This window comes from Psittacula echo, assembly GCF_963264785.1.
Source record: "Psittacula echo genome assembly, chromosome: 10".
Taxonomy (NCBI): domain Eukaryota; kingdom Metazoa; phylum Chordata; class Aves; order Psittaciformes; family Psittacidae; genus Psittacula; species Psittacula echo.
Window position 1 is genome coordinate 18,854,517 of NC_137741.1, and position 72,089 is coordinate 18,926,605.

A 72,089-nucleotide genomic window follows, 5' to 3' on the forward strand; every position below is an offset into this window, starting at 1 on the left:
CAAGTAACACTGAGCAAATACACTTGTCCAAATCAATTATTGCCATTCAAGTGCAGGAAAATGACAAATGAGCAATTAAGTTCTGCTGTTCCTTATTTAGAACTGAAAGAGAGAGAAATGAGCCTGCAAGAAAAAGAAACATAGAATAGTTTGTGTTGTATCTTTAGCTTTTTCCACACATTTCTTTGTTTGAAGTGGAAGTTCTGTGAATATATAGGAGAGAAAAAACGCCTTGAAGTATTGAGGTATTCATCTTCTGCATTCAGCTGCTTGGCTGCCCTGCAGAACTGCTGCAAATCTTCTTAAGCCAAGTTTATGTTCATTAGTCTGTGGAAACTAAAAAGAGGATTTCTGCAGCTGGGATTCCTTTTTTAGGCAGCTGGTAGAGCTGATCTTCATCAAAGAAGAGCTTTTTAACAGCCAATAATAGTAAATATTCTGAGTATTGCAGTCATTAGACTACTGACGTAACACAAGACCTTCGCTAGTATAGGATTTATGTATTGGGTCATCTCAGTATGTGTGAATGAATACAAACTCAAAATCAGGTGAACAGAACATGGGTAAATTGATCTTCCTTAATTCCTGTTTCAACGGGCCAACTATCATGGCTAAAAATGTCCATGATGCAGAGGCTGCAGCTGTAGGCAAGATTACCTCAGGGTCTCTTGTTAGCAAAGGAATACAAGGTCTTGTAACCTGCACCAAAATTTGCCTGGGAAGATGGTCTCTGGCCACCACAACTTTAACGTACAAATGAAACTCTCCTTCAAAACCTGTTAAGCAGGGCTATAACTATCTGTTCTTAATGCTAGTCGCTATGCAAAGCCCTGTGAAAGCAACCTGAGCTACCTGTTGCCTCCAGGACACCCACTGAAGTGATGGAAACTGCCGCCCCTCACCGCAGGTAGACGGGCCGGTCGCTGAGGTACAGCACCCTCCCATTGGCTGATGGAGGCGGGGGCTCACGGCTCGTAGGCGAGGAGAGAACTTCTGATTGGGTGGCGGGCGGTGGAGTGCCTTGTGATTGGGTGAGAGGCGGGTGTTGGTGGTGAGGGGGTGGTGTTGTGGCGGGACGTGAGGCGGGGAGGGGTGGGCGGTTGGGCGGTGTCTCGCGAGAGTTGTGAGGCGGCCGCAACGGTCTCGCGCGGCCGCGGCGCGCTCCGCCCCCGGGTGTTTGGGCCGGCGGCGGCGCCGAGCGGAGCCGATAGCTGCTGAGCTTGAGGCGGCACCGGTGAGTGACCGCGGAATGGGGTCATGGCGGGTGTTGGGGCCTCCGCCGCTCTACCCGCTGCTGTCTGCCCGCCGGACCGCGCTTTCTCCGTGAGGGGTGTGAGCCCTCGCCGCCCCCTCCGGGCCGAGGCCGTTACCTCCCTGCCCCTCTCCGGTCTCTCTTCGGTTATGAGGGGGGATCTTCCGCCGTCTCCTCGTCAGCCCTCTCAGGCTCCGCCTGTGGCAGCCCCGCACGCCCGAGACAGCCCGGCCTGCTGCACCCCCACCTCATAGCCCCTCCCGGTTCTCATCCGCCGGTGTGCTCCCTTTCTCCCTAGCAGCCCCCCTCGGCTGGGGGCGGCACCCGTAAATGTAGAGGGATCTCCGTACCTTCCCGGTGTCACCCCATCGCGCCCTGTCGTGTGCACAGCGGGGGCTTATTTCTGCCTTCATCCTCTGTGGAGTGGCGGGATTCTCCCCTGAACGACCTGACCCCTCGCAGGGCTGTTACCTGTCCTTATCTTCCCTTTTCACTTTTAAAGATCGCGATTATGTCTCGTCCTTTTTGCTAATGCTGTGTCTCATCTCTGGGAATACATTATTTGGAGAGGAAGAGTTTGGCTGGTGGCGGGAGGAGGGTTTTCCTTTGAAGTAAGATCCAAAATATAGTATGTTACGAGTGGATTTTGCATTTGTGGGCTTGCGTGTCTGAGTATTCATGTGTGCCACGGCTGAGTGTGGCCCAGTTGGTCTGTGGAGTCACAACTCTGAAGAGAAGTCTGCAAATGCAAAACACCTAAAAAGCATCTCTGGACAAGTTGAAAGGCTGTTAGAAGTTTATGGATGTGTTTTGTGACTCCGCAGTGTTCCTTAAACAAAATACTTCAGAGGAAGATGAGCTTTCCGTTACCATTTCTTATATTGCAGCAATTAATGCATGCATACTCTCAGACTATGCGCATGAAACATTCAAATGCTTTTCCTTGAATTCTTTGATTGCTGATTACAGATGCATAGTTTGAAATCGTAGTGGCTTAATTTCCTCTATCTGCTGAATTAAGGGAGCTTTGATGTTGCTGGTGCCAAGGGCCAGCAGTGTGTGTACCCTGTCTCTTCAAGATAGCTGATAAAGGAAACTTATTACAGCATGGTCTTCTCACTCAAATACTGCTTAACCAAAGTTAGACTGATCCTTTCTAATCTTATATAGAAGTCCCAACAGGGTGATCATTTGTTTGCAGAACTGATCTTAGCATGGCATGAACTGAGTAAGGTGTGGTAAGGTTGTGTTGAAGTTTAGGTAAGGTGTGCAGGATATTACATCTAAGTTGTGATTAGTAGTAGCAGTGCTTATGGGACTCTTAAGAAAATAAATGCTGTATTCTTCCAAAAGGACATAGGTCACTGGTAGAAGTTGCTTATCCACAATTCAAGGGATAAAGCAGTTTTATTTACATGTATGGTCTAGTTGTCAGTTTTCAGCTGATAGTTTAAGGTGTTTTGTGTACAACTACCACTATATAATTGTAACTCAGTACCTTCACTTCCAGTGTCTGTTATGATGAGAAATCTCTCCTTCAGTAAAGAAGTGAACTAAACCAGAAAATGTTATTGGTGGTAAGAAGTCAGAATTCCTTGCCTTTTATTAATGGAAATTTATTTATACACGAGTCAATAGCAAACTGGTAACTCTGAATTAATAAGTAGTTTGGGTTTATTATGTTCTTCTGACTTCTGAGATAGCTGAAAAGATGTAGCATCACTATTGTCATCTAAATCTAGACAACATAATAATGACTAGAATTTTGGTTATACATGGAAAACAAGCTAAATAAAGTCGAGTTTAAGTTAATTTTTAATTTGTCTTAATACTTTTGTTTTCTGGTTTTGAAGTTGTCAGTTAAAGCTTGACATTTAGTTCTTTCTGGTTTTATTTTTAGTAGAGACCTGAAAATCTGCTGTCACATCCCCCTATAAATTCTCTTCCTGGAAATTTCACATTTCTCATATATTAGTTTATTGTTTTAAAATGGCCTTACTGGCTGCCCATCCCCAATATTTTTTCCAATTGAATACTTCAAGTATACTACTTCCAGTAGTTTTATATAGGAAAGATTAACAAACTTTTGTCGTTCTCCTTACAAGCTACTGAAAGCTATTTTAGCCACCTGATAAATCCTCCTCTAATAAATGGTGTATTTTTCTTATCTATGGATTCTTCTTTCAGCATGGTTCACAGAATAAATAGGTGCAGGACATCAGTAATGGTTAGTAGAGAGAAGTTTCCTTATATTTTTTTATTCTGGTGGCAACTTCTTCTTATCTGAATTTCAGATAATATAAAATTATCTGAAAGGTCCAGTGAAAATGGATGGAAAAAAGCATTACATATACCTTAAACTCTTGTTATTGCCAGTCTGATAACATGTTAAAACTTCATCTCATCCAGAAAATAGTCAAAGACTTGCTTCTAACATATCTTGTGATGTGGATGTTCTGGGTACTTGATTTATGTATTAATTGGAATAAGTGTGTTTAGGTAAATTATCAGATAATATGTAATGACTAACTCTTGCCACAAAAGAACTCACACCTGGATAATGTTTTGTTTGGTTTTTTCTCTTTTTGTCTCCTAGAAATGGGTCTGCTTTCAGAAGATGCAATGCACTAGATGTGCTGCTTAGTCATGGCATCAGAACTATGTAAAACAATCTCTGAGGCAAAGCTGGAAAGGCACAAGAACTTGTTCTTAAATTATCGAAATCTCCATCACTTCCCTTTGGAGTTACTGAAAGATGAGGGGCTGCAGTACTTGGAGAGACTTTATATGAAACGAAATTCCCTGACCACATTGGTAGGACAACCTCTTTATTGTAACCTTTGCTGTCTGTATGTTTAGGAGTTCTGATTTTTGGAATAGAAAAACCAAGATAATTTACAAATCATAATAATCTAATGGCAAATCTGATCCTGAATGACATCAGTCATGAAATACGAGTATTTGGGTATATTATGTTTAAAGTTGCATAGGTAATGTAGAGAATAAATGAAAGCTTATAACATTTTGTGGTTTCTCAGTTGAAGCTCTTTGAAGATCTGCTGAGGGTTTTCTTGTGAAGTTTATTGTTCTGGGGTTTATTTTTTAACTGCTATAAATTTTGCTCACATTAGTGGTCAGGCTAGGGGCTGCTGTTGATAAGAGAAAAACACAAAAGAAAACATTTAATTTCAGGGTTGTGGGATTTTCTGTGGTGTTTTCTTGTTTTGTTTTTCCCTTGAACTGAAGAAATTCTTACTGTGAATGAATGCTGTAATCTCAGAATTCAGTGTGGGGTAGTTAAATAACTGTATTGAGGCATTCTGAGCTGGTAAGATTCTCTACAGAGAGTCAAAACCTGCCACTGTTGATAGGCTCAAGTGTCCAAATAATTAAGGTTTTTTTGCTTTTTATTATCTTAGGCTGGTATGATAGATAAAGTAATAGCCAGGGCAGAGGAGCTGGAGGTCCTGACTACTTAAAATTCACCAAAATTATGTTTTTCAGTGCTTCCTAGAAAAACTTCAGTACTCAAGTTTAAGGAATAGTGTTTAAAGTTTTCTCTACAATACACTGGAAATCCTCAATAAGGGTTTTACTTCATGGGTCAGAAGCTGAAAAGACTCTGGAAAATTTTATGGTTTTTCTTCCCCTTGAATAAGTCACTTAAGTGTGCATGTACTCCACTTTTTGGGCAAGTCCTTTGGTTAATAATTTAACGGGAGGATAGGATTGAGGGTTATGCATTAAAGCTGCTTTAAAAATTAACCAAAGACTGTGAACAGTTCTGCTTTGATGCTTTGTAAAATTCAGTGATTATTTTAGTGGTGTAAGGTTCATGAAGTTTGCACTGCCCAAAGGATGAAAGAATCATAAGGAGAGTTTTGCATATAACTTCTCTGCATGTATGTTTTAGAGCCTGCTTTCATTTTTTTCCGAGTAATTATAGATTAGAAACCAAAGCTAAGTTTTGCAAGTTAACAGTTTAACTCCATTTCCTCTCAATATCTGTTAATATTATCAGCCAGCAGAGATTAAGATGCCATAAGAGCAATCAATGGTTACTGTCAACAGAAGATGTATCAATTGAGGGAGGCAGCTTTCACCCAATGCTGTTTAGCGTTGTAATTATGGAAATGAAACAAAACTTCATGTAGATCCTACCTAGGCAAAGTGGCTTGCAAACAGCATGAAGTAGACCATTAGGATTCAAAATGATGGAATAACTTGCTCGTAATATGACTTGATGGAATCTCATTCAAGTGCATAGCACTGTAGTTAGGAACTAGGCAAACAAAATTGGGTCTCATTCGTGGAGCATCTGTTCAGCAGAATAGATGTTGGAAGCTGTAGTGGACCAAAATCTATCAAGTCAGCAGTGTGTTACAAAAAAAAAAAAAAAGGCAGATGTCTTTTTGGAAGTTAGAAAATTTCTCATTTTCCATTAAAAGCAAAAGGAAATAATTATTGGATACCATTAAAGCATAAGCTGGGACAAAGATTGAGCCTGGAGTTTTGTACTTAAGAATAAACTAGGTAAATTGGAAAGAACCTAGAAAACAGCAACAAGGGATGTTTACAGGACATGCCCTATAAGAGAAGGTTGAGATTTAGGCTAATTCCTCTTGCAGAAAGAGAAGAGAAAGGGGAAAAATAATGGAAGAGGAGTAATAGGGGAGAGCAGAAATCATCAGTGTTTTTACAAAGGAATATTTTCATAATGATTTTTTTGATGTCCACTGCTGGTAGGACAAATAATACTCTCAAGTAAAGAAGTAGTTAAAATAGTTACACTGTGGGAGGATATCATCTGAGAATACTTGAAAAAAAGTAAGTTATTGAAAGGAGATGGTTCAGCTTTTTACTCCTTTGTTTCTATGCAGTATGATGAGTATTAGGTCATCAAGAAATACTTTAAATTGAATATGAATTGTTAGCAGTCATCAAAACTAAATCTGCATCATATTTTTTTAAAGTCAGGTGGTACTTTTGTCCGACCAGTTCATTCCTTCGGAGTTCTGAAAAATGTTGACTGAATCAGCTGTTTCCTTTGCTCTTCTAAAATGAGTTTAGTCCTTGACACATGGCTTTTATGAAAACGTCTGGAATAGTTACACTGACAGAATTTACAGATACCTTGCCTAGAATAATTTCTTTGTGTCTTCATTGGCAAGATGGAAATGATAGAGGGCCCTGACATAATGAGTGTATCAGGAAGCTATAGAGCACACCCATGTCCCAGCATCAGGTCTTTCAACTTCTGATTTAATGTTTGATACCATTAGCCTTACAGTAATCCTGTTTCCACATCTATTAAAAGGAAATACGTGTTCGTCTTGATGGCACTGTCAAAAGCATGATCTAGTGATATCAAAGAACAATTATTCTTAATTTACTGACTCAGAATGTGTGATGCTTTCCTGATCAGACACATCAGCAGGTTCACTTTCTGAGAAGTATCCAGTGGGTGTGAGGGTGAGACAGACTGGTGGCAGAATTGGTGATTCATTTCTCATCATTGTTTGTTGTCATGTCAGCAGTAGAGACCAGAGTTAGTTTTACCTCTCAGTTTGTGGATTGTGAATAGCTTTGTTGTAGAATGTTGCATTGAGCAACTTTGACTCAGACCCGTTGTTAGTGTGGTATTCAAGAAGATAAGCAGAATTTCTATTATAGACTTGCTAAACTGTCAAGTTGTCTCTCTCCTGAGGTTAGCTCTCTTAAAGCAGGAGTATAATGTGAAAATAGTTTGTGATTCGGGTTAGTATCCCTATACTAACAGGATGATAATTTGTTTTTTAATGTTCCCTGTTATTAAATTAAAGCTTAAACTTTTTGTGCGTGACTGTGCTGCAGTCTGCATATTTCCTTAGCTTAAGCTTTTCTCTTTGACCAAGTAAGATTCTGTGCAGAGATCAATGTACTGTAGGAAACCTTCCAGTAGGTGGCAACAGCTGATCAGTTACAGCCTGTTCCTTGGGTCTTGACGTCAACAGAGCCCTTGTCTGCTGCTCCATAGTTAAATTCCTTTTTGTACTCAGGCCTAGGATGTGGCATGTTTGCTACATAAAAATATAATGGTATTACTTCCTCAGGTTAGCCTATTCCTTAATAAATTTATAAACACATTTTAGATAACAATATACCTTAAATTTACATGACAGGGAAAATTGCTAGGTTTTTTTAACACAAAATTAACCATGTGATTGAGCTGCTGTTAAGATTAATTTGTTTCTCAACATATGTATTGTAAAAGCTTCCAATAAAACACATAATTGTTTAAAATAGATTTCTTATGCAATAAAACTCTTAACCTTGAATAATTTTGAGTATGGTTACAACATGACATGTAAAATTTGTGAAGCTGATCTTGTGATATATGTTCATGGTTATAAATGCCATCAAGAAAAAACTGCAGCTAGGGATCAGTTAGCAGTTAGAAAATGATATTCATGCGAATGTGCAAATATGGAAATCTGGTTTGGATTCAGCACTTCTTGGTGGTAATTGATTAAGCGACACAAAATTAGTAGGTCACTTCCCAGTTTAGCTGCATTACAAAATAAAATACGTTATGAGTAGACATCTTGGTTATTTCTTGTTCTGCTTTAAGTCTGTAAAGGCTGCAGCTTCTTAGTGGTCTCTTGGCTTCGACTCACTTGATGTATTTCAAAAGTGAGGTTTTGGTAATCCTATCTTTTTAGCCTCAGAAGTCTGACTACCATTTGATTGACAACACGTTAATGTTGCTTTGAGGGTGTTCTGTTTGCTCACCCTTGCTATATCCCACATTGCACTGAGGGAGAACATGCAGAGGTGTGGAAGTAGGGTATTGTATGCAAGCTCCTTGTTGCCATTTTTTCTGCTGCTGATATGCTTTAGTATGGTTATTAAAATGAATTTGGTACACAATGTGTGTGTGTCTGTGTTTTGTTTGGAAACCTAAAAAATGTCTAACTCTTTTTCAGCCAGAAAACCTTGCACAGAAGCTTCCAAACCTCGTGGAATTGTGAGTTTGTGTAGGAGTTTTAATATATTTTTATTATTCTGAGCCATCTTATCTTAAAAATAATTATAGAATGTATTGCTTGTACCTAAGCTACCCCTTTAAGTGTGAAGGGTTTCTTGGAGGGCAAGAAAGGGTAATTTGTTGTTGGTTTAAGGCAGATATATCCAGATGTATTGAATCCCATGTTAGTATTTTTTACGATTTCTTATTTATTGTGTAACAATAACTGTTATACAAATGTCTACACTGCTGAAGGAAAAAACACTTGGCACCCAACTCCTGTGTACACTGTTGTCACCTTGATAAAGCACTGGAACCTGAAGATGCAATCGTCAGGTGATTGTAACAGACCTAGAATGACAGGTTACTGCCTCCAGCCCATCCCTAGTTGCTCATTTCCACCCTAGCTACCCAGGGGTATTATGATCTTAGTCTTGCTGATTGTAGTAATCAGTTCTTTTGGAAGCAAGGCACAGATTGTCTAACAGGAGCAGGAATGATCAAGTAGGGTAGTAACTATTTCATGGTGGTTGCTATATGTGGAGCAGTTTATCCAGTCTTGTCCAAAGAATGGATGTCACATGAACTCTATTATCATGGCTATTAATTTTAAGCTGTAAGCCCTTCAGTCAACGTTTCCTTCCCTCACCTTTTCTTCTTGTAAGGTTATTATTTCTTTCTGTGGTAGGATTGGTGTAGGGATGTTAAAAGGGACATCCCCTTTTTCCCTTTTAACTCATTTGACTCACTTTCAGTTGAGTAAGTGATGGACCATTGATTCTGTTTATTTAATGGAAAGCTCCAAGCAGGAGGAGGTGTATATGTGAGCAGCCTAATGCATTCAGATGTCTGATCTTGTCATCTTAATTTGGCCCTTGAAACCACACCTTTCTGGTACATATGACCACAGTATAATTGAACTATTTTGTAGGTCACTGCAGTCTCTGACTTGCTTGAGAGACAGTCTTGTCTCATCATGCCTGAGAATATGTTTATGCTCTGAAGCAGTAAAATAAATATTTTTGTATTTGATATACTTAGTATTTAATGATTTGCCATGGGGCATAAGGAAATCTCCATGTTATCTGATGGTGCTTTTAGGAAAACCTGTATAAATTACAGCTTAGTCATCTCTTACAAACACTGAATGGTAGGAGTCAAACCTCATTATTTAGGGTTCGGCAGGTTTAGTTGTGCCATCATTATCCCACACGTTCTGGTGGTCTAGAGAGAGCGGCAGTGGGCTTGTGGTTTGTGTAGCTCTAGTAGTACAAGTCAATGTTTGATAGCCAGTAAGAAAAGTTTTGTTGGCAGAGAAAGACCACAAAATAAAGATTTGCTTAAAGAATAATTTGTTGCAGTAGCTTTAAATTTTGAATGCCAAATTGAACTGATTTTTTTTGCAAGTTGTATCCTTAAGCAATTTCACTTACATATTTTTAAAACTTCACTGTTGTCTGTTTCTTTGTATGTTGTGTCCCAGCATGCTGGGATATTGGGCGTAGATCCTCATAACATACACTGAGCTCATCTAGCTTGAGTGAAATAGTTCACAAGTGTTTTCAGGAGCTGCAGCTGAAATGAGTAGAAGAATTCTCATCCTGAGGTTTCATATACAAATTCCCACAAACATATCCGCTATCCATATGTTTGTTAAATTTTTAGTAAACTTTAAATGTTTTTAAAGAAAACCAGAAGGCTCAGATGCTTCATTCAGGTGAAACGTTCATGTCTTTCTCCTTATTCTACCTCTCTGTCCCCAGAGAGACAGGCTTCTACCATAGGAAATACTGCCTGAATAAGAGTAGAAATAATAACGCTGTGCAGATAATTTCCATGTGTGGCTAAGCAATTGGACATTGAATTCCTGGTGTTCCTTTACAATTGGATATCAAGATTTGAAAACTTGTTACTGGTATTTTTGTACACGACTTGTTACTTCATTTGCAGCAATATTGATTGAGAACTAATATGTAAAATCTGAAGGCTTTTTATGTTACTCGTAATACTGGAAGTGCTCCAGCAGAGGGTGCTGGATATTCTTAGTGAGAGAGCTGGCCACGCAGTAGCCTAAAACCATGCGTAACATTGGGTTTTTCTTGTGAAAAATGTACTCTTAAGTTTGAAAACCCCCCTTGCAGTAAGTAGATGATGTGCTTGTTTCTTCAGTCAGTAATGGTCTAAGAGTTTATGTGTAGGGGAAGATGTTTATAATCCTATGATTTGTATATATGATTTGAGCTTTTTAGTTTTCTTGCCCAACATTTAGTGTGGAGTAACCTGGTGATCAAATATGGCTCATCTTGGTTATTCTATTTATATTGGTTTTCTTTTTTGTTTTCCTCTTAAGGCTCTCAAAACTAAAGCCTGTTATTATTGTAACTGTGAATGTTTTGTTGTAAATGATTGTATGTTTATTCTCTTATTTTTATGTTAATCATTTAATAGTGAATTTTATGTTTATCAGTTAAGTGAAACTTAAGTACCTATCTACTGCCAGTTTATACAGTTTCCACAGCTTTTGTGCTCATAGAGGAATGGCTTTGAGGGTGGTGCTCTTTGAGTCTGAAACTAGATATTTTGCAAACTGAGTATGTAGCAGAAGTCCTTGAGGGTAACAGGTGGTGTCCTCTCCTTTTTTTTTTTCTCCTCCCCCCAGGTACCTTCATTCAAATAACATAGTTGTTGTACCTGAAGGTAAGTAATCTACCAGCTTACAATAAGTGGCAGGAATCATAAAATATTCATTTTTCTTCTTTGAAGAGGCCTGTTTTTCCTTTATTTTCCCATAAAACATTAAAGATTTTCATACAAACATACTAGTGTAGCTCTTAGTTGAAAATATCCTTGTTTATGCTACGTTAAATTCTTTTAATGAATTCTTAAATGCACCTAAATGCTGTTTGCTTCAGTTCTAATTGCAGAAAGTGAAAAGGCTAAATGGCACTTATCTACAGAAACAAAAAATCCAAAGTGTCTTTTGCTTGCCATGCAGAATACGCTGCTGGTTTCAATCATGACAGATTTGAAACCTAAAGTATGAAGAATTTGTACTAGTTTCTCTTCCTTGTCTTAATTGTAGAGTTACGTGCCCAACTTGAGGCAAGTACTTTAAACTCTTCCTGAATATATAAATTGGATAAACTCAAAGGAATGGAAAAAGTGATTTTGGAGCAGAATCATCTAAGGAGAATCTAGAAATGGCATTCTGTACATCACTTCTCCTTGCTGTCTCACTGCCAGCAGTACTGTTTGTTAGATAGATACGCCTTTTCACAAATTATGTTATTCAGTTGTAAGAGCGGCTTTAATATGACCAAATGTGCTTAGACATAGGTGTTAGCTGCTGTGGCTTTTTATCCTCTCATAGCCCTATTAAGATTTTAACATTATTGTTGAGTCACATCGGTGTTTTAATCTGTTCTCTCACAAGCCATTGGCTCCCTCGTTAAACTGCAGTTTCTAGACCTAAGTGATAATGCCCTGGAAATTGTGTGTCCAGAGATTGGCCGCCTGAGATCTCTGCGTCACCTTCGCTTGGCCAACAACCAGCTGAAATACTTACCTGCAGGTAAGCACCAGCGTGTGAGGGATTACAGCAATGACAAAATCTGTTTGAACTTAATTTGCACACTGATCTGCTCTGGGTTTATTCATGTCTCACAGCTGACGCATTGTACAACTTGCATTTAAAGACTAGGCAGGGATTGACATTGTATGTATTGTACTAAATATACTCTGTAGTTAGAAAAAAGCCTTGCAATGTGTACTTGAGGTCAAGAAAAGTCCTGAAAAATGCTTCTGAAGTGGGAAAAGATGTGTCTATTTAACAGTCTTTGCTATTGTATCAAGAAAATATTGAACTTCCTTGAGAACGCACAAAATGGCAATGACAACTGTCGTTATGAGAAAACGATGTTTCTTCCAATTTTCCAGAATATAAAGGATTCCAGTCTGTCCTTTCTTTCTTTTTTGCCCAACAGCCCTATTCTTGTATTTTCTGTAAAGACACATGTCTGATAGGTTTGCCTATGGCCGTTCTGCCTCGCTATGACAGTAAATAACAAATGTTTGTCTTGCTAGTTTAGAACTAAAAGGCAAAATTTATTTAAAGTAAATGTGACACAAAGTCAGCAGAAGTTGGCCATAAGCAGATTTTGAATGATTTTATTTTTTGGCCTTCTGAATACTCTGATAAGCAGACATAACTGATTATTGTTCTTCCATGGCCCTTACATCTTTGCAGATGAGATATTGATGATTTTTAAATATTTTTTATTTTATTTTTTAGTATTTTTCTGGCATATTTGTGTTTTCTGCGAAGATGACAAAATCTAAGGCCACCATTTCAAATAAGTGGTCTAACTTAATCTAACAGGGTTAGCTGTTGGCTCTAATTTTAACTAACTTCTCAGTGTAACCTTTTGTGTGTTTGTAAGTTCACATTGCTTGTTCTCAAGAAACATATTGAAGTTGCTTCTTGAAGTTTTGGGTGCAAGAGTCTATCTGTCCTTTCCTTGTACTTTGCTAGGCATAATAAGCTTAGTAAGAACAAGTCAAAGGATGATTATGGTTAGAAAGAAGGAAATTCATATGACTATGTAAATGCTCTGGAATGAAATTAGATAAACCTGTTAAACATTATGACCCAAGGCCAATAAAATTTCCATCAATTTTCAGATGTCCTACATTCAAAAGGAAGGAGTGACTTGAGTGTGCTTTATGTTCCTCAAAGATAATTTACCTTATGGTGCTGTACCATGAAAGAAAGACTTGTTCAAAGAAAAAGTGACACATTTTCTGCAAAACTTCACACGTTAACTTTAAAAGGTTCCTAAAAAGACTTTCAAAAGAATAATTTACATTACTGAGGAGCTGATTTTGTGTCTACCACATTTGATTAGGAGCTGGTATCAGCTGCATAGGCACGCTGCATTTAATTTCTCCTCAAGTTTACAGAATTCGGTACTGAGCAGTGGCCCTACATGCTTTTAACTTTGTGTGCACAAGAATTTTGCATGCTTAGGAATAAAACTACTGTTGCCTACTACTGAATAGGAGAGGTCAGTGGTGTGTGGTCTTTCTGGTTTGCTGGTAGTGTACCATCAGTTCATACATATGCCATTACTGCTATCTTTACTAATCCTGTCTGTGCAGATGCTGTCACTATCAACATGATGGGATGTCATACAGCTTGAGTGTTACCAGTCAGAGAAAGATTAGTCTTTCACTTACACTGGAGAGTTTGCCCACTGGAGAGTTAATCGACTGCATTGAGTGTTTCCTAAACATAACACTTTCTGAAGAGGGCTTCCAAGCGTATTTTCATAGTTTTTCATTGTAGAATTGCAAAGAATTCAAAGATGACTTTATAAAAAAATTTTTGAGTTTGAAAATTGAAACTTTTCATCTACAAAAAAAACTTATGTTCCACAGTTAAAAAAATAGAGCAAATTAGGAAGTTCTGAAGAATTCTTTTACCCTTAATTACGTTGGTAGCATGAAGCTTCATAATAGTCTTAAATAGCTTTCTGTCAGGAAAGCTAGCGAAGTTAGTAAAATGAGCTAGGATGGGGTGTGATTTTACTGCAGTACACGATATTACTGTGTTAGCTGCTTTCTTTACAGCATTGTTAGGGAAAGACAGCTCTTAATTGCTTTTAATTTATAATAAGTAACCATTTAAGATATAATTTAGTTTCTGCCAGTGCAGCTTGTGCAGGTTTTAAAGATCTGCATTAAAAAAAATAGCTTTCAGGCATTAGGTGATGGTCATTTATGGAATAAACTTTTCAAAACTCATTTTCTTACAGATTTAGTCCTGCACATACCACACAAATGGCAGTTTATCACAGCAGAAGAGCCAGAAGGTCTGATCACTATTCACCTTTTGTAAGCAGATAGGCTAATTTGCAGCATAATGATGTCATCACATAAAAAGCTTACTTTAGACTTGTTGCCCTGTGATTCCTCTTGTTTCTCCCTTCCCAGTGTGTGGTGTTACAAGTACCCTCAGTTTTTGTTGAAGCTGCATGGATATCTAGGAGGAGGATACCCTTAGTAATAGCCTTCATCAATTGCTAGAACAATGTCTTCATTACAGCTGCAGAACAGTCAGCAAATTTTGCCATTAAGTGTCTGAATACCCACACTTTTCTATTGAATTTGATATTTTAAGAATGATTCTGTTGTATCTTAATTGTGATTAAGAACCGAAAGAAACAATGCAGTTAATAGCGTTGTGTTGATTCATTATTCATTTTTAATGGTTTTGTTCCACAGTTGTGCTCCTTTAAGTTCCTTTGTACTATTTAAGATTTGCCTTATGGAAATCTAGCATGACTCTAATTTTAAAACAATTGAAATAGTGTGCATAATGAGGCCCTATGAAGATCTTCAGACTGATTATAGACAGTCTTCAGGCTCTAACAGAGGTTGTGCTTGTGCTGTGGTTGATTTTCAATGTGATGGGCAAGATTTTAGTCTCTAAGTACCTGTCTTCGTAAAACTTGTGAGAATTTAATAATGAAGACCTCTCATTTTCTCAGGTTTGATCATGATTGTCCAGCTACTTTTAAAAGTTACTTTAACGGGGGAGGTGGAGGAGAATAATGAAAATACATGGTGACAGCATCAATGCATAAGCTTTTTTTCCTGAAGAAATCAGGCAATACAGGACTGATGAGGGGAAAAAGGGCATTAGGTGAAGCATAGAAATTGTGTTCCTTGGAGATTAGAAAGCACTTTCTATACTGTGACACTCTTGTAGTGTTTAGCAAACACTACCAAATCAGCGTCACCCGTGGATAAAATCATGTACTTTGTCCTCAAGTCACTTTAATTGTGCACTAGCACTGAAACAATGGGACTTCCGTCAGGCAACATGAAGTTGTTGTGAGGATTGTTGAAAGATGACTAAGCTAAACTTGATGAGAAGGGAGAAAATTGTCCAGAATAAGTATGTTGAAATTCAAATATAAAATGGCTGCAAGAAAATGCTTTGTGAAATTCTCTTGAAGTCGTGTTTTGAGTACACGCTGCATAAGGTTAATATGTGGATCGGCTTCTGCCTAATGCAGTCATCAGTGTCTAGATTCTGTGGTAATCAGAATGACTAACTGAGAAACTCTGAGAGGAGAGCTGATTAAAAGGGTTGCAGATAAGTGAGAAGATGAGATAGAATATTACAAAGTTCTCTTAAGCACTGCACAGTGGGTTTTTTTGTTCTGCAAACTGTAAATCTCTTAACTTCTGTCTTGAACTAATTTCTTGGTTCTTTTATTTGGCTCTGCTTTGTGTAATTCTTGAACATGAAGTCAGGTTTTGTGGAGTTTCCTACTATTAACTGTAGCACTTAAATAATTGATTTCTTGAGGGCCATTTGGAAGTATGTAATGCCAGGGATCTTTCTTGAAAAAATCTCAGAGTTGCAGCATAAAGAGAAGGTGGTTATTGTTTCATACATGAGTTCATGTATAAGCTTGACTTGAAGTTGACATTACATTTTCATAGTAGCTAATTTTTGTTTTGAGATTTAATTCAGAGGATTTGCCTCAATATAATGTGGAGTTGTAGTTAATCCTATATGAGTGAGTTCAGTTGTCAGAAGTAAATATTGAGTCTTCTCACTTATGAATGAGTAATTAGAAAATTCCCCTTTGTTTCTGGTGTTTATATGATATGATATTCCATATGATGATATTCCATATGATATTCCAACTCCTTTGATTCTTAAGAAATTGTTTCTCTTTGTGTAAGATTACTGCATCATTTGCAAAAATATCAATCAATCCAGTGAGATGTACTGGAGGAATTATTCCTCAGAGTCCCACAGCCAAAGTTACCTCTCTGTTTTGTTGTGTTGCCATTAAGGTTTGGTTTGACTTTAGCCTTGGAAACTTGATTTGAAGTGATGGCTCTTCATGTTTAAATTTTGGTCTTATAGTTAGTGAATGCATGTTTTGACTACAAAAGGCTTTTTGGGTTATACTCAAAGTCAGACTTAAGTTTTGTGTTTGACAAGGATTAGGTTTTTTTATTGCACATTACTTGAAAGATACTTCTCCTTAGAACTGGCAAGTTGTAGCATCTTGTTCTAAGGTTTAATTAAAAATGAGGTTATGTTTGCTAAGCACATGGTGGAGTTAATTATAGATTTACTAAAATGAAAGGCTTAATGTTTTGCCAAGTCAAGAGCAAAAGCTAAGTAATTAAACAAAGAATAGGGTATGGTTTGTGATCCCAGCCCATCTTTTGGCAAAGTTCCTTTTAAGAAGGGGGGAAAAAACCCTCTATCAGCAGTTGTCTTTACATGGGGTAGACCGTTTCCTTTGGTGTTTGTAGTTGGGGAGCTTTGAAAACCAAGAACTGAGTGCATTGAACAGGCCAAAAAATTAAAATGCAGTCAAATAATACTAAACTTCATGTAAAATGTGTGATGCTCTTTCTTATTTCTGTCAAGTTAAAGTGCAGGTGACTGGGTAGCACCAGCAGTGCTACCAGCGGTGCACAGGATCTCTGCAGGAGGCAAAGGCAGGTTGAGCAAATGCCCTTTCTTCCCCAAAATAGATGTGTAGCTTCCATTTCAAGTTGACATTTCTGTGTTGTCTCTTGTGACTTCTATATACTGCATCCACTTGTTGCCATTTTGCCTCATTTAGGTAGAATGTGAAGGGAAATTTATTCATCTGCCTTTGGTTTTTTTAAAGGTAGTATTTAGGGGAGGTTAATAGCAATTATAGTTATTTCATTTCTGTTCAAATACTATTCCTTTTTAAGGCAAATTGCTTTAGAAATATAGTCAGTTTAAGCCTCATTAAAATACATTTGTAGGCTTATAAAACTTCATCTTCAAAGCATTTGAGAAAGATCCTGTGAAGCTGATAAGGGAGTGTTATCCTCATTTTACAGAATGGAAAAAAAGTGTTTTTCACAGAAGTGCTTTGCTCCAGGCCACAGCAGGAGTCAGTGTTAGCCAGAAATAGAGCTTGGGTGTTCCCGTTCCATTTGTTAAGACCACACCTTTTTTGAGGTTGATCGTATTTAACATTGGGGAGGATTGAGTCTTTCCACCCATTATTAGGAAATTAATAATTATATCTCCATAATTAAGAACCCTCTAAATTAATAGGAAATTAACAGTAGTAAGGTCAGGGAGGTTTTCTAACTGAAACAACTTGCAGTTGCAGAAGGCTGGAAGAGTTTATGAAGATGAATTTTGAAAAGTATAACTTACAGATAAATACTGGATCATTTTCTTTTGCATAGGTGCTGACAAGGAGGGTTCAATCGTTATTAAAGTTATAAACCAACTATAATTGTTGGTTACTGCTTCGTCTATTTATAGAGTAACCCTTGGAATGTTTATTGATTATTGCTAAGTCTGTTTTGCTTTAGAATTTGCATTCCTAATTGGGAGCAAGAGAAGTTTTGAGACATGAAAACTGCATATTCATTTCTCTCACTTTTTTAAAGTTGCTATGAAGTACAATATCTGTATTTACTATTCATACCAGTATTTCACTGGTAAAGACTTCTTGAATGCCCAACTTAGTAATTCTGAACAGAGCTCACTATAAGGTATTTCAGTAAATTTTAATTAAGGGCATATAAACACAACTTCTTCCATGCCTCCTTTTCACAGTAGATTTCCACTGATCATGGGTACAGCATGCCAATAATTCTATTCTTATTCTAGACCCTGGCATTAAAATATGTAGTTTTAACTAATTTGTCAACTTGTTTTCTGTATTTTGATTTACAGCCTTCAAAATGGGGAGGAATAAATTTGGCTTTTTTGGTTTTATGCTTTATTTTTGCTCTTATATTTCCCTTGTGCTTTTATTACTGTCTCTGATTAGAGTAGATCCTTTTGATACTAAAGTTCAAACTTCTTTTATAATGGTTATGACTTTAAGAGCAAAGGCAAAAACTGATGCAGACCCTGTTCTTTTTTCAGGCTTGGCATAACCTTAGTCCACTCTGCTTTCCTAATTTAGTAACATGGCTAAAAATACACACGACGGGACAGGTTTGGTACGCCAGGCACCCATCCAGGAGTGTGGTGTTTTTAAGTAAAGGGACTTGTGGGGATTTGAGGAAAACATAGATTAGGTTTCATGAGCTTTGCACTCTGTAAGTACGTGGCTATTTAAAGGAGCATCGACTCCTAAATAAAAATCTCTTTTTATTATTATCATAATACGTTGTTTTCCTTGAAGGAGGTGAAGTTTTTCTTTGCATAGATCTGTAAAATATATACTCTGTTTAATAATTCATTGCGAGATTAGGTTTACTGTGTAAAACCAAGAGTTCAGTGTACTGGATTTACATTAGCTCCTAGGTTCAACAACAACAAATACTTCAGTGCAGAACTTCCCCACACTTGCTGTTATTGTATTGGGTTTTTTTTTTCCATCAGGATTAAGAAGGCTGCAGTAATTATTCTGTATTAATGTAGAAGCACAACAAAAATACGGGATGGTATCTTTAAGACATTCTTTGGATTTCTAGGAGGAAGGATTTGTGCATGTTTTGCTCTTGTATAAATTCACAGCCTGTAAGGGCTGAAAGTTCTTACAAGAAAGATTTCCCCTATATATATATCCCCTTATAACAGTCATAGCTGAAGAGTTAGAAACAAGATGGCAGTGTAGATGGTTCCTGATTGTCACTGGACTTTGTGACCCAACTAGAGCTGACCAAAGCAAAGGGCGGGATATTATGGTATTCCTTACAGATTAACTTTCATGCATGTCCAAACACAGGAGTACCTTTTCAATTCAAGGATGTTGGTTGTATGAGATTTTATAACAGAGATTACTTTGCTCAAACATTTGGTTTGGGTTAAATTCTCAGGAGCACTACTAGTACTTCTGAGTACTTTAAATTTATGGGGAGGGAAGTGAAGGCAGAGAATAGGAAAGTTCTACTAAATTCCTGGAAATTTTCATTAGCTGAAGTTTTTCCTGTGTACCCTCACCTGTACAGAGTGTCAGGATGAGTCATCTGTGTATACAGAGCTGCTCACTATTCTCTTTTTGCCTGCTTGCCCCTTCTTACAGTTGTTTTTTAACACTTCCCATTGTTGAGGGGCTTTTAAGAGCCTCTATGTTGTTATTGTACAGTGTTTTTTAGTATACCATGGAAGCTTCATAATGACAGTCGATACTGGTAGCAAAAATAGTATAAATGTATAGTCAGAAAAATTCAAGAGCTATATTTTAAGCTTATAGTGTTCTTCTAATGTATGTTTTTGTTCCAGAACTTCCAGATAGGCTTCTATGGGGCATCCTGGAACTCTTGACATTTCCCGTAACTGCAGCAGAAATGATGTTAAGAAACAAAAACCCCAACAAAACTATCTCTTTCAACAATGGCCTGTGGTATTCCTCAGTCTGGCGTTGCACAGCAGGTTCTCAAAAATGCATGTGCTAAGTATGTATGTGTTGTAATTTGTTAATCTGAAAACTAATAGGAAACAGTTGGAAGAAGCCATCAATGTCTTTGTAACATTTAAATTACATATTCGAATACTGCTTTGTGTACTCGGCTTATTGGACTAGAAAATTCCATCTTAAAATTTACTACTCTAATTTAGCACGATCCCTGGGAAAAGTATTTGGAAATTAAGCTCTTTTAATGAGCATGTTTTTACTTAAAAGAAACTGTGATATGGTTCAGTGCGTTGTATTTCCAAGTGCCTGCAATTGTATAAAACAGATCTTAAAAACAACTGCTGTGGTTATGTGTCTGGAAAAGTGATCAGGGACAAACTGAAACTGACATTGAGGTTTCATGTCAATGAATTGAAGGCTGAAATCCTGTTGAAGGAAAATCCTAATGACCAAGCGTTTGAGTTCCCTAATATTAATGTTACAGTTTTGAGTGACTTTTAAATATTGTAACATAACTACTGATTTTTCTTTCTTACGTATTTTATCAAGATGATAATGATTTTGGATCAGTCACACTTTTTCCTTAGGTCCCTGCTCTGGTTTTGGTGATGCTTTAATTTGAAAAAGTCTCTGTCTGATTGAAGTTTGACTGTACTTAAAACATGAACAGTGTGCTCATGTACTGACTGAGTTCATTAATAGATCCAGGAGTGTCTGAGAGTAGAGTTCGGTACATCAGCACTTAAGACAGGTCGATTTCATTTGGATTCTTTGTATGGACTGGACAGAGGGTGACCTGTAAAGGTTCCCTTTTTATGTGATAATTCTTACTGGGCACAGAATCTTAATGAATGTTACGGTGGCATCGTGTGTCTGGAAAGAGACATCTTAGAATGACACCACATGGAGTTTTAATCGCTAAAATACCTTTTTATTATGCTGTAGAATTAACATGTTTTAGAGGGCATGACTGTCAGTGCAAAGATGCCTGTTGCCCGGTATTTTTATTTTCAGTTTTTATTTTCTGAAGCATCACAATTCCAGTTTCCTGTGGTTTTAGTGCTTAGAAAGTAGTTTCCGAGAATGGGCCAGTGTTGCCACTTGTTCCCTGCTCTTCTGTGTGAGATGTTTGTGAAAATTAACATGCATCAAACTTGCAAAACCTGGCACTACCAGCCCCATAGTTCTCCCCCACTCAGTTGCTTTCTTTCTCTGAAATAGAGTTACAAAGAAAGCTGGGGAGGTGTAGGTGAAATCAAGATGGAGCAGAGAAGAGCCAAGCTAATTATTACCAGTGGTGCTCTCAAGCCTGTTGTGCTTCTGGCTTTGCAATACTCCCTTGTGAAAATCAAACTCTTTGCAGGAACTCGTATGTTTTCTAAGCTCTGGGCCATGGGCTTTCCCCCTGCTAGCTGTCCCCCGCAAGGGCTTTTTAGATAGGAGATAAAGGAGCTGTGCCAAGATAAAGGAGTTGGAGTGCTGCTTCTAATGGTGAGGTACTTGGACGATTTGTGCATTCCTGAGAGTATGGGAGCAGATTTAACTGGATTCTCTATTGTTAAGAGATTTGGTACTGCCTCTTGAATCCTGGCTCATTCCTCGGTTTTGCAGTCCTTGATTTCTCAAGGCACTAAGCCTTGTTTCTCCAGGGGTTTTCCTCTTGTCTGTGGGGGGCGGGCAGGAATTTTAAAGATACTGAGAGTGCTTCAAGTAATCATGACAAGCATTCATCTGAAGCTTAAAACTTAACGGAGATGTTGGAGACCTTAATTATAATTGTAGAAGCATGGTAGTTATGTTGTATATTCTGATGCCCTTTTATTAAATAAGGAGTCTAAAGTACAACTCGTTTCAACACAGTTCATTAAACATGAAATTGCAAAATATTTTTCTAGTAAACTCAATTTGAGATTTCTTGGTAAATTGCTAAAATACAGATTATAAGTCTTGCATGCTCAAGTCACTTCCAAGCTTTGCTTTAGAAAATCAGCCAGTCATATGCAAAATATTAAGCAGAAAAGAATTTAAAATGAAATACTGTTTTCAGTCCTAGAGTGAGAAGAGGTCTTGAGAGGATGATAAAATCAGTAACAGGGTGATGTGGAAATGCTGCTACCACATACAGATAGTTCAGACAGTAACATACAAAGTAGTCTTCCAAACATCTGATGGAAGAAGTGACAACCTGAAGTTTCTAGGGTATATCATCTAGGGTATTCCATTGGGGAACAGAGTCCTGGTGGAATTAATCTACCCCACTCCACTCCTGCAATCATGAGAGCTGCCACTTGGGAACAGGACTTCTGAAAGAACATCTCTTGACCTTTGAATATACTCCCAATGACATGCTGAGCCGGAGGCCGCAAGACAAAAGTGGGAAGTTTATGCAGCAGTATATAACTTTAAAGAACATTAAGTTGTCATTGCTGCTTTGATCAGTGATAGAGTATACTTTGATAAAACTCGGATAAAGGGCTTCAGGCTGTAGCATCAAAACAATGCATTCTGTTCCTTTTAGTTTGAAAAATGTATTTCTACAGTCTGTTTTTAAGAAGTGGAATGTGCTCATGAGAACTGATTAGACCTGGCACACAGACCTAACTAATGAAGGTCAAACAGAATTATTTGGAGGTTTTTTACATTTTGATTGTTTGAAAACTTGGGTTTGAGATTTACGGAGAGGACACACTGTGGCGCAGTTATATACCACAGAAATAACTCTGGAAGTGGCCGTGTTGTGTTTGAATTCAGTAATGATTCCATTTGTGGTATTTGTTTTATGTGAGCTTATTGACTGCATAGCAGAGGAGAGGAAAAAGTGGAGGGTCTTTTGTTGCTTTTGGTCAGTCTTATTCCTGTAGATTTGAATATAGGATGTAGAAAAGCAAGGCTACCAGAAATTTAATTTCTTAGGTATGTAATTCTGTGTTACAGTCTTGCTCTGAGTGTTTGAAGGTTAGTTTATAAATCTATCTGCAAATCTATAAAGACTATAAAAACTAACATTGCTAGTTGCTTGAATTTTATGTTTTACCTGTGTGGGCTCTAAAGCTGTACAGATCATTGCTCCATTCACAGCTCTAGCAAATCCCCCCCACCCCTCAAATTCTTGGTGGCATCTCTGGTGATCTTCATAACTAAAAAGGTGCAAGGCTTTGTTGCTTGTCCAGCAACTGTCTTTAGTACTGCTAAAAATGAGTGTGATCACTGTTTTGTGTTTATTACAATAGAATGTTTTCATCTCTGTAAAGATATTGTGGGGATTTTTCTTTTGTTTGCTTTTGTGATTTAAATAATTAAAAAAAAGGAATCTTCAGCATTTTTCAACTTTATTCTTAGCTTAAAAAGAAAACCCACATTAAAATAAAAATCAAATAACTTTAATTTTATTTATTTTTTTTTTTGAAGATGTCAGTCCCCTCCTCTTGGAACTTCTTCCCTCAACATTCTGAATCCTCTACTGAGAGCACAGCAAAGCCTTTTCTTTGGAATTTGATACAGGGGTTTTTCCATGTTATGGCTGGCAACAGTCACATTCTGAGCAACATACCTTTAGGCTCTCATGAGGTGGATTCTCCTTCTTGCGCAATGCATGTATTAGCCTGTCTTTACTGTGAGAGGAAGAATATGGAACTCTTAGTAAGTCTCCTCCCTTTGACTGTTCTTATAAAAACCATCACTTATTATTGAGAGTTAACATATTTCAAGAAATTAACCTGAACTTGAGTTATCATACAGTGCCTAGTATCAAACTAGCCCCCTAAGTAAGGGAATTGCAGAAGAAGGTGTTTTTTAAGTCATCTGTCAGCACTGAATTCTTCCGCTGCTGATGCTGATAGTAAAGATCTGACTTTACTGAGTGCCTGGTTCAAGCCACATGTGATGTATACGAAGTTCACTTCTGAAACTTCAGAACAGATGCTCTTTAAAATACTTGTAAAAGTCTTTCTTTTAGAACTGTTACCCGAAAGTAAAACTGATCTTAAAGGGATGCTCAGGGCCTCTTTCATAAACATTTCCCAATAGCTGTTCACATGGATGAAGACAGATGTGTATTGACAAGGTCAGAGCTAAACCTCCGAGATGGAGAGTTGGATATATGCTGAGAAAGGTGTTTCACATACAAATGGTGTTTGTGTTCCTGTAGTATGAAAGCTTCCTTAATAGGGACAATCTGTTCAGTAGTGTTTAGTCAGGCTTTCAAAGGAGCTCAGCTTTGAACAGATATTAAACTGCAGGTCCTTTTTTCTCTGAAATTTTTCATCAGTTTGTAAATGTGTGAAAAAGGAAATGGTAATAGTGGCTGCTTTGCAAATTCCAGGGTTACATTAGAAATGCCTTCCTGGTTTCAGTGTGGTGTGCTGCCCAAGGGCTCTCACTTTGTTTTGCTGTGCTGATTTATTTCAGGAGGGTCCTAAGCAAAGACCAAGTAAGCCGTACAAGCAAGATCAGCTTTCAGAAGGATTATGTCCTACTTTTACAAATATTGTTTTAAAATAAATGGTGAAAAATGCAGTTCACTCTATCCTTCCCCACTATCACAAGGCTGGTAAAAGTTAAACAGATTGCATCTGCTCCAACAGCACATGACTGCAGACTTCTTCATGAAATTCAGTAGTTGTTAGTTCATAAAGCCTATTCAGCTTTTTAGTTTTCAGAAGAAAAGTTACCTGTTAACTAAACTAAAATAACTTGCTACTCATTTTTCATGTAAAAACTCATGTTAATTTGAAATTTTCAAGTTTCTTTTTTGTCGTTGCACCAAATTAACATTTGTGACAGGAAAAAATCTGTTCTTGAAGTTGAGTTTTTGTAGGTTTTAGAATTGAGTGTTAAAAGTTAACTTGTTTTCCCCTTAAACTCTTTAAGTCTTTATAAATGAAGCTGTCTATGAATGTACTTTTGTCTTACTGGATCCCTTGTTTTCTTTCTTTCCCTAAGCTCTCTGTAGCTTGGGTGCAGTGATTAGCTGTATTAACGGGTAGTTGATTTTACTTGTGCACTAAGCAAATGCAATTTACTAGTGGGATGTGAGTGCTCAGGGAAGCTTGAGAAGAAAATCATTCAGTCTTTGAAGGTGAACCAACACTAATTGTTAGTGCTGTGCAATGGAAGAATTTTATAATGCATTGATTTCCGTTTTAACCTTGCAGGCCAAGTATGATTTTCATTCATACCACCATTGTGAAGAGTTAAAATACTGCTTGTTATCGACATCCTTGATTTTACTGAGCTAGTCTATTAAATAAATTGAGGCAAAATAAAATGCATCATTTACTGACACTAAATCTAAATGGGAAAAGCCTTTAAAGAGAATGCGTAGAACTGGAGCTATTATATGAGATTAACTTTCCTGTGGTTCATGTCACAAACACAAAGTTTGATACCTTTATTTCAGTTATCTTCATTTTATTGCAGTGGCATTTAAAATAAAGACCTGTTTTTACCTTAGTATTGTCCAAATCTGCATTAATTTCTCATTCCTTACAGAAAACACTGATAGGGAGCAACTGCAAGTGTACTCTAGTTGGTAATTATTTAATGTTTGAGAGCTTTATGGACTAAGACTACTTACTTGTGTAGCTAGAGGAATGCAGTTCACAATAACTGAGTGTGGAGGGTTGAAGTATAATTGCAAGCCTCACTTGTCTACTTGATGCTGATTTGAAACACTAAGCAGCAGTATCTTCCACTGATGAAGATAAGGCTTGCAGTTGCTTTCAGCATATTGAAAATCAGGACATTGTCAATGTTGTTTGGAATCAGATGTCTTATTTTTTTGAGATAATCTTAGTTAGAAATTGTTAGTAGTTGGTCCATACTATTTTCTCAGTAACAGATTATAGCAGCTCAGTAGAACATTATAGTAGCTCCTGCTTACACTTCTCCACTGGTGAATTGGCCAGTCTGCCGAGTGGCCACACAGACAAGCTGAGCAAGTGAGGAGAAGCAAGAGAAGCTCCTCTTACTGCTTCTAGTAGATCTGGATCCAGAGTTTTCATTTGAGGAAGATGCACCTCTATTATAAATGGGAATATTTCCTGTGACTGTTTAACCACTCACTCCCCTGTAATTACTGCTGCAATTTGTAGTAACTTCCAGTAGCCTGGAAGAACTCTTACTTCAGTTAAGACAATCCCATCTATTAGCATTCCTTTGAAAAACAAATATGGTGACTCCACTGCCATAAGCATGGTTCTAAACTAAAGTTCTTCCTTTGATTCTTTTTCTTTCCCCCATCCCACTCAATCTTATAGCTGCATTTTTTTTTTTTGCTACAGAGGCAGTTTACCTTCAGGGAAGAGGATTCTTTGGTATCTTCCAAAAGTAATCTAAATGAGCATAATTTGGCTTGATACAGTGCAATACTTTTCCACTGAAAGATGAAAATCTAACATGGACCTATTGCTTTTGTAATACATTTAGTTACTTCTTGGAGAGGAGGGAAAAAAAAGCCCCACTAACCACAAGAGAAGGGAAAAAAATATGTGCCTGTTTCGAGTTGGTTGGAAACAGTTGATAGCAACAGTCACAACAGATAGGTCTTTGCTTGGATTATTTAGACACTAGTGTAGTAACGGGTTGGGAGCTACTGATCTGTGTCAGAGAGCCCAGTCTGTTGTGTTGATCTGAAGTTTTTTCCTTTGAAGAAGAAGAAAGGAAAAAGCTGTCCTAGAATTTATAGCCACGACTGGCCCTGTCTCTCTGGCTTCCTGAATTATCCTTAATCTCTCTTTAGGATGCTCATTATTTGCCGTAGTTTTAGGTGGTTTGTTGTACTTCGTCAAGGCAGGGCACTTAAATAGCCATCTCTAGCTGGTCAGCGTCTTCAGTTCAGATAATTAGCTCCTTTGTTTTATGCCCTAAGTTCTTCAGGAAAGCTTTTTTTCCCCCTTTCTATGTATTGATATTAGTGCACAGTGAATTATAGATGATGTGCAGCAGTGAAGATAATAAGACGAACAAAACAAGAGAAACATAACAGGTCTCATGCTTTATTCATGTCACATTTGTTTATGTTCATACCACCCAGGAACACCCAGAAAAAGGAAAACAGCTGCTCCTCAAAGGAAAAACAACAGCAAAACCACATCACTTCCTAAATAAGAGAATTTCTGTAAGGTAGTAGCAGAATTTTCCATGCAGTATACTTGACAAGTACCATTCTGTCTCGTCACACTTCATTTTGGCTCTTCTGTCCAAAATCTGGGATATTTAATAAAACCATAGAATAATAGTAATATATTAATTTCATATCTGTTACCTATTTGTGTAGCAGTAGTACCTTGCTGTGGGGCAGTGAAGTACTAGGCAGAGTACACTAGAACAAAATGAAACGATAGGTTATCTTCCAAAAACAACCAACCAAACAAATAAAAACCCCCTAACCAGCCCCCAGCAAACCTGATGTTTCATGGCCTTGAGTTACCTTTGTGCATAAACAAGTTTTTTCCCTCCCCATCCCTCTTGCCCTTTCACCCACTTTTTCCGCTTTTCTCCTGTATGCTCATTTCTGGTATTTTTATCATCTGATTTGTTCTAACGGATCTCATTGAGACCATCAAATTATGGAAGAAAATGGAATTCCAAACCTGCATTTAGGGGAAATACAGAGCACAGCCTAATAACCACTGTGGATCTGCTCCCTGGTGCTTCAGTGCTGATGCTGGGGAAGGCACAGCATGCTGGACCCATGAAATACAAAAGGCTGCCAGTTTTGTTAATCGATGTTAAATTGTGGTAGAAGATGGGGAGCCACTGACCTTTTGAAGAGTCTCCCATAATGAGACCCTCATGCCTTATGCCTGTTTTCAGCCATTTTTAGCTGAACTAAAATTACTATTTAGCAAGTTTGGACATAAGAAAGCCATTTTTATCACCTTTGCTTGCGAATGATGGTACAAAATAAATAAGGTTTGCAACTAAGTTTGCGTGTGACATTTAGCAAAGTTGAGGAAAAAAACACCCTGTTTGGGTATGTTTAGTAGAAGTATGTATTTTTCATTTACTTTTGGGTTTTGTTTGCTACTTAAGCACTTTGGAGAAGGATCAATATAGTTTCTGGCTGAAGTAGGTGAAACAGAACTGGGAGCATACTGGAGGGGTGTTACTTACATGAGAGCGTTCATTCACAAAGACAATCCTGCCCCAGAAAAATCTTTCCCCTTGTTCTTTGCAGCCAGCATATTTGTGTGAAATTCAGCCATAACTATTGCTTTGAAAGTAATACATTCAGGTTTGATCAGTTGGGATAGGGGCTTCCCACCCCTCTGTAGAATCTTTATGGGTTTGAACTCATATTCAGCATCTTATTTACAAGCAGGTTATGCATAAAATAGTTGCTGCTTTATCACAACATCTCTTCTAGGTCCTCTTCTTTATTTCTTAAAATATGAGGAAACATTGGCCTACATAGGAAAAATACAAGGAAAAAATCATCTTCAGGTCTGTTAGGCTTGAGAAGCAGAACATTTTTCAAGCTCTCTCACTAACAATGCAGTAAAAGATCTTCAAACAGCAGTGTCAAAATGTAAATGTGATTCGATTTGCTTCCCCCTTTCTTTGTCCTTCTATCTAATGATGCCAATTTTCAGTTATGGTCCAAGTTCCTTGTTTGAAGATGGCACAGGTCTATCATAAGTGCCAATTTGTGCTAGAAAATTTAATTTTTATAGGCTAAGAAATGTGAGCTGCGTGATAGGACAGTAAATGTAATGTAATAGATAATAGGCTATTTAATTTGTATTAACCACCTTAAAATCTATTTAAGTCCTCCTGAGACATCCCAGAGCAGATCTAAAGGAGATCTTTTCCATCAAACTCTTAGCAATTTCAACTTATATTTCCTGTCCATCACAGTTTTAAATTGATAATAGTATCATAATAGATGCCTGTGAATTTGAGTGGACTTGCATTTTTTCCCACATGGGACAGGTAATAAGCTTTGCAAGTGTGAAAGACTTCAAACACCTTTTATTCACCATTGCTTAGTTTTACAGGTCTAATAGGAAAATGTGTCTTGTTCTCAGGTTCGTGGAAGTTGATTAAAACAGTATTTCATGGTGGAGCATGGTAGCCACTTCTAGCACCTTCTATTCCTTTCCTGACACAACCAGCTTGCTTCTTAGACCCCAGGATAGAGAGGGATCACTGGGAGCATGAAGTCCAGTGCTTCACAATTACAGGCAGACATCACAGAGCTTGATTGGGTAAGGATTCATAAGAATGTGTCCTTCTGGGTGCCACAGGCTGAAAAACTTTAAAACTTTGTTGTATGCAGCAAAGGTTTTCAGTACAGATTCTGCAGCCTTGGAACAGCAGTATGTTGCTGGCATTGCAGAGTGTGTAGCCGGCAGGAGAGGATTGCCTCCAAGTTAGAACTGTTTGGTACCAGGGTTTTAGATGGAAGGGTTTATATCTTAATAGCAAGACCATCATTATTGCTTGCAATACAAAGGGGTATTAACATATTTTCTTGCTCCTAATAAAATGCTGGCTATATATAGAAATTACCTTATTTTCAGTGGTGGCTCACTACCCTTAGATAGTGAACAAGTATACCCAGTCCTTTGTTTCCTTCGTTGTTTCAAGCAGAGACTGGACTTGCAGCACCTTCTTATCATGCTTATTTTCTGTTATTTTTCATTCAGTTTCAATCACTTAAGTTTAAAAGTTCTTTCTCTTCCTGTATGAGAATTTGGTTCTCTACCATGTTACCAGTACTTTAAATGCAAGATAAGCCAGTATAACATGCTTTACATCTGGAAAGATCCAGGTTGCACTTTCATTCTGCTTTTTATTTATGTTGTAGTCATTGGTTACTCTTGGTTGCATTCCCGTTAGGACAGTTGTCATAAGGTACTGAAGAGCACTGAGTTCACATTAACAGGGCTGTTTTCAACACAGATTCTACATTTCTTCTCCAGCCCTAGGCTGCTATCCCAGAAAATGTCCTATTCATTGAGAATCCTTGTGCCTGAGTTTGCAGTTTTGATATATAACCCATTTTTTCAGTGTTCTGGGATGGAAATTTTTTAAGCAGCCTCATTTCATTTTAGTAATGGATGTGGTAATTTTCAGTGCTTTGTCCTTGTTCCCATGAGGTTTTCTGTCTCTGTCCTCATACGCAGCAGCATTTTTACAGGAAAAAATGATGCAAAAAGCTAAGTTAATATTTGGTCTGTCCTCTTCATTTCTACCCCTTGTTGACACCCGTTCTTCATTTCTTGCTCTTTACTTCTTGTTGAGAAACCTTTTGTTTGTCTGCAAGTTCCCATTTTCCTGGCCTCCTGGCAGTTTTCATTTACCTCTGCAGCCTGACCTCTAAGCCCCAGCTCTTTTTGCTCATCAGTCCCTTTTTCCATTCCTTGTAGGTTCTCTGCTTTCTCTTAATACCCTGCTTTGAGGTGCATTCTCATGCAGGTAGGTCTGTAGCCCTTTCCCCTTTTTTCTTTTACTTGGATGGAAAGACCCAGATAGTGTTTGATTTTAAAGTCCATGCCTTCCATACACTCAAATCCAATCGTGTATGTGTTTCATATATCTTTGGATGAAATCTGGGGTTATGGCCCATCAGGGAAAGGTGGGATTGCTCTTGAAACATTAAGAAGACTGTTAGTTATTTTGGAGTCATGCAGCTGGTGAGGCCTGTACCCCCTGAAGGTTAAGGAAGTTTGGCTTGCCTTTGGCAATTGCTGTATGTTGTATAGGCTGCTTATTTCCAGATGGCTGCTTTTTCCTTCATGTAAAACCATGGAATTAATTTTTAAAAGTAGCATTTAAACCACCTTAATCAGAAATAGCTTTTCCCTGATGCTCGGGGTGTCTGTGCAAACACAGTGTTTTGTCAGAAGGTCAGGAATTTTGGAAATTTCCTGGAATTCTTTCAAGCTTGCTTTTTTTTTTTTTTTTTTTTTTTTTTTTTTTGAGTATGCTGATGTTTCATTTCTCTTTGTGTTGAGACACAGACCTATTTGGCAGTTTTCTTTTGGCAACCCAAATGCATAAGATGACAGTTCATTGGTCCCTTTCTCCAAGTGCTTGTGAATGCAAAGGCTGCTCTTTGCAGTCATGGTAATCACTTCTGAATCTTCATATTATCAAGGATGAGAAAGACAGAACTAATTCTTCAAGCACTGGCAGTTTTGGAATATAGCCTGAAGTATTTTTGTGTACATCTGTGTCACTGAAGCTGCCTTCAGAAGGCTGTAGGAGGACTTGGGGTATAAGCCTGTGTTTAAGTTTGTGAGGTAAGGTTGTATGTGGATTTACAGTCTGTCAGCCACTCCATGTGTACTATGCCATGAACACGTTTGTACCATATGGCCAAGCCACAGCATTGCCCAGCTAGATGTGAAGGCAGTAATCTGTGCATATGGACGCAGCTGAAACATTTGGGTCCAAGAACCGGCACAGGAACTTCACATTTGGACTCTGTGTATGCTTCCACAAATCCAGGTTGTTCCGAGTTAAGGGTTTAGCAAAGCTACTGAGCATTTTGTTTCTGGCTTCTGGTCCCAAAATGGGGCTCAGTGCTCTGCCGTGTTGATTTTGATAGTGTTAATCCTAGAATTAATATAAGTTTTACATTACACATTTATGAATTTCATTTAAATCTAGCAGGGACTCCTTAATGTGGGTTAATGGTGATGTATAATGCTTGTCTCTTTCTTACCCTTGGGGGCATGGGGGCTATATGAATAAAAGTCCCTTCTTCCTCAGTTCTTTTTATTTGGGAATAGCTATTTTCTGGGTCTGCCCCAAGTTTCCAAAGTCCACCCCTCCTATGTGTCTTAGTGCTTGATGAGGTGATAGCAAGAGAGAGGTTTGTAAGTCTTTCAGTCTGTTTCTTAGCCAAGGCATCAGTATTTATGTTGCAAGATTATTAAGGCATGGATAATAGTATTTAGTACTAAAAGCTTGAAAAACTTAATAATGGACTGTTTATGTTTTGTGTTATTCTTCTTTATGGTTTTCCTTTGCTTTAATGAGATGGAAGATAATTTAGTGTCATTAACAAATGTCTGAGCATGTTCTTCAGAATGAGTGTTCAGCACTGTGGTGGGGAGTCTGAGGGTTATATCTGTAATCTGATGGCACTTCGGTTGACTTTCTAACTTCATCATGGGTCGGTGGGTGTTTCTGTAACATATGGCACTATGCTGAAAGTGGATGTTTACATCTGGTATGCATTGGAAGATTAAGGTAGAGAGGATGAAGTTTTAGGCAAGTATGTGTTTTTTGGATGAAGGATAAAGTGAGAGTACTTTTATTTCCTCTTAGATTTGAAACATATCGTTCTAGCAATGCCTTTGAAACTCTGCCAGCTTTGCCAACCGTAACATTTATGGCATTTTGGACCTAAACTGAACTAGAAAACTGTTTTTAGTGGCAGAGAAAAAGGTTAGTGCATGAAAATAGCTAGCCCTGTTATTGACTGCATGTGGTCAGTGGTTTGGCTGCATGTAGGTGGCTCTTCCTGTCACTGTTTTCAAGCATAAGCTTTTGTGATGAATATAAAACTCTTTCAAAATGAGTTCTACTGCAGTTCTTTTGCACAGTATTTTGCTATTCAGTAGTGCTTATTTTGCTTTTGCCATTTATATTCAATTTTGCACTAAAAAACCAAAGCAGCTTTTTAAATAAAGCTTATGATTCCTGTTGACATCAAAATCAAGAGGTTTGAAGAATGTGGTCATCTGTGCATAGCAGCTGCTTCTGTCAGTAATATTTTATACTATGCTGTTGAGTCTCTATTGTAATTAATGCTGGGATTGTTTGCAGTGGGCAGAAGCTCCCTTTTAAATGTGCACACACATTTTGTTTAATTAGGACTTCTATGTAAACACTGAATTATAACTTCCCTCTTCTTCCTTTTCAGACTTTCAGTCTTGACAGTAACATTTATAGCAGTTTTTTTCAAGGTCAACTTCAGATTTGCTATTGTGTAGAAGACAGCTTGAAACTAACCTGGTGTTTTGTTTTCTTCTTTGGTGTAGTATACAGGGTGCTACCTCAGAGCTCAGGGAATTGTGAATTTTCTAGCTCCTGCTGCAGAGAGAACTTCAGGGCACAACAGGTTCTGTTTAGCTTTAACTTCAGCAGTTCAATGTTATCCTATTTATATCTTCAAAAAAAACCCAACCCTGGGTGATGGAGCTGTAAATTGTGCAGATTGCGGATTGTGTAGATTGTCTGGTGTTTTCAGTGCAGAAAATTCTGGCGAATCTTGTTTTAGCAGCTATCAGATGCAAGAGCTGCTTTCATTCAGCCAAGAGCAAAGTACATTTGGTTCTGCAAGATGCTGAGAGCTGCAGTAAGAATTAGGGGCACGGAGCACTTCATGAGTTAGTTCCATTGCTGTTAAGCGTTCAAAACTGAAGCAAAACTGCTTAGAGTTTCCCCATGTTTGGGGAAAATAACTTACAGAGGTACTCAATTTTTGAGTAACTACAGAAGAATAAATAAACAATGAAATAACCTGTAAAGCTGCTTAATGTATTTGTCAGTCAGTCCTTGGGTTAGTGCATCCTGATCCCACAGGCCAGACACAAGGGAAATAACTTGCACAGGTGAGGCTACTTGTGTGATCACCTAAGAACTTTTGTGTCATTCTTTTACATAGGTAACCACTACACTATTTAAACCACAAAATGTACTTCTAACATTCTTTAAAATGTTAGAAAATCTATAGAAGCTGTAATTATTGCAATTGAAAGTTGAACTTACTGTAGCGTCTTCTTACAATATAATACAACTTACAGGTTAAGAAATTTCTCTTCTAATGGAAACCAGGTCTTTTGAATTCTGTAATGAAGACACAGCTGTTGTTCCTAAGCATGCTTGGTGAAAGACTGTCACTAAGCAGGAAGTGCTGTGCATATATTTGTAAGTCTCACTGCAAGAGAATCTTAAGTAAGGTGGATATAAGCATTGCATTCTCAAATGCTGGTTTTTAAGAAAAAGATATTGCATTTGCATGAGTTTGGGGTCATGCAAAACACCCTCAATAACAGCAAGCTATGTAATGTGTTTTGGGTTGTTTTTTCCTGGTTCTGGTTTAGGACTGGGAAGTGCTTGATAATTTTGACAGCAGTAATTGTCACATTTCAGGAATGCTCTACTTGAGACATCTCATATTTGGACATACTGCCTAACTGATAACTGTTCCTCATCAAAAAGGTGTGAAATATGAAGATGATTGAGATTATTAGTATCAGTTCTCAACATGCATCGATAGAATGGTATCTTAAGAACAGCACATAGCTAGCTGATGACCTGTGGTTTTATGTGATGTATTTCGGGGAGGATCTTGTTTGTGCCCATTAATGATTCTCAATGCCTCCTGTTTGGATTGTAGAGGTTGGAGACCTGAGGGAGCTGCAAACACTGGACATCTCAACCAATCGCTTGATAACCTTACCTGAAAGGCTGCACATGTGCCTTTCACTGCAGTACTTGACTGCAGACCGAAACCACCTGTGGTATGTGCCCCGCCATCTGTGCCAACTGCCGAGCCTCAATGAGCTCTCCATGGCTGGAAACCGCCTGGCGTTTTTGCCACTTGGTGAGTCACCAGCATCCCTGGGCTGGGGTGGGTTGGAGGAGACATGGCAAAACAAACTTCCTGTCTTCGGTGGTCTCCACAACCTCTGTTTATGGAGTTGTCACAATGATCATACTGTTGGCAAACGCGTTATTAAACAAAAAGAAATGCAGGTTAAGGTTTCACGTCTGTTTTAGAGCAATAGGTCAGCTATCAAATTTGCTTTATTTTTAGCTAACTGAGGGGAAAAAAGTTTAAATGATGCTGTGTTTAAATATAGTACTATGTAATCTGAGTTCCACCACTTTGGGTAATGATCTGTTTCTGTTTGCTGGATCTGATGATTTAAATAAGATTCTTCAGCTTAGGTTTAAAACCTACTGTGGAATTTTTCATCATTAGGAGTGTCAGTACTGCATAATCTAACAAAGGTTCAGTTTGGGCTCTGTATAAGCATCCTTCAAAACCTCCACAGTAGTAGCCCAGGAAAGAATTTATCAGCCTTTTTCTCAGCCCTTTCAAAGTTTGAAAGTGTCAAAGCAGGTCTTCAAGTGTAGGAGGTGCAGTTGGCGAGTGGTGGTTTGTTGTGAGAAGTCAGTTGTGTTGTCAGTAAGTGTGGACTGTATATTCTGTTTGTGAAAAGCAAGTCCACTTCCCTGCATTTGTGTCTTTGTAGCCCTGCCACCAGCTAATCTCTGCTGAAATACAGACAGGCATGAAGATCTGTCATGTCATTTGCATAGCCATTAATAGTTTTCCTAGAATACAGTCTGAGTCTGGTGTTAATTAGGTACAGATGAACACACTGAAAAGAAGCTGAAAATTGAGGTGGTTAGAAACAAGATAATTTCTAAGTGAATTACATTGTATAGCTTTAACTTCATTTTTCAGGACTAGAAATTCAGTCTTTCAAGAAGTTTATGATCTTTCTGATTTTCTTAGCACCTTCGTTTATATTCCTGGAAAGCAAGTGCAAATAATGTCTCCAGACACAGAGTTTTAGGTATGTCCTAACAGATGTCATTATATAAATGAGAAAATGATTTCCAGGATGCATCATTCAGATTCCACAGTACTAAATAAACCAAGCAAAGTAACTTCCCCTATTTTGGCAAATACTTCTAACTCCGTTTCATCAGAGAGGAAGTTGAATCTTCTGATTTTTGCAAAAATAAAATGCTCTTCTCTAAGATGAGATGTGAAATATTAAAGAGCAAAAGTTTTTGCTACTTTAGTGCTCATAGCTTATCTGTGAGGGAGCAATGACCTGGATGAGCTATAGATCTGCTGAAGTGTTTTAAGTTCAAAAGGAGGAAATAAATCTCTAATATAATGACACACCTTCTTTTTTCTTTATTTTTAGACTTAAATTCAAAACAGTCAAAAGGAACTTTTAAAATAACGGGAAACATCAAAGACTGTCAATTGACCTTGTTCAGTAGTTCTTAATAGTGACTCACTGGTGAACATTTGGAGATAATTTGCTATCTGTGGATATAAAACTGAATCATAAATCCTAGAGTTCAGAGGAAAAGCAGCGCAGTATAAATGTAAATGTTTAATCCTTCCTCTGAAGAATCAGAAGGCTTCAGAGTGGTCACGATGTGATGAAATTAAGTAGAAGAGAGAATTAGATTCAATCTTTTTGCTTTTTAATGCACTATCTCCTGATCTATGGGGGAATATTTTTCTGTGATTATTCCTGGAGTGAAGGCATAATTGTAGCATCATTTCTGCTAGCTGCACATACTGGCTAATGTTTTTTTGTGTATGTGTTCTTACATCCAACTTCATTCTAGTGGTTAATGAACAAGTAAAAACATTAAATAACAGAGAAAGTTATTGTACAAATATCTACAAGTGATATTCAAGCAAATATTGTCATTTTTTTTCAATTAGGGAGTTGGAAAGCTGACATTTTATTCATCTCCTGACAGAATGGGTTTTTTTCCCCCTTTTTTGATTAGACACGTCCATTTTAGAAGAAATACATTTGGAACTTACTGCTTAATGCATTTTAAAGTGTGATTTACTTTATTTATTTCATATGGTGGTTGACATCTACTATGCCAAGGAATCCATTCTTCCTCATACTTAGTGTTCCTTGAGCTGCCAGTAGAGCTCTTGTTAAGTGTAATGGAAATCTGCATTTTCCTCTTCTAGTTTGACAGGTGTAGGATTTACTCCTGCAGTAGCATGGTACTTTCACAGTACTGCTGCACTGGTACTGTGTAGTTTTTTGTCCTGTACGTTCTTACAAAGTACATAATTTTTGGGCAAATGCTATTAAGATAAAGAAGTGTAACACTATTAATGCATTTTACAAAATACAGTAAAAATACTTGGTCCCACTCTCTAACTTTCAGAACTGGTACATGAACGAGCAGGTGGGTAAACTAATGGAATAGTATTTTTTTTCTGTAGAATATACTGAATTCTTGGATATGTTGATATTTTGTTTTTAAAAAATACTGGTTTAAAGCTATTGAATATTCCAGCTTATATTCAGAGAAACAAGACTGCATGGATGTGAGACTTTGTGCCTTCCTCATACATTTATTTAACAAGAAATCCAAATTTTATGTATAAGTTGAACTGGAAACTGCACCCTGGACAGTGATGTTATTGCCAGGGCAGCTTTCCTGCTGCCCTAATAATAAATGGCCTTTGGAATTCTGTTCATGAATGGCAGATAGAACTAGTGCTCATTTTATATCAGTCTACTTATAAATTATCCTGTGGCAGAAATTTAACTTGAAGATTTTACAGTTAGCAGATGCTCCAGTGCCTCAAAACAAATTCCACTGCAAGCAGGAATTTGAATCTGATGACACTGCAGAAATAAAAATGATTTATGTAATAAAGTACAAATATAATTAAAATAGGCCATAAATTCTCAAGTATACTGGCAGTCCAGGGGATGTTATGACAGCAAATATTCAGTGTTATATCACTTTATTGAGGGTTTATGTGCACTTTTTGTTTAGAAAATGGGTCTAGTAATTATCAGTGCACAGTAAACAAAGGTCTTATTCTACCCTCGGTATATGCTGCTTTTGTGTCCTTGCCCTCACAATATGGTTAAAAGAGCATCAGTGCAGACACACAAGAGCTTTTGTTCCATCTTCAGCCATGTGGAATGCATATGGCAGGGCCCTGAGGTTAAAAAAAAAAAAAAAAAAAGAAAAAAAAGGGGGAAAAAAAAGGAAAAAAAAATAACAGAATTGGGGTTTGTTCAGGACTTACGGCATTTGGTCATTTCTGGGAGAAAGGGCTTTGATCTGGGAGCTTGGAAGGAGGAAAGTGGAAATGTTTTAGACATAGTACAGGGCTTGCAAAAGCCACATGAAAACCTTCTTTGTAGCTGTAGCCTTGCATAGATGGACCATAGCGTCCTTATTTCATGGAGTTCTTCAGAAGCTCATTTTCTAGAGAACTTTTAACAATATTTGTTGACTGATAGAAGACGTAAAAATCAATGTGGATGGGATGCAAAGAGCTTTTTAAAGTGACGATTTATTTAAATTTAAACTTTGGGGGTAGTGTTTGAAACTAGGAAAAAATCTCTTTTGGGGACTCAAAGATGCTTGGTTATTTAATGCAAAGAAACTATATCAAAGGAACATTTATAGTTACAGGCTATTTGGCTTGGGGAATTGAATTTTTCCTACTGAGATATTTTGTCTAACATCCAAAAATTTGCTTTAATTACCTAGGAAATGCAGTCAACTCAGAACTTCGATTCTAAACATAGCCTAAGATAAAGACAGAGGGAAGAGATGAGATGCAGCCTAACTCCCCCCTCCGTGCATATGAAAAGAACAGCTTTAGGGCTTTTTTTGACTTGCCTGATTTTCAGCCCATTTGCATACATCTGTGTAGAAAAGAGCAAGATGAGCCTCTTTTAAAAATTTTCTCCCATTCTCTAAGTTAATAAGTTAAACAGTAGCACATTCAAGCTGCCCCAGCAACCCATAGTTTTCTGCTCTTCTGGGTATAATTGGCTTCTGCAACATGAGGCGATATTCTCGCAGTATGAGGTGTGCCATGCACGTGCTATATGCTTTACACTTTATTGGCTGATTCTTCCCCAGCCTTACAGTATTTGATGGTGTTACAGTGCTTTAGTATCACAATATTTTTTATTCATTGTTAAGATAACAATGTTTTTGTTTCATCCAAATATACCCCAGAACTTCACTATGCTATTTTAAGCCCTGCAATCCTGAGCCAAAATAAATCATCTTTTTGAGGTGTTAGCTCATACCGATGCACAGCAGCATCTCCCAGCAGTTCCCATCAGTCAGCGGAGATATTTGTAATTGCTTCTTGGGGTGGGACACTTGATGGATGCAGCAGATACGTCTGTGAACTAGAATGTCTTTGGTGCAGGGTCAAAGAAGCGTGTGATGGTTGAACATGTCCCCTGACATCCAGTGACTCAGTTGTTTGAACAACGCTCAGATTATGGTCCCTGAAGCTTCCACAGGCTGTTGCAGAGCCTTTATTAAAAGAAAACCAAACCCCTCAGCTTTTCTAAAGTTAACATTTTTATTTCAGAAAAGAAATCTATTAATTTTCTTTTGGTATTCATCACTTGTTCTTTATATCCAAGATTTGATAATTGACACCCTCTGAAGCTTCTCCTCAGCTTGAGCTTTTGAGGTTTCTGGTGCTTACAGCTGCCATTCAAGTGTGTGACAGCTGAAGACACTCAGTATATTTTAAGATGACCAGAAGTTTGGGAGGAATCACTCAAAATATCATCTGCACTGATCAGTGTCCAGAGCTCTCATGTACAATAAAACCCTTCAATAATAAGGAAAGGACTGTATAACCTATTGTCATAGTAGGGAGATCGTGATTCCAAATAGAATTTCTGAACAGAAATATCATGGAAATTGTTTTAATTTTTTATTCTGTTCTTAGCCATGATTACAAAAGGGAAAGAAGCTCTGCTGATTTCTCTGGTTATCCTTATCTTTATGCCAACCAAGGTAACTGACATTTGATGAAGATGGGAAATCAGAATTAGTTGATGTTAGTATCATCTTGCAATGTGGCTGATTCAGCCAAGTGCTTGTTTATCTTGCTTCGTTTCTCATCAAAGTTTTAAGTTGAAAGGCATACAGACTTCTTGATTACTTAATTTCTTTGTAATGCAGCTGATCTGGGTTGCAGCTATCCCCTCCCAGGCAGAGAGGCTTTCAGACATTGTTCCCTTGCCTTATGCTTTGTATTAAATGCACATGTCTTTTCCTAACCCGGGATCTCAAACGGCATAGGAGCTACAGATAAAATGGGCTGCCCGGATGATCCTACATGTCAGCTTTCTTGCCAGCTCAAAACTCTTTTAGAATACTATTTTTAGTTCAGTTTGATTTGTCTTTTTCAATGTCTCACATTGGCATGCTTTTCTTTTGATAGCAGGCAGTTTTACACTGACTAGATCTTCCTGATAAGCAAAAATCTTGTTTCTGAGAATTCTTCCTAGAAGTCTAAATTTTCCCTTTTAATTTTGCTCAATTTTCCCTCTTTGATTTTCTAAACCAAGTAAAATTATTCCAAGCCTATATGCTTCTATCTGGCAGTGTGTTAATATATTTCTAGTCCATGAAAATATTGCTTAAGCATGATGTACTTGCTGCTTTTGATTGCCAGCCATGAGTATTTTAACAGAAATAATGCAAGAAGCACACCTTCAGATGTATTGATTATTTACTTGTAGACACAGCTTTTGTTGTGTAATGTTCTGCCTTTGATGCTTGTATATTTTCCTGTGTTCTGTAATTTACCACATCACATAGACTTGTTTCTGAATGATTACTGGTTGTATTTGGTTATGGCTAACGTAATCAAACAAGTTTCTCTTTGAGAAAAGAAAGAATGGGACCGACCACATTCTTGTTTATGTCTTTACCACTTTAGTAAAGATAGCGAAGCTGTGATTTCAGTGACATGGGGCCGGTTAATGAAAGCAGGTTTGACCTTATGAACTTGGAAGTATGCACTGTGGATTTGAAATCAATTGTCCCTTTGCTGCTTCAAACTGACTTAAGGGTTTGTCAGTGTTAAAATTCAATTATTTATAATGCGATTTTCAGAGCTACTGAAAAGGGGTTTGGTTTTGTTTTAGTAATTTCAAAGGCTTTTTTCTAAGCAGCTTTTCAGCTCATGAATAATAAAGCCATTGGCTGAAACTTTACATTGGAGAAGTATTAATTTATGTTTGCTTACATTGGGTCTGATTAGCTTATTTATAATTAAAGAGAATTGCTTTGCTTTTCTTGCTTTGTCACTATGTCATCCCTTCTCCCCCTGACTTTTCTTGTTTTCTAAACCCAGATTTAGGTCGTTCTCGGGAGCTGCAGTATGTTTATGTGGATAACAACATTCATCTGAAAGGCCTCCCATCTTACCTGTATAATAAAGTCATTGGTTGCAGTGGGTAGGTATGAATTAATTCAGCTGTCTTGAATACCTGTTCCTTGTAAAATTTCTCACAATTATCCTCCTGTATGATACAACTGGTTATTTTATATGTGTGTGTGATTGATTCGGGACTGATGTTAATTTGAAGGGATTACTGCAGCTCCCAGTTCTGTTTAAGTTTTGTAATAAATCTTCTATGCTAATTGCTGACTTTCAAGAGTTTAGTATTAGGTTGTAACAGACAGTGCAGTTATTCTGAAGGAATTTGTAATGATAATGTAAGGCCTAAAGCTGAATCCTGCCTGCATTTAAAGGTTGGCCAAAAATGCAGGGTTCACAGAATTTCGAGAACTAAAGAATGAACAAAGTATTTTTTAATGTGTTGCAGCAAATAAGAACTTTTTTAGGAGAGGTGGATTGACAGGTATATTTTTACATGTGGATTTTAAAAATATCCTAGGCTGTCTCATGTTTGTGGTTAGGATGTGAGGGAAAAGAAGTGGTCTGTCTAGGACACTAGCTGAATTCTTTCTGCACTGCACTAGCATAAATTAGGATCAGCACCACCAGTTTACTGGTGTAAAACTGATCAGAAGAGGATTTGTCCCCATTACCGTCTAATTATAAATTTCTGGTGTGCTCACTCTCAGCAAATCTTGCATTAAATATAAATTCCATCTCTACAGCCTGCACTCTCCTGCAATATGTGAGATGCTGAGTCTTGGCATTTTAAGGTTTTTCTAATATTCCCTGTCAGCTGGTTGGGTGATATTTAAATACTTGCAGTTGGATTATAATTCTGCTGCACTGTCTGCAATCTCGAGCTACCAATAATTTTGTTTTTCAGGAAAAATAATTCCTAGCCTCTGTTCTTTCAGAACTGATCGTAAGTCCTAAGACAGACATTTAAGGTAATAAATCTAAGGTAGTAGAACTACGTAGATTGTGACCAACAACACTAGTGACAATGACAGTTGGACAAACAAGTTGGATCCAGCTGTCCGGTGTATATCAGGTGATTGTAAATAAGAATGCCTGTGTTTTTTTAATGTTTTAAGTCCTTATTTTATACTCAGGCAAAATAATTTTATCTTTGCACTGACCTTTTGTGAAGATATTACCAGTTCTTTTTGCTGTGATTACATGTACAGTCCTGGTCAGACTATAGCTGCTAGTATCCCTGATGGAGAGTATTTACATCTAGTATAGAAAAGACAAAGTTGGAAGTGTTGCAATGAAATTAATTCTTGTAATGCTTCTGTGGAAGAAATAACATTATTTTTTCCCTTAATATTAAAGAATAAAAAGATACTATTTTTGATAAGCAAACCCGTCTTTGTGTCCCAAACAGATATTTGTTGTGAAACCATCCTGAAAAGTCATAGACTGTTTTTAAGGAAAATTTCCAGCACAGGAAGAGCACTTACACATTATTAAGAAACCAAAGGTTTTATTTGATTATTTGATAATGTGCTGAATGATGTTAAAATTATGTAATAATAGTCATGTGAGGAATTCCTGTGTTCTTTCCAAGAAAGCATTAGTAACCAATTCAAGGTTTTCATGGGTCAGGAGAGAGCTGAAGACCCAGGCTTTCATGCTCTTTCTGGTCATCCACTGGAGAATCAAATCCGACATGCTGCTGTTAGTAACATAAAGCTAGTATTTCTGAAAATAGAATATAAAATTGCATTGTGCAAGTAATGAATCTCTGTCTGGGAATCCTGCAGTCAGAGTGACTGAAAAAGCCTTTTATATAAGAGGTGATGATCTCAGCACTCAAAATAAATTTTGATCTTATTTGCTGCAGATTGGATTTCAGAGTCTCCAGCTAAGGTATCTGTCAGTCTTGTTGGAGGCAGCCAATGGGTGGTCGCAGCCTTTTTTTTTGCCCTCAGTTATTTATTCACCAAGCTGCTACTGCAGCATCTTTTTCTCCCAGCTAGTTAGACCATCCTCTGTTCCACTTCTTAACCTCCATAGATTTTGTGTGGGGTTTTTCTTTGTGTGCTTTATTTTTGCACCAAGGATTACTCATGGGTTGAGATTCATTCCCTTATCCACCCGGACTTAAGGATGTATATCTCTGACAGTATTCCTTTTGATGGTCTCTTTTGTTTAGGGTTTTTTTGCTCTCTTTATGACCCTTTACATAAAGTAGACCAAATAGCCCAGTTCTGAGCTGCAGAAACTATAGTGAGTGTATGGGTGCATCTTCTAGCTAGGTTGGTAGAGGGTTAATCAGCTTGAATATACAACATGATAGATTTATGTGTTGTGATAGCTAACTCATTGGTATGGATTCCTGGGGAATGGATTGTTGGAATACTGGACCTCTGAATTCCCAAATATATTTTAACCCCATTAATGGTTTGTGGGAAAATATTAAATATTTAGCAAGAGACTTCCTGACTTGCTTTTTGATGCTGCTCTGTTTTGCTTATTTCTCTGGGCTGTTTTTCCTTTAATCAGAAGAAATGAGATTCTTTGTTATGGAGGAAGTACTATGATATTTCTTTCACATCTGATAAGGTCGAGTGTAGTTACCTCAGTTTTAGGTCCAATATCTGGGAAGGCTGACAAATTTGTGTTTCTGTTCCATTTGTTAGGACTGGCCCTAACAAGTTGCTCTTGGCTTCTAATTTAAGTTGTCATAAACAATTCCGATTCCCCTGTTGACTTCCCCAGCCTCTTAGTAGAATTTTCCTATGTGTGTCTCCTTGGCATGATAGCTTGCAATAGGGATCATGTAAAGAGTTGTTATTTTTACAACAAGCTAAGTTTCTCTCCTTGGATCCAAAATAACCTTCTTTTTCCTGATATGATTTGGGAAGGACAAGGCTGTACACTCCCTAGGGTATCTTCCCACTACAGCTTAGGCTGTGCTTTTTACTTTTCTTTCACGCCCTGCACCCTCTAAGGGAACTCTGTGGATGGGGAAATGTATGCTACAGAATCACCCGTGGCACTTAAATGATATTTTTTGGTGATTGTAATTGGCCTCATGTATTATAGTTGAGAAATCCATCACCATTCTCAACTGGTTGATCTAAGACACAGGAAACCAACTGTTAGGTATGAAACTATTAAGTAAAATATTCAGTAATGGCCTTCAGAGGCCAAAAGAGATGAGCATGTTGGCAAAGTAAGGGACATGTAGTGCACGTAGTTGACTTTCTTGGGACTGTGTTCTCATTTCTCTAGCTTTTGAATGTTATTTGATAAGTAAAGGCCTCCCATGGCTAGCATGTTATAGAAGCTCGTAATCGCTAGAATAGTTGGGGTTAGAAGGAGTCTTTAAAGGCCCAACCCCAACATATATTGAACTGTGCAAGGAATCCTTGAAGGGGTCTGCACTGAAGAACAGTTATCAGACGCACTTTGGGTTGGTCATCTGGGTTTCCCCATAAAGTTACTTTTATCATTTTTTTCTAACCACTTTCTAAATGTCTTGTGTCCTTCTAGTTGTGGTTCTCCAATTCAAGTTTCAGAGGTGAAACTGCTCTCTTTTTCATCAGGCCAGTTAACTGTGTTCCTGCCAGCAGAGGTGAAATCTATAGGGACAGAAACAGATCATGTGCTGCCTTTGCAAGAACTGGCCATGAGGACCCTCTATAACATCTACTACAGGTTTTTGAAAGGTATGAAATCTCTGCATTCTTCAGATTACAGAAGGGGTGGAAGTGTGTTTCTGGCAGTGATAGGAACATTTCAAATAGCTCCTCAAAGACTTGAGCAAGGATGAATATTTTAAAAGATTTATTTAATCAAATTATGATTGAAATGCTGTATTAGCACAAAAATGTCCAATGTCAAAAAACAAAGATCCAAAGACTATTGCTAAGGTTTAGTGGTGCTTACAAATGGTTTCTTTATTGAGAACTGTACAAAGAAGGACGCTTTTTTGCAGGAGGAATTCTTTAATGGAAATAGGAGATGAGAAATACGGTTCCTGAGGCAAGATTAGATGCATCAGCCAACAATGCAACTTCTTGCCAGGCAGCACACTCCTAAACTGGCAGAGCTGTTATACATAAGGCAGAAGAAATGCTAGCAGCCCTTGGCCATTTCAGTACATGCAGCGTGACAGCTGAGCTGTTTTAGTTCTGCCCCAATTCAAGCTCTTTGCTGTAAAGTGGCCTTTGGCTTATCTGGTTTTGCATCAAGCAATCACATGAGTTAGCAGTATCTGATGATAACCTGCAGAATCACATTTTGACAGATTTAGATATATTGTGACTTCTCCCTATTTGCAACATCTTGTCAGCTTTAGAGGTGAAAGGAGAAAGCAGAAGGGTAGAGAGTTACAGTGGAAAGATTAGAGAGTTTATGATAAGGGGTCACTTGTCCCATGAACACTGGAGTAAATCACAACTGCCAGACTACTGCTTTGCCAGGAGAAGTGCACAAAGGAGGTCTGCAGCGAAAGTGATGTGGGAAAGAAGCCTCATGTTGAGGAATGAGATAACCCCACAAGCTTGTGTTCATAGGAAGCTGTGCTGCTTTGTGGAGAATGTATTTGTTGACATTAAGAACGTTACCTGACCACTCTGCAGTTGTCTATTTTGGATGTTTCTGCATATAGTTGGGAGAGGGGAGGTCTGGGAGGTTTTCAGTTGTTTAGGATCAGGATATCAGCTGCACCAAAATTACACAGTGACGAATGCTGTTTCATTCTGATTTGCAAAATTCCAGTCTTTGAAAAGGAGTTTGAGAACATCAGCTACAAGATCTTTTAAATCGTCAGTAACTGCTTTTCTCACCCAGTTGTGAGTTGCACAGTAATTCCTAGAATATGACTCTGTAAAAGTGGTTCCTGAAGATGCTGGTGAAGTTTGGTTTGAGAATAGCAAGATAGCATTGCAAAATCCATTTAAGAAATGGTTTGTAGATGGTTTATACAAGGCTTTGATGATTAGATCTAGTTGCAGCCAAGGTGCAGAACCTGAAAAAGATGCTGAAATACATGTTTAACTATCTTGCCTACTTCTAGTTTGTAGTCTTTTAGTATGTTTATATATACATATACACACATACATATCTTATTCTGAATTACCTTTTTAAAGACAATGTGCATTACCACTGTTGACACCCAAATTTCAGTGGGGCAAGATTAATGCATAGTCCAGAGAGGTGTAAGATAAGGGTGTGTTGGGGAAGCAGGTGGCACATGATGAAAGCAGCAGATTTGATCCATCACTGCCTAAATTTATAGTTTCAAGGGTGCTGTTAAGTACTTGGTGGCTGCCAGGTAAGTATGACAGCAATGACTGGACTACTTTGCCTCAGTCTTTGTTTGACTGCAGAATGTGACCTTTTCTTTCTGACGCAAATGTACTATTCGTCATGCTTGTCATCTCAGTCAAGGCTCTTGTGGTACATTGTGTATGGGGTTAAACCTTGCAGTGTTTGAAAGCTGAAACTAGTGTGATATCACAAAACTGATTTATCAGGTACTGCATCTTGTCTTGATTACTCAGCACCTGAACTCATTCACCTGTCTTGGCTGTCTCAGTCTCTAGATGGAGATTAGCATATTGGGTTTAATTTATAAAACACTATGTGGCTTGGGCCAAGCCTGAGAAAATGATTGCTTTTTCCCCTGAAATGACCCTGGAGTCCCTTTTGGTGAAAAGGATGGCATCTTGTGAACAGTGGGGGCACACTTAAGAGATGATGAATGTATTGATCTTTTTAGAGTGGCCTCCTTGGTTGGACCTCTGAGAATTATGCTGGGCTGGATTGTATTTCAAGTCATTCTAAATATTTCAGGTCTCTTTTTGCAGATGGGGGAGTTTGGGATTTTTGGTGAGCTCAGATATCCCCCTGGATTGGTTGCTGAAATACTTTAGTAAAATAGTATTGATATCCTTTTCAGAATCCTTGTATTGTTATTAATTACTAAATACTTCTCTAGATGATCTTTGTGTCTAAAAATGTTTTATGATCTATTACGGGGGTTTATTATTTGCTTGAGCTATAATATTTTCACCAGTTTATGTTACGCCCACATATGCTAAACGTACACAATTAACCTCTTGCACTTACACATTGAAAGCACCGTGTGTTTCACCCTAATTGTGGTAATTTGTATTACCTTGCCGTTCTTTTGACAAAGCCTTAAGTATGTGAGACAGCTGATTTTCTGAATTGTTCATGGATCCATGCTTGTTGTGTTTGACTTTATCATGCAATTGTTTTGTTACAAGCATTTTTTGTCTCTTTTCTTCTTTAGATTTGAACTTTCTGACTCCCATCTCACTACCTAAAAGCCTCCTGGAATTACTGCACTGTCCCTTGGGACACTGCCACCGCTGCAGCCAGCCTATGTTTACCATTGTCTACCCAAAGCTCTTTCCCTTGAGGGAAACTCCAATGGCAGGATTGCATCAAGGGTAATTATACAGGAAATTACACTGGGGTTTCATTTAGGAAGAAGAGCACCTTAAGGAACAAAGCATGTTCTTAAAGATTTCTTCTTTTTAATTTAGCAGCAGTTCAGATCTAAAGCCCCTGTCCAATGGCTGTAGAAGTTGTCAAATCTTTTATTTACAAGCCAACCAGAATACTGTTGTTGGACTGTTTAACAAGAGCTACCACATGTGCCTGTTTCAGACTCTGCTGTAAGCTAGAGAAGGGTTTTGGTATGATGGGATTGACTTGCTTGTGGTAGTGCAGCACATTCATGGCACTTTTGTGCCTTGGGAAGGAAATACTACTGAACACCAATACTTCCTCTGGTGGTCTCAGCCCTGACTTCAGGAGAATGTCACCACTGAATAAAAGTGCTGCAGGATTAAATACAGAAAAAAGCTCTAACGCCAGAGCTAAATTAAAATGTTATGCTGTAAAATACCCTTGTTTTTCTTTCCACAGTAATTGAGATACACTGTGGAAGCATTCTGCATTGTAAAATATAGTTAGTAGCAATACATCTTTTTAAATATATTTCAGTTTTTGTGGTTGTAGCAGTTGTGAATGTGTGTGCAGGATTCCTAAGTCAAGTAGACAAGCCTACACAGGCTTTTTGAGCTGCTGGACGGTGCAGTCATAGACCGGACTCAAAGCAGGGATACAGTTCAGGAAATATTGCCCTCATGTAGAGAAATATCTAATACAGCTTTAAGGTGAGCACTGATGATAAAGGTTTTCTTAAAGTCACTTGGAGTTAAAAGAGCAAATGTGATATTCAGGTTCTTTTTACAGAATTCAAGTCAACCCATTAGTAACAAAGCATATGCCATAAAAGTCAGGATCAGAAAAGAAAGGTGCTTTAAAAAGGAATTACTTGGTATATGTAATGCACAAGAATGCCACTTAGTTCTTGTCCTTTTGAAATCAATTGACTTGATAGTTATCCTCCATAGAAACAAGAAACTGCTTTTCAGTGGGAAGACCTTTAAGAAGAAAGAAGAGACTAATTGGTGATTCAGGTTGATGGTACCTGTTTTACACAGCTGTATCACAGGTTATTTTGCTGTGAGTTTGTGGCATAAGAGGTATCTGATTTGTAAGCAATTCAGCTTCATGAAATGAAAACAACTTGGGTATGGACAGCAGCCACAAGGCTGCTTAAATACTAATTTGGAAAAGTCATCTTTCTTAGATCTAATTGTTGAGATTGCACACTTCAGCTTGCCGTTCTGTTACACTTCAGTTGTATGTTGAAACTCAATGGATTTCATGTTGAGCAAAATAAACTGCTTCTCCATTACAGTCTTAATATTCAGAATGGCATAAGATGTTACAATCACACTGTGAAGAATTCCTTTTGAGCACTGAACAGTATAATTTTCTAAGGAAGAACTTTCTAATGGAGAACTACTTGCTGGTCACTAAATCCTTACATTATCTGAAATAATCCAACAATAGGAGAGTTTGGACTAGAGAACTACTTTCTAAATAACTGCTGAGCATTGTTCATTGCAGAACTTACCATTCCAAGATGACAGACTGTCAGTAGACACCTTTAGGAATTGTTGAAGTTAGGACTCACAAAAACGTACCTTAGGGCTGTGTTGGAAGCACATTTTATTAACGCTCTAAAATATATTAATTGAAAATACGTATTTCTGCATGGTTTTAGCTGCTTTAAAAAATGGGTTATCATTCCTTCCCTTAGACAGGAGCGTACTGTGTTCTGCAAAATGCCTTAACAAATACAGTCTTCCGTAGCTGACATTTGATGCAAATCCACAGAAAATGAGATCTAAACGGAGTAGCCTGTTCCCCTATCTCTCTAGCTCGTGCACTTGACACAGTAAGATTATGTGGAATTGTAGCTGGTTTAGAAAGACATGAAGGACTGTTTCTGTTCTAAAGAGCTTACAGTGACTATGAAAACACACAGGGTAGGGATCCTGAATGTTTGAACAGCACTGATTAGCACATGCCACGTCCATGCCAGTAACTTCTGTCTGGATTTCTGTATCACATTCTATATCCTCTTTTATAGGAAAGGATAGTTAAGTGTTGAACTGGATTTATGTATCTGAAAAAGCACAGATGACAAGAGCACTGGGTAAAGTGTGATTTCTGGGTTAGTGAAAAACAGATCTTAACATTTTTAAAGCGGACATCTAGGTCCCTGCCAGGATGGGGGCAGGAGGAGGGTCACAGTGAGGGTAGGATCTGGCTTTCATGTTACCACCCCTGCTGTAGTACTGGCACAGTGTGACAGCTCTGCCTGTCAGTTGTCCTTTCTGTAAATGAGGGCCCAGTTTGTTCGTTTGGCTGAACCAAAGGAGGACACTGGACTTCAGTTGTTTCATGCCTACAAGCAGTAATTTAAGAAACACGAGCAAACTGCAGCAAAGAATGACCCAGCTATTTCCCTTTTAGCTGTTAAACCTACTGGCTATAGTGCTCAGCCACACCCTCCACAGAAAGAAAAACCACATGCTGCTGCTTTAAACTGAATACATTAGAAACCAGGGAGGTTTTTGAGAACCCCTGCAGTGCTTCCCTGCTTTTGTATCAGGCACTCGTAGAGCAAATGAACCTTCTTTTACTAAGTGTCGAGATCAGCTAATCCTGTATTTTACAAACCAGCATATTGTCTGCTGTGGAATGGGGCCAGGAGCTTTAATCTTTACTGACAACTGTTCCCCCCCCTTCTCTTTTTTTTTTGCCTAGGAGGACAACTGTTAGTTTTGTGGCATACTGCTGCTCCACCCAGTGTCTGCAGACTTTTGACCTACTGAGTTGATGAACATTTAAAACTACTCAGGAGTGCTGCCAGTTTAAAGCTGCATTAAACATCGTATCCCATCGGTACTGGAATACTCTGTGTGTGTGCCAAAGCAGCAGAAGTGCCCGGTTGGGAACACTAAGAGGCACTTACATCCTGCCCTATCAAATTTGGAAGAACTGCAGAAACTTTTCGGAAGTGTAAATACCAACCTTTGGAAAGCATTAACTTCTCTCTCCTCCAGGACAACATACACAGCAAATAAATTCACAAGCTCTGACTTCAGGATTTCCAGTATTTTTCAGATGTGGCTGTCTTCAGGGTGACCCCTTGCATCATTTGAGGCATTTCCATTCGTCTAACAAGGGTCAAAAATACAGGTTCAGTTATGACAAACAAGTTCTCACTCTCCCCCATCATCACCCCTACAGGTGGTTTCAGGTGTGTGGATCTAAGCCTGTAGAAGCCTTCAATGAAGCTCAGCAGCTTTCCCGTAGAATTTAGCTTTATTTTCTCCCTCTCATCTTAATATTCTCCCCAGCAGAGTTATCCCAGTTGTATACCCAGTTTTTGACAATTACTCGTGGTATTTAAATCCACATATTAAAAGCAGATCTTTTTCCTTCTGTTAACATTAGAAGCCAAACTGATTTAATTGGAGGAACTAGGATATATCTGGAGACTAAAGATCCTGTTTCAGTAAGGAAGGCTGGTACTGATGCCTGCACCAAGTGGTCTTGCTCCAGCATGTTTGAGGGTGTGTTTTCTTTGTTTTGGCTTGAGTTTTTTATTTTAATAAACACTTCCCCTTTTGCTTCTTTGGAAGAAGATGACTTTATCAGTTTGCCTTGGATAAAACACCTAGGACTATGATAGTTAATGTTTATCTCTAATTATTATACTTTTAAAGTTGTAGACTGTAGATCTGCAAAGAGTTGGTCTTCATCTTTTTCTAGATTCAGCATTTGGCTGATTTATGGAAGAGTGTGTGCCTTGGAGAAGGCTGGAAACCTGGAGGGGTACGTGTATCTCCATGTGTAGGTATATATGCATACAGAGATAGCTTCACAAAAGGGCTATAACTTTGTTTTCGTGTATTAAAAGCATATTTAGTGCAAATTTCCACACACTGTCATATTTGTGGGCATCCTTTTTTGTTAGATCTTGCTCATTTTAAATAAAGGACAAAGGATGGAAAACAGGGCCCAAATGCCTGCATGACTTAAAAGTTTAATTTTACACTGAAGCAGGTCATACAAAATTAGTCCCTCTTGACTTGTTCTGAAATACATAATTTTTTTAATAGAATGTGTTCTTTTTATTTATTTTCTATTTCTTAGGTATAAACTACTTGTTGATTTAACACAGTGTGCAGTAGGTAGTTGCAAGCTGAAATAGATATGAATGAAACTGTTATGAAAATGGCAAGATAAAGAGACTTATTTGGTAGTATATTAGCATATGTTGTGGTGAGGTGTGCATACTTTGAAGGGAGGAGGCATTAAAATGTTTTCCTTTTGCCAAAGAAGCATTTGTTCCCACTGCAGGCTTCCTGGCATCTCTTCAATAAATAGAGTATCTTAAGAGCTTAAAAAGAGTACCAAAAATGCAGTTTTGAGGGTGGAATTTTTAGGTTGCGCATGTTAGTTGTAAAAGCTCTGCTGGTTTTATTGGGTTGGTTTTAGAGAGTTGAATTAGCGTTAAGAAATGTAGAACTTAATCCTTCAGGAATGCAAGTATCATCTACTGTTTAAGAATTGTGAAACTTTCTAAAATAAATCCCATTTATTAAATCTGCTTTGCAGTAGGGGAAAGAGCCATGGCCAAGCAGACTTCGTACTATTGGATTTCTGACTCTGTCATTTCACTCATTTGTTTGAGTGTTGGTATCCCCAACAGCCCTTCCCACCCCGCGGCCTTTACCGCTGAAGCAGCAAAATGAATCTTCAGCTTTTTGTCTTTTCCTTCAGTACTACCCAGCCAAGATGTAAATGGCCCACGTACCATTATACCCCTATCAGAAACGTGCAAGTGTAGGACTGAATCCATGTTTTTAAATGGATGACAAGAGAACTATGGTAATGATAAAAATACTTATATTTTGATACCATACTCCGATCAGGAATCTTCAGTATTATTTTTACCATGGCTCCCTCTGTCCTTGAAGGACGTGCTTTATTGGAAGTTGATTTGTCCTCTTCTTACAGCGACTGAGAGGCTTTAAAGTACAGTTCTGAATTCAATCTGTAAGTAGTATTTTGAAGTTAAATCTTTTGATCACCCAAAAGGCACTGGCATTTGTTTTATTAGCATTCAGATAGTAAGAGTGGAGCTTTATCATTATTTATTCTTAATTTTCTTTCTTCTTCCCATAATCTTAATTATTTTTTGAGTTCAGTTTATTATTGTTTACAAGTGGAGTTCAGAAGAAAATTGGTCTGTTCTATAAGCAGGATGAATGTTAACACTTTAATAGATGATATTTCAGGACTGGAATGTCCAATGAATAAATGACTTAAATACACAATTGAAGCTGAAATGTCATACCCTATTTTTATAAAACAAGGAAGAGAAAAGCCAATATATAGACTAGAAATGCAGCTTAAATTCATGTTTCTCTGATTTTTTTTTTTTTTTATACAAACAGTGTTTGTATTCATCTGTATCTTTGGGTGATACTGTTCTAGATTAATATAACTCCATTCTCACTTGTCCAAATTCTTCTGAAGTTGTTCCACTGCAAGAGTATTTTGTAACCAGCTAAGATGAGAGCCAGCTATGCAAGCTGCAGAGGGGAGAGGGAGCTTCTTGCTGATTGAACTGTGCATCACTTGTTTTTCAATGCAAGGCGTCACAATTCTTGGACTTCACTTTAATTCATTTATTTCTAAGTAGTTTTTTATTGCTTGCTCTTGTTTGTGAGATCACATTGAGCTAAGTTTTTCCTTGTGCTGCAAAAATACCTGGTTTCAGCAGTTGAAAAAAATGACCTTTTCTACAGAGTTTTTTTTGTCATAAAAGCAGATCTTAACTCTTTGCTTAGTGTGGAAGCAGGAGAAGTTTCTGGGTTTTTTTCTAGGTGTTAGAAAGGTGCAGGAATAGAAATGAGAGAAAACGAGTCTTTAACCCATTGACAACTGCTATGAAGTTTTTCTAATTACCTCCTAATGTGATTAGGGAGCACAGGCATCATTTTTGTTCATGTTGTGATAATAGGCACCATATTAATAAATTTGGGACCCTATTGCTTATGAGGATAACTTTTTTGTTCTGCCACAGAGGAAGCAGAGGAATCTTTGCCCTTTGTTTAAAAGTACTGCTTGAGTGGTTTTACTGTGGACACTGTTAGATTTGGAGCACTGTGCTTGGGAATCTTCCTGTTACTCTCCTGGAGAATCAGAAATCCAAATGTCCTTTCCTATGTGAAGAACAAGGTCTAATATCAAGAAGTCTGTATTTTTCTGTTTTGGTCTGATGCTTCTCTTGGGCTTTCATTGAAGTTCATTACAAACCTTCTATTTACTTCATTGCGGTGAGGTTAAGATCTTACACTGAGCAGAGCAGAGCTGATTATTGCCAAGTTGGCTTCAATTCTTATGTATCGAATTCTGCTGAATCCCTTTTTCTGGCATGAAGGGAGAAGGAGACTGTTCTAACACCCGTGTGGTAGCAGCCTGTCAGGTTTTACTGACATTACAGCCGGGCTGAAGACTGGAGAGTGACAAACCTTTCACTAGAGAGGATGACTTTCTTTTGAAGGCCGCTGTGGCCACATCAGAGTACCCCTGATAACAGAAGGACTTTTGCCTTGATGTCAGTGGAGGATGGATCAAGTTTTAATTGATAAGAGAGAAGAATGTTTTACCATCTCTGTATTTCTTGCAAAAACTGGGAAAATGACACTGAGGTCCATGCCTGCTGCTAGGCAGCCTCTCTATCTGCAGCTGAACTCACATGGTTCCAAGACGTAACTATCTTTGCCTCTTACCTCCCTCTTAATGCTACTCATGGTGTCGCAAAATGTTATAGGTAACTTGTGATGGAAGAGGCTGAGTAAATTGAATCCAGAGTTTTTATTACTTTTTGTATTACAGACCTATTTTGTAAGAGACCAAAGGTCTGGTGGAAAGAAATGGCAAGGTTCATGTGAAGTCTGCATTGCTTTTGCTTTTACGTGCCCTTCTTTGGATTAAAACTTGAACTTGGATTGCAACTGAGTTTGTTCTGTGTCTGTTGAAAGCATATGTGTATTGCTTTTTTGCTCTGTATTAACCAAATGTCACTTAGTGTGAAGGTGAGCTTGCTAGATGTTTTATTTAAAGTTAGTGGTGCAATTTATTGTATGTGCTTGTTAATAAACTATATTTTTTGATAGAATTACGGTCCATTACAGTTAACTAAATTCTTGCTCCTGGGGCTATGTTAGGATGTAATTTGCATTTCAGGTCATTTGCATAGTAATTAGCTAATAAATCTCTTGTCCCAAGGCTGAAGAAGTGGGGTGAAGACGCTTCTTAAAACCCTACCAAGGCCAAAACACCAGTTCACTTAATGTATTTGTCTTGGATAATGTAGTTCACCAGATCTTGCATAATAGGAACAAAACCCATATGGAAGCATTACTTCAGACTCTTCTATGGACTGATCAAAAGAAAAATAACTTTGAGTAGGGCTGTATGAAGTGCCACCCTGATAGTCCATGTGGCTGTGGTTCATGTATAATTTACTAAGCAGCATTCAGCAGCTTTTCTTCCCCCTCATCTAACAAATATGATAGGAACAAGGTTGCCAAAAATAAGTAGAAATTAAGCATCTGTTTTTCCAGTTACTTCACTCCTTGCTGTGCAGCATTTTGCTTCAGTCAAAGCTGCTATTCTGTATCTGTTCTGATGAGTTCTTGCAGTTGGATGCTGTCTGTATTATTGTCCGTGTACCATACCCGTTCTTAAATGAGACGTAGGTTGGTCAAGGTGACTCTGAACATCAGTTATAATTGATGCCTCGAAGGGTTCCGATACCACTCAGACTTCCCTGCTGCTGTTTGCTAGGAAGTTTACCATGTCTTGCCTTTTAAAGTATTTTACAAATGACAATATAAGTTTTCCTACCCATGCAATGTAGGTAACCTCTGTTTGAGAGGCAGCAGGAGGATACAAGTCCCTTAGTAAGTGAGATGGAGGGGGGAGAACAACCCTTAACCTATAACTTTTACCAACCACTGCTGTGTCCCTTGTGAATAGAAAGAAAGAAATGGGAGAGCTTAACATCCTTTTCCTTTGCAATTAAAAGTACTTGGCATAAATGCAAGCTAAGTGGAAACTTCAGTGGCTGAATAATGCTATTGTATGCAGGAAATGAGAGGAGCTGAGATCTTGCTTGGAAAGGCACTGGATGTTTTGTGACTTCCAAGCCAAGATTTAGGGCCGTTCTATGTGGTGACATTTTGGGAACTTGAGAGCAGAATCGAACCACTGCATCTCTGTCCCCCAACTTCAGTGATCACTTAATATTACGGTCAAGCTCTCTATTCTGCGCTGAAGAATCCTGCTGCTATTCCCTTGTAGCTGGCTCAGGAGCCTGGGAGTGGCCATTTATTACTATCAGATTTCTCTTTCCTTTTTCAGCAAGAAAGAAAGCAAGAGTTGACCAAACGCTTTCTTTCTCTTCTGACATTTTAAACAATAAACCCCTCATAGCATGTTTTTTCAGCATCCATTATGCCTTTCAGACATATCGCACTCCCAGGCAAAAGACCTTGGTGCATCTGTGAGAGATCTTGAGTCTCAAGACTGAAAGCAGTTCTGTTGGAGGTGCTGAAGTGATTTGACTTTCTGATGATGCCTTCCAAGTGGCAGTCAGGGGCTAATTTCTCAGGTACCTCGACGTTCTTTTGTATGTTCATGAGGAATGTAAATATTGACTTTCTGTGAAGAAAGCTGTCAGTCATGGGTGCCTGTTCTGTTGCTATGTATGACTACACCTGCAGTACAGGGACCAGTGCCTTGGAGGTGTTGTGCTGTCGTTTTCTGTGAACCTCATGAAGTCACAAGGTTTAAGTTTTCTTCTTCAGATCAATTGAGAAAGCTTTCTTGTATTGAAAAATGCACTACTGACTTTGTGTATTGATTGGTACTACGGATGTTCTCGAAGTGCACTGTTATAACTGCAAATCAAGCTGTTCTAGTAGCAAAGAAATGCATTCTTAAGTTCCATTTTGGTGCAGGTAAGGCCCACTGGAACATTTTGTTTAATAGGCAACAGCATGGGCACACAATTCATGGTAAGATGGAGATGTGGTCTGACGATGCTGATGACATTGTCTAGATCTAATGAAAAAATATGTTTAAAAAGATAACTAATGTTCCTTCTATGGGTAAGTATCAGCTAATGGTGGTATCAAATATGCCCCATTGTGCTTTTGTTGATCCACCTTTTGGCTCCTATGATTCCGCACTTGTGGCTGTTGTATCAGTCTTACTAGGCTTCCTTTATACTTTAGAGTTCTAACCATTGATTTTTTTTATTGTTAAAGCAATTAAGAGAGTCAAGCTGAATATTCTTGGGTCAGTTTGTGATAACTCTGATTGCTTCGCTGGCACTGAAGGAACAGTCTGAGCATGGACTTGAATTTGGCTGCCTTTGCTCTTGCATTGTCTCCGTTGGCTCTCTAATTTCATCTTGTAAAAAGCCAAATCAATGTAGATGATACACAAAGAGAAGAATTACCAAAAAAACAACTTCTAACTTTCTTCAGGCAGCATAGCTTGGACCAGGCAGGGCTGGCAAGGTTTCCTGTTTGAATTCTAGGTAAGTGTTTCTCTTTAAAGTAGGATGAAAACCAGTGAGTTGTCTAGGGAGTACACAACCCCACGTCTAAAAGTAGCAGGTTTAATGGTTCTGTATATTCACACCTTACTGTTCTGCATCTTTATTTCTATAAACAATGTGTAACTGCTACAGTAGGGAGTTAGTTTGTATTTTACATCTTTGTAGAATTAATATTGATTTTATACTTCTACTGATACAGTTGTTACTCTCACAGTATAATACCTCTTTTGCTTCTTTTCCTGTATAGTTAGAAAAAACAGCTCCATGCTCCATTCTCCAGTCAGTACCCAGACTCTTGCTGTGGATCCATTTTCACTGATGTTAAGGCACTGTGTTACCTGCACAGTGAGTACCATAGGTTTGTTCTTCATCAGGCAAAAGCACCTAATCACATTTCTCTATAATGATCTAGATCAGAAAGATGCATTCTGTTCTGGCTGCAGATGAATAGAGGATATCTAACTTAAATTAATGGATTCATTTATATTAAATCAGTACTGCATATCAGGTTTTTAGATCTAGCAGCATCTAATCCTGGCTCTGAAGCCTCTTTTATGAAACATGGGGGCTTGAATTTCTCCAGTTGCTCGATCTAAACGGTAGCCAAGCTTATGGCTGATTGCTATAAGGATACTTGGGGAGAAGGTTTGAATTGAAAACCTCTACTTAATTATCTCCTTTTTCCCTCCTCCCTCAAGGAAGCTCAAGTGATGCAGGAACTGATGCCTACTAGCTAGAAACTTCTTTCCAGGTCAGTGCAGAGCCAGTTCCCTCCCTGCCGTGTTGGTGGCACACAGTCTGACACCCCTGCCCAACTCACTGCTCGCTGGCCCTGAGCTGCAAATATGAAAAGTATTGATTCCAGTCCATCTCACTGGAGTATTACCATGAGATGTTCACAGACGTGCTGGGACTGGTCTTTAACTTAGAGGAACATTTATCCAGGAGGATCTAGTGTGTTACGTAGCAAGAAGCCGCAACAGGGAGAACAAATTTACTGTTTTCATGTAACAGTCAGTAGCCTGAGACCTTACCGTGGCTTTAGCAATTCTTGATGCATTTCATATGTGGATGTTCCTATTCCAGAATAAAAGTGCCTTATTACGAAAGAATTTAAGTCCTCTAATTTCATTTGGGAATAAGTACATCCACACACCTGGTATTTAAATCAGAGATAACTATTTCTTTATGAATTTACACTCTGTTGTGGATCTGATCTCGTGTCGCTAAATCCTTGTACTCATTTAACAGGACCTGATTTATTGTTTAGAATTCTTTTGGGAAGTACCTGGTTGGAAAATAAAAATTCTGCTTGCAAGGAGAAAATTGGGGGTGGAAAAATAAAAATTCTGAAACCAATTGGTTTGGAAGCACTGCACTGGAAAACATTGTTACATGTCAGATCTGATTCTACCGTTTTATTCGGAAACATCTGTCTTTTGACACTTCAAAAACTTTATTTCGGTATGTTTCGAATTGAGAAACACAGCTTTGAAACACGGAGTGTTTGTTTTCTGCCATGAAAATGTCTTTTGTGTCTCCCAACATCACATCTTCTGATGAAAACGCAACTGGCAGAAAGGGTTTGGACTGACTTTGCTCTGCTCGGGTGCCATCAAGGTAAGAAGCTGCACTCAGAAGTCACTCTTACACAGCCCTCCTGGCTGGATGTGGTCTGAGTTCCCCAGCACAACCCAGGGCTGCCATGAGGTCTCAGCAACTGTCAGCTCTGTGTCCCTTGTGAGGTTGGAGAGGGAGGAGCTGATGAAGGCACATCTTCCTGTCTCTCTTAACCTCTGAGGAGCCTGGTGTCCTCAAGCCTGTTGAGCAGGATGGTGGTGATGTGTTTCCCAGTGTGGCTTGCTGCTCTGGTGCAATGCTTTAGTTTAAAGCTTACTGCTTTTTAGCTGCATGGATCTAGTTCAGCTGCTAGAGGGGTGTTGCTGTCAAAGGAGGGATGTGTGCTTCCATAGTGCAGCGTGTGCACTGTGAATGCATCAGCACAGGGGAGAGCTTTCCTGAAGATGTATTACTAAGCTCTTTAAGATTTAATGCTCTCTGGAAGTTCAAACCACTGTAAGGGAAGGTTTAAGCAGCTTAATGGGTTAAAATGATCCTTGACTGTGTCCTTCAGACACTTTAAAGACCCTGCAGCAACCCAAGCGGCCACCTGTTCCTCTCCCAGACAAACAGGTTACCCTCCTGACCTTCATTCTGCCACCCTTCAGTTCTGCCTGGCCTGGCTCCATGTGTGGAGTGATTGTTCTGAAGTTTGTCATTGTTTAAAATGCCACTTGCCAGAGTTTTAATGTGCACAGCTGCAACCTGAGCCATCGCTGTGTGTTAATAAGACTAAAACCATTGGACTGACACCAAAAGATCTGCTTGCACTTGGCATGTCATAAATTAACATCATTCTTACCTGCCAGGGATGATTCACTGCTGGCTCAAAGCGTATTTAAACTTTAGAGGATGCCAACAAACTGGGCGGTGGTTTGACCTGCCACGTGGCCCGAGACTGCTGCTTTTCTCCCGGCCTCCGCCTTCCCTCCCTTGCAGTGTGTCGGGAAACAGAAGCTCTTTATGGTGTTATGAGAGCTTGTGTTTGTGTGCTGCCCTGGCCCTCCTGCCCTCAGCTGCCAAAGGGCTGGCCTGTTTGTGGGGAAGAGCCTCACTGGCTTTCAAATTCCTAACTGGATTGTTACTGCTGGGTTTGGGAGTGGTCCGGGGGGGGGGGGTTAATGCTTGACTAAACTGTAGCCTGTCATTGCAGCAGCTTCTGAAGGCTTTCTTCCCACAAATCCTGCCTACCCAAGGCAGGCAGGGTTGTGGCAGCCCCGTAGCATCCCAGAAACTGCATATATATTTCATGTTAGAGGAATATACTTGACTAACTAACAGCTCACAGCAGGTGGGCTAAGCTGGTGCCCATGCTAGGCGACGTAGGCGGCGGAAAAGGATGCCCCACATGGAAATGGTGGAGATAGTGTTGCAGGGTTATATGCCAGAGGTTGAACGTGCTCCTCAGAGCCCAGACTCGTTGGCTCCAGTGTCACAGTGACTGCAGGGTGCTGGTTTGTCCCTGAGGCTTTGCTGCTCTGATGTTTATTCACTTGCTTCCCTGCAGCATCCAGGGATCTGTGTGGTCAGAGGCTGCAGTGCTGCCCTGGGAGTGGGACCAGCCTTCTGGGCTGTTACAGGTCAGACAGATAGGAGATGATAAAGAATGAGAGACAGTTAAAGATGTTTTCACCCTTCCTCATTGGAGTCCATGGCTGGGTGAAAAGATTGTTATCTGGTGGACTGGGGAGGTATTCATGTATCTCCTTATAGAGACCTGGCTTTTTTATAATGACTTGAGATTCATCTCCTCACACTTTTCCCTCAGGGCTAATGTGTTCCTCATAAAATAATGTGAAGGCATAATGTGCTCCTTCAGTTAAAACTGTTCCTTTGCTTTCCATGGTGTCTGCATTGCCTGTTTACCTTGGCTCATCCAAATCATTTGTTAAATTCCAAGTTTGCATAAGCAGTCCTGTGTGGACTTTGGACCACTGAAGTCTCGCTATAGACATCAGGAGGGATAGGAACAGGCCCCGTATCTGTCTGAGATGTGCTTGAATCTGGAAATCCAAAGTGTTGTGTGGAACAGGGTGTGACCATGATTTGGTTATGGGTAATTATGGTAGGCAATGCCAACTGCAGCCTGCAGTCCTTCTCATGTTCCCCACCATGACTGCACACAGGCTGGCAATTTAACCCTCATTACTATTTCATTGTAGTCATTACTCTATCCATTACTTTTTCTTTTGTAGCAGGAAAAACCCCCAACATAGATACAGTTATAAACATCTATTATGTACTGTGTGTAGGTAAGAAATGAGGAATCCTGGAAAGGGATCATCCTATTCAGCAGGACAAACAGGAGATTAGGTAAACGCCAGCTTACCTAATGACTCAATTCGGACTGCAGCGTGCACACCTCCTGCATCAGCATCACTGAAGCACATTGAGAGCAGGAGCAGAGGTTAGACCATGTCTGGGACAAGGGCTGCAGCTCTGCTCTGCTCAGCTTGCAGACACATGGTGGTTGCTGCCTGAGCTGCATAAAGGCTTCTGCTGTCTATATTTTGTGGGTAGTGCGGGTTGTTGGGTTTTATTATTTTCTCTTTATGCAAGGCTAACATGGAGCGTAGAGCTGGTTGCTGGGCAGTGGGACTGCAGTTGGTAATAAAGGTCTGTTTTCTCACTTCCTCTATTTTTGTCTCTGGGCAGGATGAGGCACATCAGGGGAAAATCTGACTTGAAACAGAAGCTCAATTTTAAGTTGGAGTTAGTCCTGCCGAGAAGTTTGCTTACACCACAGCTGTCTGTCATCTCAGGGCACACTGCTGGGACTGCTCACGCAATGGCAACCCCTAGGGTTTGGTGTCACTTCTCTTCTGGACAACAGGTCTGAAGTAAGGTACAATATTACACCAAGCCGATCCCTGCAGCAGTGTGCAAAGTGGAGCTTTGATGCCAGGGGCAGGATGTCTGCTTGGTTGTCCTCCAGCTCCCACAGCTGTTGTGGACATACTAAAAAGGTGACATATATCCTCCTGTAATGAGGGAATGGTCTCCATTGGACTCCTGGGTCTTCCACCTTTTCTTTCTGTTTTGGGCACCTACAGAAATTCTCCATATCCTTTCAGCACAGAGATGTCTCTCTGTGTGTGAGACCCTGATGGTGGTCTGTTATTTGCAGGGTATTTTTCTTGCAAGGGGAATTTTGCAGTCACCAAGTGAAAACTGCTCTTTGGAAGAACTCTGGGTTTGGTACAAACCTCTGAATCTCTCCAGGTGAGTCTGTTTTCAACAAGGTCACCGGATATCCTCACATCTGCTCAGATGAGGAGATGAGTGAATCCAGCTGAGCTGCATTTTATCTGTGCCCTCTCTAAAATGAATTGCAGAGCTGATAAACTCTTTACCCTTTGCCCCTGCCAGCTCTCCAAATTGAAGCTTCTTTCAAAGCTCAAGTGGAAAGTGCCACAGCACCACTGCAAGTGTCAGCTGAGAGGCAGGCTGCAACAAGCCTAGACATGTACCCCAGCCTGGGAGGGGGGATGCCAGCCCTGCTGCTCCATGGACAGCACGGGAGTGTGTTTTTCGTACAACTTGAGTTTGAGGCAAGAGAGAATCAGTGCTCAACACTGCTGGAGGTGGGAGGAAGGGCTTCCCGCCTCTGAATTGCTGGTCAGTAGATACTGCAGCAGGAGTCTGAAGCTGATATTACTAGATTTGGGTTTTCTTGCTGGTATGAAGATGAGCAGAATCTGGCCTAGGGTGAGGGTGTTTGTGCTTTGGCAGTGGGTGTGAAAGCAGAAACTCCAGAGGGTTGGGCGGCAACATGCTAGTTCTGTTCTCTTCCGTAGATGGCCTTCCGGAGACACACTGGGTGAGTGGAAAATGTAATGAAATTCCCAGAGCCTCCTGGTGCACTACCAAGGTATTCTTGCCAGCTTTCCAGCCCGAGATGTTGGTGCAGCTGTAGGGGCCAGCTCCACAGATAGAGCCAATTGCAGATTAACCCCCACCAGAGCCCAAAGGATTACTCTGGGAGCTGTTTCCTTCACCTGTGAAACAGCGCACACTATAGCCATGGTTGCCTTTGCGGTAAAATTAGCTGAATAGGAGGCTCACAGTAGATCAAGCTCTTTCCAAACTGCCTTTCTTTTTTTTTTTCCAAAGCTCATTTGTTTATTCTGGTTCACAAACTGAGCAGAACAAACAGCAGTAAAAATGTGATGCATCCCAAATTCTAGCTGTGAGGATGGGTTTCATGACCACTGCAGTCTGCACAAGGTCTCTTAGATCCAAACCATCTGTGGGGCTCAGAGTATGCAAACTATTCATGTTGTCTTAAAGATTTACCAGGGAGCAGTGCCTTAATGTGCCAGAATCTGTAAGAAAACAGAGACCTGCACTACTGACGGTCCTGAGGGTCTTGTTTGAAGATTCTATTGAATAGATGGATCATTGTCCCGCAGCATTTAGTGGTGGAGAAAAAAGCAGGAAGGAGGTTTAACAAGTGTCTCATATGGTTTGTGTTGTCTCTGCTATGCTGAACCTTTCTTTCTGCTCACACAGCAGGGTTTTGCTTTGCCTCCATTTCCTTTGTGCAGATGGTAGCAATAGGTTTCGTTCCCCCCCAGCCGCCAAATTAACAGCCTTGGCGAGCTTTCATTTGCTGGCTAGTTTTGGGTGGTGCTGGAGGATTGCTGCACTCAGTACATTTCCAAGAGTGGCTTTTTAACCCAAGCTCTATAAAAACAAACCTTTTTTTTGGTTGTTTATTTGTTTGAGAGAAAGGACCTTGGGAAAGCAGATATGGGTTTTGCTTTGACTGTATTTCGTCCACTGAAAGAGTTGGCTTTGAGTTGCATTAGAATAGGAGATCAGCTCCTTGCACAGATCTCCTGCAAGCAATGGGCTGAATTGGGAAAAGCTGGTGGGCAGAGGTACTGGAAACAATCTTCTGCTATGTTAAAGCATCTGCAGGAGGGACTAATGAAAACTCTGGCCTCATATCGCCAAACTCCACAGCAAAGCTTTCCAATCCATCCAGTTGCACTGATCAGCTGCAGAATTCAGCAATATTCTGAGCTTGTGAATTTGCAATGTGATTTTTCTCTTCTTTTGCCCAGTCACAGGAATCCAATACAATATCAAAGAGCAACTGCAGAATGGCAACCCCTCACCAGTGGCAGTAGTAGTAACATTTAGCTTACAGAGCAATTAGTGGTCTCAACTGCTCCATTGTTACAGAAGCTGTTGCAAGTGGATCCTAACAGGAAACAGGTGAAGAATTAACTTTTTTGTTTCAGAAATGAAACAACCCAACCCAAAGGAAGGCATAAGCAGTAGGTTTCCTAAACCTTAACAGAAAGCCTATGGGAAGGACATAAATTGAGCCAAGTGCTCCAGACAGAGTCCTTGTGCCTTTACTATGTATAGATAGTGTGTGTATATGGAGTTTATGCTAAGGGAAATAAGCACAAATTTAAAGTTCTTTCCTTGCCTGCCTGCATGCCTTTCTAACTCAAAAAGCTCTGCTCTTGCAATCTTTCTGTAGTACAGCTGCATGTGTGGGCACATTTAGGTTGGCAGCTCTGTACATACTTGGTGCATCTTCCTCTTTTGGGGTTTACTTTGGGGCAGAGACCTGTAATGTGCTATAGACTGCAGGACGCAGGCTTTTGGCTATCTCCTATCTTGAAGATGTAGTTTGAAATACTCACTCATCAGGTGTTTCATTTAACCTTGGTTCTACTAGAAACAGAGCCTGTATATCCAACTTCACTGCTATGCCAGGAACAACAAAAGATACAGAGCCACTGCTCAGCCTTGCATTTGTTTCTCACATGTGTTCCGGGACTGCTCTCCTCAAACCTCCTCACTGGTTGTTTTCATCTGTTGCTAGAGCCGTATGGCTCAGAAGGAAGGACCAGCTCTGCCATTTGAACAGTCCTGCTCCATCTGCTACTACTGCTCCTATTCCTGTAGTTGTGTGTGAAGTGGCAACTCCATGATGCGAGGCTTGCAGACACTTCCATCAGTCTGTCTGTCCTTGCTTGTGTGTTCCCGATAAACCACACCAGGCGAGGTCATCACAAACTTGCATTTTAGTGCTGTGCTTCAATGGTTCAAGTTTGTTAGAAATAAGACGACTGCCATTAGCAATTAGGTCTGCTGGGATAAAAATTCCCTGGGCATTCAGACCTGCATTCAGACCCCTATTGCTGTTGATACTGCTGTTGCTGTGAGTTAGCTCCCAGATGTGGTCTTTACAAGCCTGCTCTCACCATGAGGGATAAGATCATGGACAAAACCTTGTCAGATCTATTCCATAGTTTGTCGTCTGTAGGCTAAACCTGTTCTGGGTTTAATTCTCAGCTCCAGCTAAACTTTTATTTCAGTGGAAACAGTAGTCTGCACAGCTGGCCTCATATTTCATGGGTGGTATGGAAAAAGGAGTCAGAGACGCTTCTGAAGTTTTCTGTCCTTATCAATGTGCAATACTAAGGGTAAAACCAGGCATCTGATAGAGCATCAGAGAGGCCAGAAGGTCTCCTTTGCTCTGTGTGGGGTTTTATTGAGATGGATGTGGCCTGCACAGCCTGGAGCACAAGTTGTTTGTTTTAATTTAGAAATTAAAAATAAAACCATGTTTATTTGCATCAGTAAAGGGGTCTTTTTCTCACAGATGCTTGAAAAGTGAGCTCTGGCTGCCAAGCAAAATAAGGTTTAATGTTAAAACTTGCACTGGGAAGAGCAGAGCTGGTAATTGCTCTGCAAGCAGCAAGACACTAGTACGTACAATATATAGAAATCCATGTGAAGAACAGAACTCGGCTATGGCTTGTGGCAGGTACGGGACTGAGGTGCAGGAAGGTGTTGCAAGATGCCAGCCACCTACAATGCGTAACCCCTTTGACTGTGTAGGTGAGGAAGGTATGTCCTCAGGGAGGCTCTTAGGATCAGCTCTCTCTCGCCACACACTATCTGCCAACCCGTGTCTGGCATTCCCGTTATGGAAAGCTAGTTAGGAGGTGGCTAGAATCGCTGGTTTCCTTTTAGTCTTCTCTTGTCAAGCTTTGTGCTCTGGTGAGCCCTGGAAAACATGCTTGTTATGTTGGGCAGTGGTTTGCTCCTAAAAAATTGATGAGGAGAAAGCTCGTCTTCCCAGGTCTGCTTTCTCTTGCTGTGTGGACGTGTTCAGTCTCTGTGAGGTCTGTGTGGGCTCAGTGGTGGGGACTGCTCTTTGCCTGCGAGGTACCCACAAGCCTGCAGGGAGGACAGTTGTCAGATGGGGATCTGGTTCTTTTCATCCCTGTTCGATGGCGATGAAGCGGTTTGTGGGGCAGTGATGACTGGCGTGGTCTCAGCTGTGTTTCATCTGACTCATCTGGTACAGTGGAATAAATGACCAGGATCAAAATGTTGTTTTACTGTGGCTGAATCTGAAACCTCGAATATCAGTACCAGCAGTGTGGTGCTAGGTACTATATTTATTTACAGACAGAGACTTCCCCTGCCTTTAGGGAATAAATGCAGGAGAAAGAAAAGAGGCTCAGAGGGGCTGGACTGTTTGACAGCTACATGCAGGGAGCACACGTTCAAGTCAAGGTCTTTTGATGCCTACCAGAAAGACTGTCTTTTTTTCTTGTTAATGGCAAGGAAACATGGAGGAGTCTGACCAACAGATAGCCCAGATCACATGGAAACCTCATGGAGTGTCCTCTCAAACTGCCAGAGGACGTTAGGTTGGTTTTATTGACTGGACTGAATAAGAACAGTCTGCAGAGCAGCTTAGAGTTATTACCTGCATCTTGTATCATGACAAGGCATACGCCTGTTCTGTGTTGGTGTAGCCAGAAGCCTTCTGTTGCTGGCCTTCCTCAGCTCTGGATTGCTTTGTGACCAGAATTTAACAAGGCGGTTTACAATGGCTTTGACACCATTCGGGTAGATGGAGCTGGCTCAAAAAGCATCCACCCACTTGCTAAACAGTGCCTCAGGCTCTGAACGCATTAAACTTGCTCTGCTGCCTCATGCAGCTTTCCAGGTGGAGTTTGTTTTTGATGTTCTCCATCCCCCTCGATGCCTTGTGAGCCGGCTCGCTCCAACTCCACCTCTCCTGTCTATAATTTGTATTATAATTTTGGAGAGCCTGCTTGTTGCAAAGTCTTGTGCAGACAAAGAATGGTCTTGGTTTGGAAAACGTCTCTGTCCTCTCAGTTGGTCAGTGAGCGAAAAAGCAGGAGCAAGACTAATAAAAAACCATAGGATACTGAACATACTTGTTCTGAAACTCTGAGTCCAGTTAAACACTCCTCTCACAGGGATGGTAAGATGGCCATTTGGGTAACTGCAAATTCTATCCCTGTTTTGTTTAAGGATTGGTGATTTGGTGCTGGATTTGACTTACTGGAATTGTAAAGACATGAAATTTATGAGAAACCTTGATTGAAGCTCAGTTTGATGAGACAGAGATTCCAATTCTGAGTCAAGCTTTAAAAAAAAAACCCCAACAATCATCCCAACAACAACTACTTTCTTTTTTTAACCAGAAGCATATAATCTTCTTTGGAACTTCTCTTAAGCACCAGAAGGGCAAAGAGGTGGATACTGTGAGCTAGCACAATTGGTGGCAAGGATCAGGCTTTTTTAGGCTTTACTAATGCAGATCTATATGTATGTATATATGTTGTAAGTTAGCAAGGAGCAAACAGCCGTCTGCCATAGTGCCAGAGTTAGCTGGGAAATGGCCCAAACACAGAAAAGTAGTTTTTAAAAAAGGAGAGAGAAGAAAGTAGCTGTCTTCAAGTGTGTTTGAAATAATGAAAAGAATTGATGTGCAAAGCGATTAAGAGATCTTTGAGGATCAAAAGCCTTGATTCAGTTTTGCCAGTAGAACAAAACTTTTCATCTGTTCTTATGTGGACCTTAAAGTAGGGCAGAAGGGTGTAGTTTTTAAATGATTTCATTTCAAAATTTACTTTGGGCAGGGGGAAAGGGTTCTTTCTGTTTGTTCTTGCTCTTGTTATTCAGTGTCCTTAATACAAAAGGCCAGCCTGGCTGTGAAATGAAGAGCAGGGTCGTTCTATGAACTGGTGGTTCATTAGTCCCCTTTTGATATGTCAGAACAGTAAGGGACCCTTTTATTTTTTTCTCCCCTTTCTTGTAATGTCTGTGTTCTTAAATCAAGACATCTTCCTTCATCATACTGCAGTGGCTGAATCGTTTTCAGAGATTTCCTAAGTGGGTTGTACCAATAATGATAATCTTGCGCAGACAGAGCAGAGAGTCAAAAGTTAGATGCATAAGGAAGCCAAAACCAAAGGTTTTCAGTGTTCCCTGCAGTAAATCCTGCTCCCCAGCTTTGTGTTTATTTGGAGTTGGGTGCCCCCCACCAGGTTAACTCTGTTTGTTTTCCTTGCTTCTTGACAGCAGGACCATAGCCTTGGGAAGGTGTGATAACGAAGGCTCAGAAGTGCAAATCACTGGATTCCAGCAGTGCGAGGTCAGGAGCAATGTGCTCTTGCTTGGGGAAGGGGTGATGGAAGCAGCAACAAAAGAAGGTGAAGGGATCTGGGGCTGGGAGAGCAAAGACTAGGGGAAGGAGAGGACAAAATGCAGGAGTGTCCTTGTCTTTGGGTTTCCACAGGGCACAGTGGAAGAGCTCCCTCTTCCTGTTCCAGCCTGCTCTAACCATTGCAGATAAAGCCTTCCTGGCAGGCTGGAGTGTCTCAGTGGTCCTGACATCCATGAGGCAGTGTTGATCCATGAGGATCCACAGGCAGCATGGATTTGCTGTACAGCTTCTCCATACCCCCTGTGCTGCAGTAACCCTAAAGGGTTACTTTTCAGAGCAGTCACAGCTGAGTTGCAGGCTTGTTGGGTTTAATGACAGAAATCCTCTGGATGACTGCTACTGCTGAGCCCACGACATGGTGGAAACTGTGTGTTGGTCCTGTCTCATTGCAGAAGACTTGGTGACAGCAGAGAGGTTATGTGTTTCTGTTGCCATTGCAGATACTTTATTGAGTAGGCATCTGGTGCCACAACAGCCCAGGTGCTTCCTGTGACCTGGAGCACATGTACTTCTGGTGTGTGGTTTCCTGATGTGTCCTGATTTGGGTCAGGTGGTAGGTGTGCTCTAACCTTCCCAGCAGGGCATCTGTCATAGACTAGCTTAAAGCCTGTTCTCTCCTTGTACTTTGTCACCACATGTGCAGCAGAGATGGCAACTCCTATTTATGCTGTTATAGGAACCACATCCATATGCTACACAAATTCCTGTCATGCTCTAAGTGACATACCAATAGCAGTAGTGGAAAGCAGAAAACGATTTCAGCAAGAGCTCAAAATTGTATATTTCCATGATAGAGCAACATTGTCAGATGCAGGCTGAAAAGAGTAACATTTCACTAACAAAATTCATTTGGTCTACAAAATGAATTAATCTCCCTTCTTCTTTGACCAGTTCCTAGATCAGCTCTTTCTGTCTGTTCCTAGCACTCCTATGCCCGTATCAGTGGCAGGAATGAAATGTCAGCATTGATACAAGCCTGGTGTCAAAGTTTGTAATTACAAGCCATTTTGTGAGCAGTATGATGGATGAAAAAAAAATACCTCCTATGGGCTGGTGATTTCCACCCTCTTGGACTTGAAAGCAGGCATACATTAATTTACTGCATAATTTTTATACTCCTCTAACATCATCATAAGCATGTGTCATTTCAGCATATTATCAATTCTGATACAGCTGTGAGCAGCAAAAGGGAGTAAAGAGGCTTCGTGCCTGCCTTCAGGGTTGAGGGGTGGAGATTAGATTGTCCGTGTATTATGTTTTGACAGTAGCTTCTCTCCTGGTGTTCGCATAAATAGTTATTTTTAGGCAGATCATATATTTCCCAGTAATTGTTTTAAATGCATCAAAGACCTCACTGATATAAAGCCTGTGATTTATGGGTTCCCGCTACTTTTTAATAGCTGAACTTAAATCCTGGATTCACTGAAGCCATTTGGAAAATTGGGATAATTCCAAGCTGGAGCAAAGGGAGGGAGACTGGTATTTTGCCAAGATCAGCAGTGATTCATTCCTGCATTCATGCTCAGCATCCAGTGAAGGGCAGAAGCTGGGAATGCTGTAAGGAGAGCTAGCAAGAGATTATGTTGAAGGTGAATCTGCCCTACTCACTCCCTCTGCTGCTAGATAAGGTCTTTTGAATGAGAAGGACCAAATTCTATCATGTTTTCCTTTCATCCTCTCTAAAAGCTGGCTTACTCATAGAAGCCTCAAGCCAGCTAACTTGCCTCATGTCTGTAAGGCATAGAGAGAATTGAATAGTGGGTGCCCTGAAGAATGTCCCTGTAGGGGTGAAGGACTGGAGAACACCTCAGGATAAATATACTTTAGAAATCCCTTACAAAGAGATGTTTTAATGAGTGCTTGGAATGAAGCAATGTCTGTATCGGGTAGCCCAGCAGTCTCTGGCAGTGTGAGCAGGAGCCCTGAGGGACCTGTAAAGGGACAGGGTGGACCCAGGACTCATTGCTGGCACATTCTGTCACGCTCCAGTGATATTTGGCCTCTGGACACCCTGAGTGAGAGGTGATTGCAGAATAAATCAGATTGGTGATAGGATAATTTAGATTAGGTGCTAAGTCTTGAAATAATATAAAAAGTGGAATCTTGCTGTGGTCTAAGGTTTACCGGGTTCTGTTTAGCCTGAGGACATTTCTGCTTTCGGTGCCTGCACTAGGGTTCAGACTCCATCTCCTAGGACAAACAGCTAGACAAACAGTCACTAACACATAGGGGTGAGGAATGAAAGGGGCTGTCTGTCCATCCAGGAGCCCGGCCTCGCTCTGTCCTTCCCTTCTCTGTGCAGCTCACGTGGTCCATGCTCCAAGCTGCACGTCCAGTAGCCACTGCTGTGCTTATGAGGAGAGTGAGGCTTTTACAGAGGGCAGCTGAAATGCTTCTTAGTTGTGAGCCCCTTGGGAACTGTCTTTCCTCAGAGAGATCTGTCCTCCTTGTCCTCAGGCCAGCTGACAGCGGAGTAAGATTTCTCATCATGTTTTAGTTCTCCCAGCCCTGGGAGAGAAGTGCAGGGAGATGGTAATGTAAAAGGAGCCAAGTACCCCAGCATGGCTCAGTCCCAGCAGAAGGGACTTGTTATTTCTCCTCTCTTGCAGAGCAGGGGCAAAGCCAAAACCAGTGTTTTCTTCTCTTCCTGATGTGATCATCCCTGTTGTGTATGTTTGAAATGGGATAATTCTGAGAGCACTGCTGTCGTGATCCGGAGGCAAAAATAAGCAAATTTCTATTTGTGGATAAGAGGCAGTAATAAACCCCTGAATTTCCAAACACATAGAGGAGCATTGACATCTAAATACCAGAAATTCTAAGCCCTTACCTTGCTAATTCATGTGGTGTTTGGAGGGGCTGCGGATTTTTATTTCATTCTGGTATTTGTGGTATTTCCTGCCATGAGTATAGGAAAAACCTTGTGTAGTAAATGCTGGCTTTTTCCTCTGATGGTGGCAGCCACTGAGACTTGGGTTCATGAAAGGCAAACCATCCTTCTTCATATTAAAGGATCTTAGAGATACCTGGGAAGGAAAAATCTCATCGGGGTTGAATAAGGATGTTGGTACTGTGACTGGCTGCCAGCTGAAGAGCTCTGGGCAGAATCAGTTCTTGTCTTGAGATCCAAGAGTCTGGGGCTCCAAATTCATTGGGTGGTTTCAAAAGCTATAGCGGGGAAATACTCTTGATAGTAATTTTATCACAGCCTCTTCAAAGTAATCTGCGTATAAAGGCTTTATAAAGGTTTCAGGTACAAGCACTGGCCCCAAGTCAGTAACCCAGCCTTCAGAAATTGCTCCGTTTATTGCAGATTAAACTCTAGATTGGGACATTTAGATTTGTAATGGAAAAATATTAGCCAATGTACTTTCCTCCCCTCCACCCTCTATCATCGGGGCATATATCAAGTTGCACTATCTGGCAGGGAGCTCCAAATGTTATTTGAGAAGAGCGAGGAATGCGAGCGATGTCAGCAGAAAACAGCTGAGTAGCGGTTAAATTTCTTTGGCCTGAACCTGCTCCGCAGGGAAAAAGAAACGCAACAACTGGACTTGTTTCATTTCACCCCAGCACAAACCATCCTTTGGAAATGGGTGATATTTGTGAGCAACTTCTCTACAGGAGCTGGGGGTTTGGGATGCTGCTGGGTGGACAAATCCTGCTTTGCTGTGGACGTGGCAGGTCGAGCTCCATAGGGCCAGCGCTGGCTGTGATTCCTTAGTGGAAGCACTGGACCTAATGGGGTTGTTAATGTTCCCTTGCCCAGCTGAGCCTGTTACATTATAGGGGCAGCTCTAGATTGCATCTCCGTGGCCTGTTAAACTTTTCCTCTCCATTGGCTTTAAAGATAAAAGCCTGAAGAGCTGGATCAAGTGAACTTGCCCAGTGCTGCAAGACAGCAGTGGAGGTGCGTGCAAGGATACTGTTAACTGAGAAGTTGGACTGACTTAAATGGTACCCTTAATCCCCTTGATACTGCCAGAGTCAAGTTAAAAGGTCTTCCCACTTGGGGTGAAGGCTTTGCACGTGTAGGTGCTGGTTCACATAAGGGCAGTGCTGTCCCTGCAGTGTAAGAGCCCTCCTCTGCTGGCAGTTGCTGTGTTGCTGAGGAAGAGGTCACTTCTGGAGTGTCTTCGTGTCACAAGCTGAGGGATGTGTGTTGAATTTCTGGTCCATGCAGGCATTTTAGATAAACAACAATGGAGCCAGCAAATGGCTAGAATCAGAGTGGCTGGACAGGAGAAGGAAATAAAAGCAGATATAGCCCTGGTTTTTCTTCTGCCAGTCAGGCTGCAGT

The 72,089-nt window shown here is 39.6% G+C and overlaps 1 protein-coding gene across 2 annotated transcripts; it reads left to right on the top strand.

Moving 5' to 3' along the window:
• Positions 1-1,010: 1,010 nt before the first annotated feature.
• LRRC28 (leucine rich repeat containing 28) lies at positions 1,011-54,648 on the top strand. Of its 2 annotated transcripts, none has more exons than XM_080626268.1 (10): positions 1,011-1,031; positions 3,849-4,066; positions 8,218-8,258; positions 10,918-10,955; positions 11,692-11,829; positions 34,014-34,220; positions 40,545-40,647; positions 44,097-44,272; positions 46,867-47,026; positions 49,767-54,648. In XM_080626268.1, the coding sequence occupies exons 2-10, from the start codon at positions 3,884-3,886 to the stop codon at positions 49,837-49,839; spliced, it is 1,119 nt and encodes a 372-aa protein (XP_080482394.1). In that variant the 5' UTR covers positions 1,011-1,031; positions 3,849-3,883; the 3' UTR covers positions 49,840-54,648. The 2 variants fall into 2 exon arrangements, with proteins under 2 accessions (XP_080482394.1, XP_080482393.1); XM_080626267.1 differs by lacking the exon at positions 1,011-1,031 and adding an exon at positions 1,125-1,234.
• Positions 54,649-72,089: the final 17,441 nt, after the last annotated feature.

Coding starts and splice junctions, on each gene's coding strand:
- LRRC28 (XM_080626268.1), top strand. CDS start 3,884: ATGTGCTGCTTAGTCATGGCATCAGAACTATGTAAAACAATCTCTGAG. Junction 4,067..8,217: donor GAAATTCCCTGACCACATTG/GTAGGACAACCT, acceptor ACTCTTTTTCAG/CCAGAAAACCTTGCACAGAA. Junction 8,259..10,917: donor CTTCCAAACCTCGTGGAATT/GTGAGTTTGTGT, acceptor TCCTCCCCCCAG/GTACCTTCATTCAAATAACA.